At 34.4% G+C, this 72089-nt stretch overlaps 1 protein-coding gene and 1 pseudogene across 1 annotated transcript; both read right to left on the reverse strand.

Moving 5' to 3' along the window:
- Positions 1–16458: 16458 nt before the first annotated feature.
- LOC120144615 (probable beta-1,4-xylosyltransferase IRX9H) lies at positions 16459–19106 on the reverse strand. The gene is made up of 4 exons (XM_039158647.1): positions 18859–19106; positions 17694–18683; positions 17302–17551; positions 16459–17106 (listed from the first exon to the last, which is right to left on the reverse strand). The coding sequence occupies exons 2-4, from the start codon at positions 18506–18508 to the stop codon at positions 17035–17037; spliced, it is 1137 nt and encodes a 378-aa protein (XP_039014578.1). The 5' UTR covers positions 18509–18683; positions 18859–19106; the 3' UTR covers positions 16459–17034.
- An 11642-nt stretch (positions 19107–30748) lies between these two features.
- Positions 30749–60570, reverse strand: LOC120144867 (annotated as a pseudogene).
- Between the last annotated feature and the right edge of the window lie 11519 nt (positions 60571–72089).

Consider the following 72089-nt stretch of genomic DNA (forward strand, 5'->3'; position numbering starts at 1 on the left):
GGAGGAGAAGGAGGAGGGGAGTTAGCTAGGGATGACAAATGGATACAATTTCGTGGATTCCGCACCGCACCAACTCCAATTGGGGCGAGGATGAGTATAATTTTAGTGGGTAGTGGGCGGGTGTGGATTTAAAAAGTGCTACCCATCGCGGATAGTGGGCAGGAAATGGGTTTGAGACTTTACCCGCCCCGTATCCGTCTCGCATCCACCCGCCCAGCTAAATATCCATTAAATTTTAGACCATTATAAATTTAGGTGTAATTTTAGAGACTAATTTATAAATCCTAATATTGTATAAGATATAACTTGTAATTTAACCAAATATTAGGGATAAGTTTATGCATAAATTTTTTTCTTTCAAACCTCTTGTTACTGCGTCGAGCTTTCAAACCACTGGTCTCTACTCTCCAGCTTATTCAGGTATGTTTCTTCCCTTTTTACTTGAAATTTAATTTTTGTAAGAGCCATTTCCGTAGTCATTTCGTTTTAAGCTCCTATGCATTTCGTTTTAAGAGTTTAATTTTTATTGGTTCGTACTGATTTTTAATTATTTTTTAGATTCATCTCAATGTTTGTTTTAAGCTTAATTTCGTAATGTTCTATAATTCAGTATCTTGTCACTGAGCACCCACATTTTAGGCCAACAGAGTCAGATCGTTGCTTCTCAAACCTCTATTTTTAACGCCACTGAATTGAATTAAGTGTTAAGAGATTTAATGTCTTCCTTGTGCTATATTACTTTCCCTTGTTCTTCTCCTCAAAATTATATTTATATATTTTTTTATCTTTTATTAACTGTAGAGTTGTCATTAGAATAATGACATCAAAAATTTATATAGAGTCAAGTAAGCATCTTTTCTTTTTTTTGGGATGTGTCAAGTAAGCTTCTTTAGTTCGGTATAGTAATATCATTTGTTTTTTTTTTTTGCTTCTAATCTCTACCGAGAATCCTATTTTAGGAACCTCCTAAACTATATCTTGAAATGAAACATCAAATTTACTCTTTTCTTACTGTTAACATATAAATAGAGGAGTAAATGAATGTTCTACCCACATCTTTCACATTTATTTAAGATAAGTAAATGCATTGAAGAGAAATCTTTGTAATGATATGGTTGTCTTATCTTTTATGGTTAAAAGGCTGCAATTTGTTTTTTGCTCATTTAAAAAGGGCCTATGTTGTATTCTCCTTTCTGGAGAGCTGCTATTTTAGGAGGTCTTAAATCATTTTAGTTTGATTCGACAAAACTTAACTGTTCTCATCTTTTGTTTTGGTTAAATTTGATGATATTTTCTCATGTTTTGATTGAATAGTTTAGTTCAAAGAAAGAAGATGATAGGGAAATATAAATATATAATGTCCTTGAATCATATGTGTGTAATTCAATTGCCATTTCCTGTTTTACTAAAAAACATAGTTTTCTTTCTTTTTTAATCCAATATAGATTTTCTTGTTGGATGACATAATTATAATTTCTAAAGTAAACCGAAGATACGAGAAGTTTATTGCCTAACATATTTATTCAAAGCGAAACATGGTCTGTAAGCCCCATACTGAGTTGTTACCGATCGTTGGCCTAAGCTTGAAGTACGAAACAGTACACACATATATGATGCATCCCCTATTCCCATATTTGGTTGAAATCATCATGCATTTATTGAAGAATCACTGTTGTTGGGTAGTGGGTGTGGGGATGGATTTGAGAATGTACCCGCGTGGGCGGGTATGGATTTGAAAATTTTTACCATCATGAGTGGTGGATTGAAAAATATTAGGTGGGTATGGGGATGTGGGAGGGGATATCCACACCCGACCCGCCCATTTGCCATCCCTAGAGTTAACGGGTGTAACACACAGAAAAATCCCCAAATTTAAACCTCAAAATTTTGGAAAATTATGACCTAATCCCTAAATTAAAAATAATGATGAAATTATAAGTTTGCAAAGCTTGAAGTAGTATTTTCAGAACTCTAGAAAATTTAATGGCTTATCTTGGAATTATACTAATTTTCTTTTAACACAAACTCCTCCCCCGACTTTTATATCTATGTGGTGCCTATTCCCCTTTGTTTTAGAAAAACCCTAACATCAACCATCTCCCCTTCACTTGTACGCTGCCGCTCACCCGTTCTCACTGTCGCCCTCTCGTTTTAAGGTAATTTCGTCGCTCGTCATGGCCTCTTTAACCCCCATCGTGACCTCGTCATCGTCGTTGGTGAGATACAAGGTACCCGCGAGTTTTGGCTTGTAATATGATGCCGCCACCGCCATGGTTTGGCTCTTCCCGGTTGTGGTAGGATCGGGTCTATAATACTTGATTTTTGTCCGGCCTATCTTTTTCTCAAGGTCCAAAACATTTTATTGAAGTCTATTTTGAAGTTTGGGACATTAATTGACTTGCAACATATTTTCAAGCAAGATCCAATTGTTTTTAGGAAATAATATTTTCTTGTGATAGAACTTACTTTCAGTTAGTTTTTCAACGCATCTTAAAACATATCAATTGGATATCGGGAACTTAAGTTATGATCATTTTAGCTAAGACTACATGCATAAAATTAGATACAGGTCTAATACAAGAATTTAATTTATTTCAAATTTTTAAGTAATTTATTGATTATTTTTTAATAAATTCAGCTTTCTACTTTTCATTATTTATTTATGGCAATTTAAGATCTTTTTATTATTTTAATATTATTTTCTTAACTAATATATTTAACATTAACGAAAAGATTCTAAGTTTTTTATTTTTAAGATTTTTAGAAGCGTATAAATAGACATTCTTATTTTGAATAGAGAGGAAGATTTTTTTTAGAATTTTTAATATTGAGAAGCATGAGATTGTAACCTACAAGATTCGAGCAATAAAAGAAAACTTTTGACTAGGTAATTCTTTTTTCTTTTTTGTTCAATTTCATCTTGTTTTTGTTTTCTTTTTTTTTTTTAAAAAACTTTATTCGAGGAGAGAAAACCGAATAATAAGGAAAAAAGCCTTCGGATTAATCTTCATAGATTTAATATTTCTTGAGGTTTTTAGATGAAAGTCGATAGTGGATATTGAACGAATTTTTATCTTTTCTTTTATTTATTTATTTAGATTTGATTTTGATCTTTTTTATTTTTTGAAATTTTATATTCGATTAAATAACATGATGACTCAACCCGAATTCTTGTGGGATCTGTGTGTTTTCGCACGAGTAGAAGATAATCACAATCGATGCCCGTATTACTTTTTTTTTTTAATATTCATATTAGACCCTTTTGTTAAATCTATTTCGATTCTTTTTAAATTGAACTTTTAATTTTAACTCAACGCAATTTAATATTTTCTTTTTTTTAATTTACTTACTTTTCATTTTTTTTTTACTTTTTTTAATTTACTTGAATCGTGACCGACTATTGCTTTTATTAACTTTAATATTTTTCCTAATTTCACTTTCCTTTAATTTTGCTTAATTCGTACCTTATTTGTTATTTTGGCCTCATTTCTTTCTTAATATGTATTTTTTTTTTAATTTTTAGATTGAATTTTTAGTTTAATTAAATATCATTTTTATTCGGCAATTTTGTTTCTCTTTTAATTCTCATTTTTTTAATATCCTTTGAGTTATTTATATATTTCTTTAATTTTTTATTGCATTTTTATTCCTTTTCATTGTGCGTGTGTTTTGATTTTTATACTCATTTTTTTTTTATATTTTTAATTATTTACGTTATATTTTTTTATATTGGTACTCATAACTCTTTTCCTTATTTTTGTATATTAGGTTTAATTTCATTTTTTTTTACTTTTTTCTTACAACATTATTATTTTATTTTAATGTGACATATTCTCAAAGGTAAATAATTTGGATCAAATATTTAAATTTTCATCTAAATTTTAATTTTCGCAATTAAGACAATCGGGTAATCGTGTGGTACCAAAAGGGTAATTCGAGGGTGCTCATCATTCCTCGATTGTAATCGACTCCCGAATCCACAAATCTCTGGTACGATGCAGATCTGGTAAATGGTAAGTTTAAGGTATCCGATCTACCTAATTCGAAAACGATCGGTGTCGACTCCATCACTCAATCCATGTCGAGACGAGAACTCGGAACCACCCGAAAGACCGTTGCGATAGCTTGGCGACTTTGTTGGGAACACAAGAGAGTCAGGCAAAAAATGATCACTAGTTTTCTTCTTAGATGAAAGTTGTAAGTTTACGTTTTAATTTATGTTCGGTCCATTTATTTACCTTGGATTATTTTTTTTCCAAATAAATAGTTGGACTAACCGTTTTCTAATATTTTACTTTTCAAAAATATAAAAGGACTCATATTTCAAGCTCTAAACCCAAGCACCGAACCCGTTTATAGAACCATATGTCTTCGTAGGAATTTATTCCTCGCATAAGCATAAGGCAATGTATCTCCTCAAGTATATCTCGGTCTGCAAAATCCTGTGCTGGGTTTAGGATCGAAGGTCTGGCAGGCCCAAAGGGACACCGATAAGGAGAACTCGGGTCCCTTTTATATAATCAAACCTAGTTGCTGCACGAGATTAGAGCCTACCCTTAAATCACATGCAAATCCTATGATATTGTTGTTTTATTTCCTATTCAATTAATAACACTCACATATATTTCAAATCGAGCGTGTGGAGTCGAGTTGAGCTGAAGAGAGGTATCCGGACCTACTGTAAAGTAGTGCGGAGACATATGATCACTTTCAAAACATAATATTGAAGAGTAAGAACATGGATTCCATAATTTACTTAACATAATTGTATTGTAAAGCACTAAGAGATGAAAAACATAGCTTTTAGGTCAAAATTTGACAAAATATACTACAGAAATGTACTCAGGGCATCGAAAAACATCAAGATAGAGGCTTTTAGAAAAAGTCAACGGGTCAAAGTCAAAGTCAACATCAACGAGTCGGGTCAAAGTTAACGTGTAGGGTCAAATTCAACGGGTCGGGTCAAAGTCCATGTGTTAGTCAACTTGATCAAGAGAGATCGATTCAAGACTAGTTCAGGATCGATCTAAGAATCAGGCCGGTTAATCAATTCTTAAGGAAAAGCGAATTCCAACTCACACCTTTAAAATGATTGGCGATGACTCCCAATATTTCATTTCAAAATCATTTCAAAAATACAATTGTTGAAACTAGTCGAATTTCCCCCCGAAGAACCGGTTGCAACAGCTTAGCGACTCTGCTGGGGATTTTTGTTTTCTAAAACTAAAATTGAGAGTCGAGTCACAAGTCGATTACCCTATATTTGGAATTTGGAAATTTAAGTTCAAATTTATTTAATTTACAGTTCATTATGTTCTTTTAAAAAATTGAAAAATATTTTCTCGCTGGTTATTCTTTCAGTTAATTGAATATATATTCAGGATTGTTGCATATCATAACTCTACACCCAAGTTTTGTTCCATTTCACCTTAGTATGGAAAAACGTCACACCACCAAGGAATATTGGTTTTCCGCTGGTAGGTCTGGGAAAGTACCTCTGGAAAGTATTCTAAGTGTTTATCTGTGTAACCCCTTAGACTCAGCCTAGGAGTCACAACTAAATTCGAGAAATACACAGAAATAATTTACGAATGAAAATTTGTTTAATAAACTATTTGCAGTCACTCATTTTTGCCCGGGATTCTATTTAATATATACATAATTTTGAAAACATTTTTTTTGAAATTATATATATAATATATAGTTTTGAAAAACATTTTTTAAATTATATATAATATATGGTTTTGAAAACATTTTTGAAATTATATATATAATATGTAGTTTTGAAAACTTTTTTGAAAGTATATATAATATATAGTCTTGAAAACATTTTGAAAATATATATAGTATATAGTTTTAAAAAAATATTTTTTGAAAATGTATAATATATAATTTTTTTAAATGGTTTTGAAACATAATATATATATTATGATGATTTTCGAAATCATATAATTTATTTTATTTATTATTTATTTTATTTTATTTTTTTGGTCGAGGTCCAAGTTCAAGTCCAAGGGCTCAAAACAAACCAAACCGAACCAACAGGCTTGACCCAGCCAACCAGCCCGATTAGGGGGCTTAACCCAGCCTAAAGGAAATTAGGGTTTCGTAATGAGGTAGGGCGCCACATGGAAGGGCGCGTGAAGGTCACGTGCCAGCACGGTTCGTAAACTGTCAGGATTTTCGCAAGGTCTGTGTAACAGTCTGCATGAACAACACTCGGTCGAACGTCCAGCGAAAGAATCGGGTGTAGACCCTGCCCATCTCGGAGCTACAACGGTTGGATTCCAGGCTATAAAAGCCTCCGACCAAGCCGTGGTAAAACAACAAGAGAGCAACACAAAAACGGGCAGCAAGATATTAATCTAGCACAACATCAAGACAACCCACACAAAAAACCGAGCAATATACATTAAATATATATAAAAAAACAAGCCAAAAAATCAAAAATAAAAGCGTAGAGCTTTGTTTCGAGAAAGGTCATCAGAGCGTAGAAGCATCGCCGGAAGCACAATTGCCGAGAAAGCAAAGAAATCTCGTCGAAAAAAGGTAAAAAAATTGAAACTTTATGCTTAGATCTACGTCGGATGAGGTATATTGAAGGGGTTTTAGATTCAAATTTCGCTTCAGGGTGTTGAGGGAAATGTTTTGGGGTATTCTTAAATTTTTCGGCCACCGGAGGCGGTTGAATTTGGAGGAGAGGACTTGAGAGGTTTTTGGGGATTTTTTTTGGAATGATGTAAAAATGATTTTTTTTGTTTTAGGGCTATTCATAGTCGAGGGACCACTGTGTAATTAGTTAATAGTTAAATTATTTCTGCAGTCCCTATTGTTTTGATGCGTAATTCATTTTGGTCACCTATTTCAATTTTATTTTCGAATTTTCAATTATTTCAATTTAACCTATCGTTATATTTATTATATTTTGTAATTTAACCCCTCTAACTCTTATTTTTTTATTTGCAGCACGTCTTTAGCATTAATTAGGTCCCTTAATTTTAATTTGTTTCACATTTATCCATTCGTTTTATATATTTTTTTAAAAATTTCTTATTTATTTCATGATTTAATAATTTTTAACTTTTTTAGGGGCACTTCTAATTAATTAAAAGGTAAGTAATTCGAATCGAGCCTTTAAATTTTAATTTTTGCCATTAAGACAACCGAGAAGTTAAAATGGTATCGAAAGGGCAATTCAAGGGTGTTAATTCTTCCTTGATTGTAACCGACTCCCGAATCTAACGCATTTCTGGTAAAACGCCGATCAGGTAAGATGGTGTCCGATCAACCAAATTTTTTAAAAACAAATAAATGATCGTTGGCGACTCTAACATTTTTATTCAAGTCGAAGCCCAATTATGAGCCCACCCGAAAGATAGTTGCGACACTATTTTAAGAAAACATTTACCAAATATGGGATCAAAATAAGCTCATGCCACAATTTAGAGAAGTTAAAAGCAAAAATTTAACCTCACACATTATGAAATCGAGATCACATATTTGATAGCCAAACTGGTCCTATAAATGGATAATCTAGAAAATGAAAAGCAGAAAAAAAGTGAGCTATAAAGCTCAGTGTGTCCTTTACAGTAAAATAAATATCAGTGACATTTTATGAATAAATAAGTATAAATATAATAAATAAACAATTTAAATTCAGATAGAGCAAACTAATTGACCGTCAATAGAAGGTTATAACAGAAAATTCATACAAAATTACCTTTTGCTGTGGATATCGGGATGGGGACGTTCCCTCCAAAGAGGATTTTAGTCAGAAACAAAAATGGGAATAAGGATATAACCCTTCGAAGAGAATCCCAAATATAAACAGGATGGTAATATAATCACATGTAGAATTAGGATTGGGACTATGCCCATATAGAATTAGGACGGGGATATAATCCCAAGCAAAATCAAGACGGGGACTATGCCCATACAGAATCAGGTATGCATCAATATACAAATTATGAGTGATGCAATATTATTTAGAAATCAGAAATATTACAGAAAATATAATCAAATTACGAGCATGCTTTTAGACTATAATATATAATATTATAGCATAAAATACCAAAAGTATCAAACACGGAAAGGGGATACACCTATAGTAATTAATCAATATCGGCTAAGTCTTACGCTTCTCAAGGCTAGTAGTACTATGTCCTACAGATAAAAAATCTAAAAACAATATAACTATATGAATACAGAAACTATATATCTAAACACAAATAGACTATAAAGTCACTAAATAATACTTACATATATCTCGAGACTAACAAGTAGAATAAAACTGAAGAGAATGAGAATAATCGGGGTTTATTAAAGAGCGGTCCGCAGACACAAGAGTACCTTCATAAAATAATACCAAAAAATGAGTCCCAAAACCCACATTTTACTTAACAAAATTAAGACTTTAAACGATAAATGATGCCAAATAGGGCTTTCAGGCAGAATTTGGTAAAATGAACTGCGGAAACGAACTCATGACGTCAAAAAACATAAAGATAGGGGTCTTCGAATAAAGTTAATGGGTCAAAGTCAAAGTCAACGGTAAAAGTCAACAGTCAACATTCTGGTCAACATATCAGTTTAGTTAGCGGTTTAGTCAAACTGGTTCAGGGGATAGGGCATGTAAGGCCTCCTCCGATGGCCAAAAAAATCCAAAAAATATTTTAGGGCACGGGGATTCACTTACAATCGTTAGTTTTTAGAAAAGATCTATGGAGATAGGGTTTTTAGTGAAGCCTGAATATTCAAACCTTCACTGGTTGCAAACGATAATAGAGAACAACAATCTAAGGACACTGGACGAATGGGGTCGATGAGACGAACACAATGGTGTCGGAGGTGTCGAACACCTCCTCACGATTTACGACGGATCGAAGAAAAACCAAAAACAGGTGGATTGAGAGGAGAGAGCCGTGAGAAGTTTTTTCATTCAAAATGAAAAAGTTGAAAATGGTAAAAGAGATGTTTGGGTAAAACAACCATAAATTTATGGATTAATTACAATCATATGTCATAGGCTTTAAAAGAATTTGCAACAGGACTCATAAATTTACAAACTCATCAATTTAACTCAATTTTGGGGTGTTACAACTCTCCCCCTTACGAAAATTTCAGCCTCGAAATTTTACCTGACAGAAACAGAGGAAACTGCTCTTTTATAGATTTTTTTAGTCTCTCAGGTGGCCTATAAAATATTACATTTACTTTATAGAACCTAAACCATTAGTATAAGTCAGCTTCTCAAGTCTCAATCATCATAGGCAAGAATCTGAATATGCTTATCTTCATAAGTCAGATCAGGACGCAACTCAACATCCTCAAAGGAAATTATATGAGACGGATTAGAACGGTAACACCTCAACATAGAGACATGAAAGACATCATATTTACGTTGAAGTTATGACGGTAACTCATGTGGACAAGCAAAATAGTTCTACTAGATGTATTATCTGGTAAGGTCCAATGAACCTTGGGCTCAATTAGCCTTTGTGGCCAAATCTAAGTACACTCTTCAAAAGAGTTATCCTCTAAAAGAATCGGACACCCAAGCATAACTCAATATCACCTCTTTATCATTTGATAAAAGATCTTTGTTAAAACAAAGTCGGATCCCATAATCTTCATCTTAGACAACTTAGTCAACATTACAAAATACAACAACTATGGTCATGCAATGCCTCATACAGTGACATCTAAATACTTATCTAATAACCATTTTTATAGGCACACTCAGTCAATAGTAAACAAATCATCCAACTATCTCGGAACCTTATAAAGCAACATTTTCACTTATCTTTCAGAATATGAATAACCAGCTCCAACGGACCATCAGACTATGGATAATTAGTTGTACTGAAGTTTTAAACGAGTATGTAGAGCCTCAAGAAGATTCTTTTAAAATCGTAGCACAAATCTCATATCTCGATCAAAATTTATGGATAAGGGAACCTTACAAAGACGAACAATCTCAGAGGTAAATAGTCATGTTAGTAATCAGAGTGATACAAATGTTATAACATTTCAGTTTTCAGAATATATCCAACACACATAATTCTTATATACGATCCCCTTCAGAATACTTCAAAACTTATACTCGTGTTTTAGAATAGTGAACATCAAATATAGAGTTAACAATTCTAGAGAAAGGGGTATAATAGTGTTGAGTCATGTTTTCCAAGTCAGATTAAATTATAATGATACAAATACTATATTCATTAACCTGAATAAGGAAGCTATTAGCAAATATCAGAATTGATTTACATAGAGTTTAAAGAAAATAAATAATTCAGACCAAATTAACATTTCACTCTATAACGTAAAATATTACTTGAATCTTTAGCGGTCCTGGGTTACAAAGATAATGTTGGCCAAAATCATTCTTTTCAAAGTGAAACATGATGTGTTTGAGTGAGAATTCAAACAAAACCGAACCTAGCACTATTACAGGAGTTTATTTATATACTCAAATTGTCGTGCAAAATTAATTTTTTATCAGAAATCGTAATTACAGAAAAACTTGGAAGAACATGTAATTATAGGACATATATGATCCCTACAAGTTATTTCTTAGGAAAGATTTCATAAAAGATCCAGAGATTTGGTCAATTTTTTACATCCAACAAATTCAAGCTTAAAACAAACTGTGACTTTTTGTAGAAAAAAATATTCTCAAGAAAGCAAATGAATATTTTTGAAATATTTTCTTTAAAAACAAGAAATACTTTTTAAGCAGGATAATTCACCTAAAATATCATCAGATTAGATCAGACAAAATTAAATTAATTATTGTTTTATTACTATAAAATCGATTTTAATAAAATTTCATAAAACTGAATGACGATCACTAATTATCTAACGATTAGTCACTAAAGCTAAGATCCTATAAAAGTGATCATTTAGTATGTCTAAACGACATCATATATCCATACCAGACTTATGTTTATTTATCAGATATTGAACTATAATTGCAGAAAAGTAGTAACTATCTAGAATGACATCAGAGTCTTAATAATTTCAGAAAATACTTGAAATCTTATGACATGATTTTTTCTAATGAAAATTCTTCTACAAATTTATTTAAAAAAAATTAGAATTATAGCGGGATACATAGTCTGAGAATTTAAATCTTAACTCTGGTACCACTAATTGTAATATGTTAGACCCAACCTAGGAGTCAAATCTGAATAAAAGAAATCTTGTTGACCTAAATAATTTACATATGAAAATTTAATTAATAAACTATTTTAATAAAAACACTTACCAAATATGAGATTAGAATAAGCTCATCCCACAATTTAGAGAGGTTGAAAGCAAAAATTTAATATCACACATGTCATAATCATTTTTTTAACTTTATATTTTAAAAAACGATTATGACTTATTTAAAGAAAATATGATTTTGAATTAATTTGAATTATTATAAGTAGGAGTCGCCATCGACCTTTGGGTTAGGTTGGTTGAATACCTAAAATACGTCTTTTAAAACAATTTTAAGAAAAATCGATTTTAAGATGAAAATTGGTCTGCATTATCAAATATTTATTTTTTTAGTATCCGAGAGTCGATTACGCGTGAGGAATGATTAGCACCCCCACAGAGCCCAAATCTAGTACCTAATCGCTTAACAATGTCGTAAATGGTGGAAATTGTGAATTCGTATCAATATTTAAATTACAATCATTTTATTGAAAATGATATTTATTCCAAATTTATCGTCAAGGAACATTTCTTAATCTGAGAAAAAAATTATAGAATTTGCACATCCTCCAATGGAAATGTTATATTATTTATTTCTTCTTTAAACGAGGAGTGTTCCCTCCCTAATGTTCGTTAAAAAGTGCAAATCGAATATAAAGTGAACATCGATAATAGTATGAAACAACTTGTTATTTAAAGAGACATGCATTGCATAATTAAAAATGAACATAAATTAATTATCGTCTTTGTAAAATTAAGTTTGATTTATTTCAAGTTCACATTTTATTCAAATGTTGTATTGAATCGCCCTACTTCAATCAAGCGGTGCTTCTCATGCCCATTCTTTAAATAATTGTTCTTGAAAATATTCGAATAAAATATTAAAGGTACTAACAAGTAAAATTGATTCGAGAAAAAGACAACATGTATGTATGGATGTATAAGTGTCAAATATATTATAAATAACTTCTCGGTATGTAGAAAAATATACAAATACTTAGTGTGTATGATAAAACACGTGCATGTAATAAAATATAAAAATACCTTATCACATTCAAAATGTATATAAAACCATAATATATATAATGTAGTACCCGTATGCATATAAGTATGTATATATATGTATAGGACTAAAAAGGAAAACATGGAATCCTAAAACCAAAATACAATCTAAAGTAATTAAACATACATAGTGATTAAAAGGGCTAAATGGTATTAATAATTTGTAATTCTAAACAGCAAAATCAACAACAAATCGAGGCAACAATCGAACATACCGAACAATAGATATACTAGAAATGAAAATAAACCACAAAAAATATTCAGGATTAAAATAAAATAAAATAAAATATCATGCCAACAACATAAACTGGACCAAAAGTAAAACAATGTGAAAAGGTGACTAAAGTGAATTAATAAAAACATACAATACTTAAACATGAACAAATTAAAGTAAGATGGCTAAAACTCTAATATAAGCAAAAATATACACATAAGCAATGAGGATGAAATTAAAATTCCCAACAACTCGTAAGCTCAAAAATGAAAGACTGTAAAAGTTTCATTGATGATTGGAATAAAAAGGTTATAAACCGCGGAGGGCATCTCTTTCAAATAGACCATGTGCTAAATTGCTCTCAGGGTCCTCCTTAAACAACGTCATTTGATGTCCAATATATAGTTGAAATCCAGGCCAAAACCGGTCATCGACCCTCATTTGCTTCTTTTTCTCTTGGTTTGAAGGGGGGAGAGAGAAAGAACTATCATGAGCTTCAACCGGAGGCCATGGTTTTCTAGAATCTGGTGGGTCTCCGCCACGTCGACCTTTATTGACTGGCGACAACCGCCATCCGTCGGAGTTAGAGAAGAGAGAAGAAAACACTGTTCGAAGCATCTCTTTGCCCTAATTAAGAATTCGGGCTTCGTTTAACTAGAAAAAATCCTATAGTCGTAGATCTACGAAGATCACTTTGGTTTCTTTAACTCCAGTGGCCCTCGAGATGACCAGTGAGTGGCGAGTAGGTGAGTCCTCTATTTTCCCTCTTGATTTTCTCTCTATTTTTGTAGTAAAAAAGCCCTTTCTTTTATTGTTCGAATCTTTTTTTTGTTTGATTTTTTTCAAATTTTCCTATTTTTCTTTTCGAAAACCATTGGTTTCTTATTCTTTCTCATTCATTTTCTTTTTCTGGTTTTTTCTTTTCCCTTCTCTGTTGTTCAAAAACCTCTTCCCTTTCATCTTGTATGTGATGGTTTGATGAAGTACCTTTGTTGTTATCGAGAAGATATGGTATGATTATCCTATTTTCGGTGAGTGACATTCTGAGATTTCTTTTGGGTTTGGTTTTTTAATAGGTTTTTAACTTTGATTGATTTGATTTCTTGCTCTGAAACAGGAGCGCCAATGATAGCAGGTTCGACTGACAGTGGCAGCGGACTTTTTTGTCAATAATGGCAGTGACTAGTAGGATTAACTTGGGGTGGGCAGTGAACGGTGGCAACGACATTACTCGGCTTCAGCAGCGGCGACACAACAAATCTAAGGTTCCAGAAACCCTAGTTCCCTTTTCATCTAGGTCGTTGGATTAAGTACAGATCCAATGGCTGGGAGCAAGGCGATTGGGGAGAAAAGATGAAAACCCTAGCTGCATTGGGTTACCATCATTGGGCTTTTGGTTAGGGCCTTCTTGTTGTAATTTGGTTTGGGTTATTGATTGGGCTCCGAGTCTTGTATTTTGGATCTGTAATTTGGGCCAATTTTGTAACCTGAAAATAATAATAATATAATCATAATAATAGTAATAATGATAATTTAATAAAAATTATTAAAACCCGGACAAAAAATAGGTGTCTACAACATATTATGAAATTGAGATCACACATTCGATAACCAAACTGATTCTATAACTAGATAATCTAGAAAAGGAAAAACATAAACAGAGTGAGCTACAAAGCTTAGTGTGCCCTCTACAGTAAAATATATATCGTAAGAGTTGAGTTGCACTTTACATGTAAACCCCCTAGACCCAACTTAGGAGTTACAATTGAATCAAGGTGATCACTTTGATAAGATAAATGGCCCACGAATGAAATTTGTTTAATAAATCTTTTTAAAATTGTTTACCAAATATAATATCATAAATAAATTCATTTCAAATTTTAAAGAGGTTGAAAATAAATATTTAACCTCATACGATAAACAATCGAGACTACACCTCATATAGCCAAATATATCTGGATAATCTGAAAAGGAAAGACATAAATAAAGTGAGCTACAAAACTCAATGTGTCCTCTAGATGCAATCAGATAATATTAAAACGCAAACATTTCAAGCATAATGTAATAAACAAAATAATAATCAGACAATATTAAAATCTGGTATTTTACCATTAGAATGTCACAACAGAAGTTCACGATCTTACCTTTCATCCTGGATTACATTGACATGAATGTTACCTTTTGGAGAGGAACCAAAAACCTTCAAAGATGGTCCAGAACAGAAAACAAAAATTCGGATGGGGATTTTACCCTTCGTAGAGGAGCCCAAGTTAACCTCAAATGAGAAACTCAACAGAAATTAAAAAACATGATGGGGATGTTTCACTCCCAAGAGGATCCCAAACAAAAACAGGAAGTGAATGTTGTCATCCGTAGATAATCCCAAGAAAAAACAGGATGGGGACATTACCCTCCGTAGAGGAACCCGTGTAGATGACAAAAATATATCAATATGCAGATAAAAGTGATGCAATACCAATCAGAAATCAAATATATCACAAATAAACATAATCTTAATACAAGCATACATACAAATAGCATCATACAATAAAAAGTATAAAATTATTAAATGCATCATACGGGTCAAGGGGACACATTTATACTAGCTAATCTATATCAGCTAAGCTTTATGCTTCCACGAATAGTAGTACTATGTCTTACGGAACGAAAACCTAATGATAATGTATTACTGTATAAGTATTGAAGTAATACATAATTAAATAGAATAACTTGTAATTCAATTAATAACACTTACACATATTTCAAATCGAACGTGCGGAGTCGAGTTGAGTTGAAGAGAGGTGATTCAGACCTACTGTAAAGTAGTGCAGAGACATGTGATCACTTTCAAAACATAATATTGAAGTGTAAGAGCATAGATTCCATAATTGTATTGTAAAGCACTAAGAGATGCAACACATGACTTTCCGGTCAAAATTTGACAAAATGGACTACAAAAACGAACTCAAGATATCGAAAAACATTAGGATAAAGGTTTTAAAAAAAAGTCAACGAGTCAAAGTCAAATCAACGAGTCGGGTCAAAATTAACGTGTAAGGTTAAATTCAATGGGTCATGTCAAAGTCCATGGGTAGATCAACTTGATCAAGAAGATCGGTTCAAGACCAGTTCATAACCGATTTAAGCATCAGGTCAGTTTGATCGATTCGTAAGGAAAAGCGCATTCCCACTCACACTGATGACGCGTGGGAAGCCCTCCGGTGACCAAAATTTTGTGAAAACTTCCATATTTGAACTTTAGATGACAAGCAACCTCTTACTAACTATACTTCATGGTAAAAAGTGGTGGAGACGCGGAAGAGGAAAATACCAAAACAACTGAAAGTTCCCTCCCTCATAACTCACCAACGAAGATTATCAAAAGGTCGAGACAAGGTCCAACTAAATCGGAACGATTAGGGCAGCACGATGGCACCGGCGGTACACTCCACGACAGCCTGGCAACGATAGTTTGGAAACGCAAAGTGGTGAAGAGAAGGGGAGGCTCACACGGCTCCAAACTTGAAAAAAATTGGGGAAAAAACCAAAACCGAAAAAGTAATGATTATTTGAATAACCTAAATTTAGGGTTAATCACAGAGAAGTCCCTAAAATTTTAGGAAACTCAATAAACGACACAAAATTTTAAAATGCTTAACATTTGACCCATATCTTGGGGCGTGACAACTTCAGATTGTATTCTTCGATTCTCTAATAATTAGGAGTGGAAATATATCATTCTTCTAAAAGTTACAAACATGTCACTGAACTAAAATATGGTTACAAACAATTAAATCATTAAATTTAAAACGAACGCCCAATATAGCTTGGTATAGTAATAGTTTTAGTCCATAAATAATATTTTAATTTGGTCCTAATTCAACAAATTTAACCTTTCATATTTAAACTTTTTATTAATTAACGAATATATCTTATTGTATTCGTTTGGTACGATTTAGTGCGATCTACGGGTTGCGGTGATGAAATAGATGTCTAATTTGGAGGTCGATTGCTTTGATTTGGTGCTTTTTCGTCCTGTCTTTTTGTCATCAATTGAGTGACCGATAACAAATAAGTAAAATCGCTTTCTATTTTACTCCAAAGAGAACCATCCTTTCCTAACCAGTGGCATAAAATTTCCCTTAACCAAAATGTGCAGGCAATGCGGAAATGCAAAATACAATATGCTGTACAAAGATTATGACTACAATTGTCTGCAAAATATTCTACCTTTCCACTGTTCAACTAATCATTGTAGCACAGAATTTTTTTTGTTTTACTTTGTTGTTTATCTTTCTTCTCACCTCAACAACGAGTTCAATGAAGTTACTTCATCTCTACGTTGACTTCTAACATTACACGTGCAAAATTTTCAGAACAAATACTTTGATTACTTGAGAAAGAAGTGACACTCACCTCGACAATCAGAACCAAGTCCTTTGATGTATAGAACTTCATTCAAGAGAAGCAATAATGTCTAAATTATTCTTCATCGACCATTTTTGAGGATGGAATGAGTTAGATGATTCAATATTAAGTTCCCAAACCATGATTCATGAGCAGTCCGAAGGTAAGCCTTCCATCTGGCTTTCATCTTCCCCGACTCTTTCAATAATCGAACCTGACTGCAAATTCAGACCAGTGATGTTAAAAGTTAGAAACAAATATGGAACAAGATGGATCAAGTCGTTTCAACAACGTATCAAGAGACTCTTCCACGGGTTAATTTGCTTAAATGGCAGCACCTGCCATGATCGCGGTAGTATGGTGAAGCAATAAGAAACCTAAAGTCAATTAAGGAAGGGCCAATAAGTTCTAACTTGGAAGCCATCTTTGTCTGTGTCAAGCTGTCTAATCTGTTCAAGAGTGGGTCGGTGCCATCGTTTTGGATCCCAAAGTAAGGTACTGTTGAAAGCAAACCCCGGTATTTCAGCATGGAATCTTCTGAATCTCTTGCTTTGTCCAATTAGGTGCCATCCAATTACTTGAGTTCCGTTACAAACTGGACCCTCCAATATAACTCCACTGTTGTCCCATGTTTGTTTGGCCACAGTCCAAGTCCCGAACCGCCTATATATAACAAAGGCCATAGTGAAATAAACTGCTGCAGTAGGCACAAGTAAAAAGAAGGAAATTGTGGTGATGGATTTGAAAACAAATAACCAAAGAGCTCCATGCAAAGAAGAGACAAATAAAAACATTAAGTAGATACCTAATATGCCTCATTTGCTCAAACAGATCGATCGAGTAGATGTTTTCCTCATTGGCAAAGTAGAGAATTCCATCAAGATGATGAGTTTCAATGTGAGATAATGCCACATTTCTTTGGTGAACGTTTCTGTCTTTTATATCGGTCAGATTGGTTTTGCAAACAAGATGCCTATACATAACCCTGCTCTTTCTTAGGATGCCAGCCGTTTCCTCAGTTTGCGAGGTCATCTCCACAACTATCCACAATAGAGGAGGTTGAACCAGCTTTAATGTGTATGCCATGCGGGTTAGATAATAGGCTTGAAGCGGCCGAGCATATGTCGGAGTTATGACAATCAAAAGCTTCCGAGATTCCAGATTTATATCTTGAAGAAGTGATTGATCAATCAGCGCATCATCTAAATACCCTCCTACCATTTCCTGTCTCTGCACCAATTCATGTGTCTTCAATGTGACATTATTTTCAACTCCGGTGTTGTCCACTATTGAAGTTACATTTCTTTCTGAACTTTCATGAGTTGGAAAACTTCCAACGGTCGATACTACCTCAACAGAGAATGCTTGTTGCTTCGAAATGCCGTTTATATAAGACAAGTCCACAAAAAAGAATGATGTCAATCCAATAAAAGAGCCAACTATGAAACAAATGAAGAAATGAAAAAGAGCCCTCCTCCAAACTTGTCCTTTCTGTTTCGACCTATCAACAGGCCTAGAAGGTCTCGGCGAAGAAACACCAAAATCCGAAGCATGAGAATCGGATAAACCAAAAAGAGAAGATAGCAATCCACCATTTATCGATGAGTGGTTCGAGGACATGATGATGACCTTGACAGAGGAGAAGGAAGCGAGCGTTCAGCCTCCCCAGTAACTAGAGTACCTTGTTGAGACAATGTTCTTCTAATTGATGCCATCAACAAATTCAACACAAGATTTCAAATTACAAGCTCCTTTGCACATTCCTTAATCATTTCTGCAACAATCTAGAGCGCCCCTACAAACCAAAAAACATCTAATCAATCCAACCAGATACACTTAACTAGACAAATTCAATCTAAAAAAAAACTACCTTCCCTCTCATCTAAACAATGTTGCTAAATAACTATCAGTAATTCCAAAGAACATTGCCACTCCAAACCAGAATCTAACGAAAAGGGAAACTGACTTACCTTCCAATAGAAAATGGGTCTTCGATCTTCTTTTCCAAAAGTTACAAAGATGACAGAATCAGCATCATCTCAGAGCCATGTTTTTTCAACACTTTACAGTTTACAGACAAAACAAAAGCATCAATATTTTCAGGCCTTTCTTTGCCTTGACCAATGAAAATATGTTGAGAAGAGATAGAAACACTTAATGCAGTTCAGAGAAAACACTCCTTGCTTCCAGTCGCAAAGATTTTCAGACAGAACACAATAATTTTTGTTTTTTAACGATATTTTTGTGACCGACGGTGGTCGGAAGTATGTACTCCATATGATTGAGGATTTAATACACGTGTAATCATGTTATAGGTGGCCAATGCATCAATAGGAATAGTAAATTTTTGTTTACTTATGAAATTTGATATCTTTATTTGTGGTTGGATTTTAGCCTGAAAAAGATATTGTTTTAGTGTTTATTCATAATTTATGCGAGAGCAACTATAATGATGATGGTATAATGATGATGGTATTGTTAACAATCTTCATATACATTTATTATGATTTATATTTATTTATCATATTTTTATAGTAAATCAAAATAATTTTTGTAGTTCAAAATTTATTGAAATCTCGAGAAAAGTTAAATGCATTCTTATTTGAATAATCAATTTTATAATAAACAATATACTTTTATGTTTTGAAGAAATTTGTATTTTAAAATTGTTTAATTCTCTTTTATTTGTACTACATGTATTATGGTAAATCAGAAGTTTACAAGTTTATATGAATGAGATTGAATCACATGTATGGTAAATCAAAAGTCTACAAGTTTAATAATTTTAATTAGTTGGTATGATTGGTTAGATCATCTCAAGCAAAAATTATTGAGATTTACATAAAAGAATCTGAAGTTCTTGGATTATTTGTTCTTATAATGGAATTTAGAATTTCATTAGTTAAAGTTGAGACTGAATGTCTTGCGTATCTGATTGAAATATGAGTTCATTTATCCATAAAGTAGAAACTTCTTATATGATTTTAATAGATTCATCTACAAAACAATATATGTTACCAACTCAACTATTAATTTGTGAGATTGTTTACTCGATTAAAAAAAGAAAAGTTTCAGACTATGCAGTTAAGATTATTCGTCTTGTTAAACTTAGTGAGTTTATTTTTCATACTTTTAAAGATTATATTGTATATAAGTTGAAATAACTATCACAATTCACAAAGTCTATTATTTATGAAAAATATTTTAGTAGAATTTTGATTGATTGTCTCTTTTCAATAGCTAAACTATGAGAACAAAATTTCTAATATCCATATAAAAGAACTCTGTGTCTATTACGTGTTCATATTGATCCACCCCAAATGAACAAAAATTTGTATATGAAGTAAATTGGAAACACATATACACATATGTTATTATGAGTCTCATTTTATTGAATGTTTTGATATTCAATTATGGTATGAATTGTTTATTATTTTCATTAGGGTAGAGAATTAGTTTGATGAAAAATATAAATAAATTATCATTTTATTTAGATTCTCACATATAGTGATGTGAACTAGAAGTTCACACGATAATTTATTGCAATTCAATTGTCAGAAATATTTATTGACCTAATGAGAGTAATCAAGTCTCATGTACCAACTGCAAATGCTCTAATGAATTATAATCCTAGAATGATAAGATGTTAGAGTAAATGATTGTAAACCATGCCCAAAGCATGATAGTTGAATTGGTACCATCAGTTAAAATTCTCATAAATGAAAAGTAGTATAAGATGATCCTATAGCGAAGATGAGTGCTCGTGAAGAGACCTGAACATAACTAATAATACAATTCTAGAAGAATTTTATGTACCTAAAAAATGAAAATGGAAATAAAGAAGAGATTTCGATAAGTTAGGTCATTAAGAGAAAACAATGGAACCAAAAATATAAATATTACCGACAACTATTTTACGAATGATATTTCTATAGAAGTAAAGAAATAAAATGAGAATCTAGAATTGAAATCTATCCAGGAGTATAGATGTAGAAATAGTTGGTAAAAATGGATAGACATTATTCAAGTGGAGTTAAATTAACTTTCGAAAGATGGACAAGTAGTCCAAACACCTAAGGGAGCGTCTGGTTCGTGGAAAATATTATTACCAAGGGAAATAATCTTTTCCGGAATTGTATTCCCATGTTTGGTTCATGGAAAAGATCATTATCAAGTACTAACTTGTTGTCAATAATAGCTCTTTTGGGTTAAAATGGTGGGTGTAGACACTCGTTTTTGTCCGATTTTAAAAAATATTTATTTATTTTTTATTATTATTATATTATTATTATTAATTTATATTATAATTATTTTGTAGGCCCCACATTTTACCCCACGTGTCTCAACCGTTTCCCTTTGTGGGAAACGGGTTGTGCACCCATTATCTCCTCAACTCACGTCGTTTGCTGGGCAGGGGGAGTGGTTTATTAATCTATAAATCGTGGTCACACCAAAAGGGAGGGGAGGCAGAAACAGAGCAGGGGGACCTGCGCAAAGAAAAGGGAGGGAGAGATACCAAGTGCAGTTTCGTTGAGTGGGGGATGTGAGAGTTTTCCAAACAACCAAAAACAAAAACCCAGATGGATCTTCCTTCTTTCCCTTTACCAACAAAATCCTCAAAATTTGCCAAATTTTAACATTTACCCCCGCACTTTCTCTCCCCCTGCTTTTCACAGCTTTAAAGCAATCTGCAAAGCAAAATGAGTGGTGCGAGTGAGTATTTTCAGAGCAAAAGCCGCATCTCTCTGCTTATATCCCTTCCATGGTCGTCTCGGTTAAAATGAGACCTTCTTAAGCTCAAACTCGATAACTTTTTTGGCGTTGGGTTTGCATCAAAAAACAAGTATTTGTTCGGGAAAGTTTCCATGCAGATTAAGCTTGTAGAAGGTGACTCTGCCGGAAGCATTGATTTGACTCACTCGTGAATCGAAAATCAGAGTAAGAAATGACGAGGAGGCAGGAACGCCGGGGGCAGTCGAGTCAGGCCGGTGCAGTGAGCGAGTTGAATCGTAATCTCAGAAAAAGAAACTCGGCGGTGTAGACGCTTCGGAGCGTAAGCTCGAACGAAACCTTTGGAACCGGTCATAACCGAACGAGGACTCATCAAAACATATATTAGTTTCCAGGATATCCTCACCGAGAATTCGAAGGTAGTTAGAAATGAATCACTAAGGAGTTATGATTATCCAATATTGGCTTACGTTACTGCATGGTAAGATCATTTCACTAAGGTAGCTGCAATTATGATAATCCAGTATTTGTTTCAAGCAAAATTGTTTGTAGGAATTCGAAGGGTAAAATGAAAAACAAAAATATGTACATGGGACCCATGTTTTAATAGTCAAATCCATTTGCATGTAACCTACGTGCATTTATATTTTTTTAATTTTATTTTATTGCTTTATTATTTTATTATATTTTCCTTTTTTTACTAATTTTTATTTATTTTTGTTATCTATTGTATTTATTTTGTTGTTATTATTATATAAATATTTTTTTCTTTTTTTCATATTTATTTTTTATAATCTAACATTTTTACTTTCTAGGGATGTCTTCAATAGATCAAAGGTAATTAATTAGAATCGAATTTTTAAATTTTAATTTTATTTTTCATAATTAAAGACAACCGACAAATTAATTGGTACCGAAAGGGCGGTTCAAGGGTGCTAATCCTTCCTTGATCGTAATTGACTCCCGAATCCGACACGTTTATGGTACAACGCAGATCAGATAAGATGGTGTCCGACCCACCTAAATTAATTTTAAAATGGTCGGTGGCGACTTATCCCAATCATTTCAAGTCGAAGCCCAAATTTCGGGCCCAACCGAAAGACAGTTCCGACAGCTTGACGACTCCGCTGGGGAGAGGTAAGTGAGTCAGGCCAGAATTAATTTTCGGTTGTCTTTTTATACGAAAATGTTAAATTTTAATTTTAATTTATTTGTTTGATTCTAATTATTTACCTTTGATTATTTTTCAAATAAATAGTTGTACTGACATTTTTTTCAATGATTTCAGATTTTTGAAAAGTTTCTATCTCTGACTCTATACTCGAGCTTCGAACTCTATTTAAGTGGGGGTGAAAGCGACATCTTCGTGTGAATTTATTCACCGCACAGGCCTAGCAAGTAGCCTTCGGGATTCATATATCTTATGTCTTCGTGTGAATTTATTCACCGCACAGACATAAGGGAGTGTGTCATCTCGAGTTTAACTTAGTCCACACAAGCTTGTAATGGCTTAGGACTAAGGGTCTGGTAAGCCCAAGGGAGCACCAGCAAAGAGAACTCGAGTACCTTTTTAGAACCTAAACCAGGAGAGTACAGGGAATTAGAGCCCACCCCAAAACCTCATTGCAAACCCTAGGCTGCTTTGATTTTATTTCCTGCTTTACTTTCTGTTCAAAGCATACGAACTAGACAAATATACGGTTTAGGATTTATTTGAAATTAGCATAGAGATCATGTCCGGGTAGGAACAATAAGCATGTGAGGTAAATATCATGTGGGATAGGATTTTTCATTTTTATTATTGTTTTGATTTACCTCACTAACTATTTTTATTTTTGTTCTCTTTTATTTTGTTTTCATCGTTTGCATCATTTAAAACGAGGTGTTGATCCACCAAAAACGTGTTTGTTAAACATGAATAATCTGCATTAATGGACAAATGGGTTGTAATACAAGAGATGGAAATACAGAGGACAATCTACAAGGTGACTATGTGTCAAATTCAATCCCGAAGACATGGCGCCCACAATTGAAGAGTATATCATTATGTTGCGTTATAAAGGACTCAGAATGAATCGGGTCTACATCAAGCACAATGAAAGTCTATCTCAGAAAAAACTGACTAGCAGAGGTTGCAGGGGCAAGATGAAGGTCATTGATCTTGGGAGTCCCCTCAAAGACAACAATGGATAGCTGAAATTGGAGACCATTGCTGACGAATTCAAGAAACAGACAAAAAAACTTCACATAGTTCCTATCAATTGAGGACTCCAATGACGTATTCGTTGGGAACACGCTCAACAAAAAATAAATGCTCGAGATACAGTCATTCGAGACTTCTTGGGCCAATACAAAAAGCATCTTAACATTTGCACGGTTCATCCAGAGAAGCCGGAGCAGTACAACAGGTTATTCAACCAGTGACAGACGAACGCAGAAGACTAGTCAGCACATCAGAAGTTGTCATGATATTTTTGGTCTTTTAAAAGATAAAACATTTTTGTCCCCAATAAGGATTATTCATAATAACATACACATCTTTTGGATCAATGCCTCAAACATTGCATGCATCATGCATTCCTGCATATTTCGCATTATTTTTCTCTTTTTTCACATGTCTCATGAAAAATAGAAACATTTCGATCATGCTCTCATGACCTACAAAAGAGCGTTACCAATAATTTTTTGACACCCACGTAGTGTCACCATATCTGGTGGAACTCATGAAGCCCCCATACTCCAAGTGGTATGATGAGAGTGCCCATTGCGAATATCAAAACAGTGTCCCGGGGCAAACAAATGAGAACTGCTACACATTCAAGAAAGTCGTGCAGAAGATGCGTAACCAGAATTGGATCGACTTCAACAACTTGGGGGCATCCAAGTGAGGGAGATCATTTCATCATTTGAGACATTCTATTTGAATTTGTTTTTTTTCATTTTTTTTTCTTTCTCAAGTTTTTGTAAGGACTTTTAAAGAAATTTATGTTACTTTAAAGATGTTAAGCAATGAATCACATTTGCAAACTTGCAATTCTTTGAATATCATATGAATTAAGAAACTCTGTAAATGGTTCAAAGTTACAGATCTTTGACGAAGTAACATGACATAAAATAAAGACTTTGACTTACCCATAATATACACTCAAACATCGTACCCTGCTCTTGTAATTAACCAATGTAACCTTTTCCTTTCATAAGATGCGGGCAACATGGAGCATCATTTACATACTGCAATTACTATACATTTTCTTTAAGACGTTCAATGATGATCATTATCTATACAGTTGGAATAATCGAGTAAGTGAATCTAGTTTAGGTCAGTTGCTTGAAAATTAAACTCTAAAGATGAGATTTCTTGACTTTCAAAAACACCTAGACTATAACAGGTTCTTCTTGGCAATCTTAAGAAATTGAATCCGTAAAACTGAGCTATTCCGCTAAGGCAATTGGTTATAGAGGAAACTCGAAAGCCATGGCTTTATGAATAGATTGCGTTCAAACCATGACATTGATCGGACACTTGGCAACTCGGTGTTTGCTCCACTGCTATTGTTAGGCTGAAGACTTTATGATGAGATGAACCCTTCAGTTAACCTGATAAAAGTGATTATAATATTAAACTTTCCCTCTAAAGCAATTGGTTAAACGCCTTGGCTTTATGGATTTGGCTAGCCAAATAATGGCAAATTAAATCAAATTTATCTAAGCATGAAGTTTCGGTAAAATGGACTAAGGGAGTTAAGGAACACCTGTTATAGTCAAATTCACACGAGCACTCAAGAATTTCATTTTTAGACCGATATTTATGCACTACCTTTGTTAGAAGAACTTACAAAACTTGAACAAATGGAAGATTTCAAAGGACCGAAATAAAAGGTCTAGTAATTAATCATGCTAGTTGCGTCATTTTGTCCGCACCGAATTAAAATGCCAAACCAAAAAACATGTTGCGATATTTTAAAAAATGACATTTTGGGTGACCGAAACCTTAGAAGACCAACCTAAAGCCAACTCATCCATTTGAACATTTGTCAAAGAGTTGTAACTCTTGATTCCTTTGATATTCTTTGAACTCACGTTTATAATTTGATTCAATTGCGAACAATATTTTACAGAATTTTTATATTTTTCCCTCCTAAAACGAGAAAAAAGAGGAAAACATTTTCAAACAGGACAGTCTCAAATATGCAAGGTCTGTAAAGCCAAAGCTCGAGAAGTAAATGGGGCACGATCGATTCCATGGACCAAATTGGCAGACAAAACACGGGACTCCAATCCAAGAGATAAAACATAACTCATTCATGTTGCATGAATCTTAGACATACTTAAGAGCATCACATTTATAATTTTTAACACACATAATTTTTTTACAGCTTTTAGAGTCAAATTTCAACTTTAAGATGAAAGATACTCGATTCAAAAGCGCATTCACATTGATGGTGGTTGTTCAACTTCACAGCGAAGGGGCGGCTGACTGTCAACAAACAATTTCCCAATTTCAGAGTCAATTTCAACTTCACAACGAAGGATATTGAACTCAAGACAGCACAAGCTCAACTTCACAGCGAAGGGGCGGCGACTGTCAACAAACAATTTCCCAATTTCAGAGCCAATTTCAACTTCACAACGAAAGATATTGGACTCAAGACAGCACAAGCTCAACTTCACAGCGAAGGGACGACTGATTGTCAACAAATATTTTCCCAATTTCAGAGCCAATTTCAACTTCACAGCGAAGGATATTGGACTCAAGACAACACAAGCTCAACTTCACAGCGAAGGGGCGGCTGACTGTCAACAAACAATGTCTCAATTTCAGAGACAATTTCAACTTCACAGTGAAGGATATTGGACTCAAGACATCACAAGCTCAACTTCACAGCGAAGGGGCGGCTGACTGTCAACAAACAAGTTCCCAATTTCAGAGCCAATTTCAACTTCACAACGAAGGATATTGGACTCAAGACAGCACAAGCTCAACTTCACAGCGAAGGGGCGGCTGACTGTCAACAAACAATGTCTCAATTTCAGAGCCAATTTCAACTTCACAGCGAAGGATATTGGACTCAAGATAGCACAAGCTCAACTTCACAACGAAGGGGCGGCTGACTGTCAACAAACAATTTCCCCAGTTCCAGAGCCAATTTCAACTTCATGGTTTCAACTTCACGACGAAGGGAATCGTGCACACAAGCAACATCCATCTCCAGATTTGGATTTCAACTTCACGATGAAGGATATCCAACTCAATGAATGAGTGTCTGTCAATAAACTTTCCAGTTTCAGATCCAATTTCAACTTCACGGTGAAGGATATTGGACTCGAAACATCACAACATTGGATTTCAACTTCACGACGAAGGATATCCAATTCAAGGCTCAACTTCACAACGAATGGGTCATCCACGGTTTCAACTTCACGAAGAAGGGAATCGTACCAACCAGCAAAACTCAACTTCAGGAACAATCAGATTATCAATCTCCTTTGAGATTGTTTCTCTCGAAACAAGGGGTCGTCTCGCTTAAGATTAATTTACTCAAAACAAAGTTTTGTTTCTCTTGAGACAATTTCTCTTGAAACAAATTTTGTCTCTCTTGAGACAGTTTCCCTTGAAAAAAAATCTTTAAATATGTTTTCCTTGAAACAAATTTCGTCTCCCTTGAGACAGTTTCTTTCAGAACTAAGTTTTGTCTCTCTTGAGACAGTTTCTCTTGAAACAAAAAAAAAATTTGAAAATGTTTCTCTTGAAACACCAAACCTTCGAGTTCGACTACGCTCAGCTCCAAGACACATCATTTGCAGCATAACTTAAGTCGAGAAGGGCTATCTGCCAACCAAAGACCTAACAAGTTCGATTTCATTCAGCTCGATAACAGCGAGGAACTATTTTCTGGAAGAATTTTCAAGCCGAAATCTTTAAAACGAGAAGAAGACAAAGGCCCAATTCCAGGAAGCCCAATCACATTTGAGAGGACCGGATAAAAACTGATTGTCTTTTTTCGTCTTTGCCCTATTCTTGTTAATACAAAAATATACAAAGAGGGGCAGCTGTAGACACCCATTTTTATCCGGGCAAAAAATATATTATGTTATTATTATTATTATTATCATTATTATTAATAATAATTTATATTATTTTGCTGCCCTCCATGCAATGTTCCAGTGATTAACTTATGCTGAAGGAAATGACTACTGAGTCAACTCAACATCAGCTGAGGCATGATCTAAATGGCCCCATTTTTAACCCCCAAGTATCTCAACCATTCCTCTAAACCCCTGAAAATCTGGCTAGAATCTCTAGCCAATGCAACCTCCCAACAACTTTTTTTCCTAAATAAATTCAAGTGATCAGGGGGGAGGGAAAAAAAAGGAGAGAGATACGGGGGGCACAGACGGAAAGCAAAAGGGTGGGGGGAGCAAGAAAAGCATCAAAAAATTAAAGAGAGAAAGAGGTGTTGTGGCCTCTCGGCTATGGCACGAAACCACCCAGCATATACCCTCTTCCATGAACCAAAAACTCAAGCATTTTATCTCAAAATTCAAGTCTTCAAAGAACATTGAAGACAAAAAAAACTTTCCTTGTTGGCATTCAAAAACTTCGTTCATGACCATGAAGGACTGCGTGATCTGACTTCCTATGCGAAGCACATTTTGAAAGGTTTAAGAGAGCAAAGAAAATCCAGTAAAAGTTTCGGGGTCATTGTGGATTTGTCAGATATAGCGAGAAAGTTTGATCTCTCACAGCATGAGATGCTAGTCTGAAAAGCGGCAGAACTCCGGCGCCTCTGCGATGTCCAGTTTGATTCCTCCATTATCGGCGTCGGAGAGGTTTGTAAAGCTGTTGTTTGCTTAGAAATTGCTGCTACAAGGGGGCTTCGTGTTTTGATTGCGGCTATAAGGGAAAGGAAAGTCGAGTTGTCATGAAGAAATGAAGATTAGTACCATGAACGGTGTGGAACGAACAAGGTTTTGCCCGCAACACCAAAACAGAGTTTTAAGTTCTTGAACCGAGCAGCTTGTCCGAAACTTTTTTTTTTCTACGTTGGAGAAGCTCCATGCTACCATGGGAACCAAGTTTATGATACCGATCATAGGAGGAAATGAGTTAGATTTGTACAAACTTTTTGTGAAGGTAATATCTCGTGGTGGTATCGAAAAGGTAAGTTGATACACACGTAATTATCCTGAGCTTCTTTCCCTCTCAAGCAGTGTGTTGGAGTCCTCAAATGGTTTATGAATTCAATTCTATCTATCTTTAATATGGCCATGTATGCTATGCACATTTCTGTTCATACATCATACATGAGAGACTCTTTGGACGAGTCAGTTTGGTGCATCATCAGGGATCAGGAATACATGCATATATGGTGGGGTCAAAAGGGACCTCACGTGTATGGTCTCCAAAAAGGTGTGGAGATTGTCATTACTGAAGGCAAATATTGGGGTTAAAACCCCTTTAAATGTATTATACATGGGACCCATGTTATCATAGCATGATTCATTTTGTTTTTGAATAAGCCTACGTGAATTGGACTTAGGTAAATTCTCTACATAGCACTTCAATTATTATGGGTTTCTTCTTCTTTTTTATTTAGTTTATTTTATCACTTTTTTTTATTTTTTATTTTTTATTTTATTTATTTAATATTTATTTATTATTTCTCATCTAACATTTTTGACTTTTTAGGAGAATTTTTTCCGATTAAAGGTAAGTAATTTGAATCGAGATTTTAAATTTCAATTTTCGCAATCAAGACAACCGAAAAATTAATTGGTACCGAAAGGGCGGTTCAAGGGTGTTAATCCTTCCTTGACCGTAACCGACTCCCGAACCCAACGTATTTATGGTAAAATGCAGATCAGGTAAGATGGTGTCCGACCCACCTAAATTCGTTTTAAAGTGGTCGGTGGCGACTCCCAACACAATTATTTCAAGTCGAAGCCCAATTCCGGGGCCCAACCGAAAGACGGTTCCGACAGTGGGAATGTCATTACCTCCAAATTCTTAGGTATTGAACAATTCCCATCACTTTTAACATAAATACCCTTGAAATAATAAATTTTTTCCATATAGATCATTCTCAATTCTTATTCTCCATACTTTACTCAAAATTATAAACTTAATAATAATATACAAAGAGTTTAATTTAGTAAAATATTAATAAATTTATATAGTTAAAATTATTTTATATTTAATATTTAGTAAATTAATTATTTTATAATTTTATGAGATGAAAATATTGTTATGGTAAAAATATAATTATTTAAAATAATATATAATTTTGAGTTATTAAAAAATAGATCTTATGCATTAAAAATAATATATTTGTCCACTCAAGATCACAACATTATTTTTTATATTATATTATATTATATATAAATAAATATATGATACTTATGAAAATTGTTTAAAATTATAAGTTTGATATAGTAATTATATTAATTATATTTTAAATGTGTTTTTTTATTTAAACTTAGATAGTGTAATATTTAAAATATTTTTATAAATTTTTATTTAAATATTTATAATTTAATATTAAAGATTTACTTGTTAAAAAATACAACATTCTTAGAATAATGTTACATTCCTGTAATCTTATTCCTAAAGATAATCTTACGCACCCAAAGGTGTAATGCAAGTGGAGTATAAATGAGTAGTTGAAGGATATAAAACCCAATTTGAATCATAAAGATTTTTACTTCGTGGTGGATGCAATTATTTTATTACTACGATAGTTATAGAGAATTTTATTGCGTCTAATATTTATTGGGTCGGGTCGGTGATTTTTCACCTCAAACCCAATCTCGATCCACTCCAAAACTATATGTTCTATAACGCGCTCCAAACCCGAAATTAAAAAAAAAAATCTCCACCCCTATAAAATCGAGACAACATCCCTAATAATATTTCATCAACACAACTTAAATACTCTCCACAAGACAACAAAGATGTTAGGAAGCTTGTTTTTGGGAGAAGGTAATATTACACCACTAACAGAGATGTATATATGTCAATTCTTAAAAGAGCATCACATTAAAAAAAAAACCTTCAGAGATGTATACAAGAATTGACATTTATACATTATATCATAGAAAGTTCCACCCATACGAATAACAAAATATAAAACAAAAGGAGAACCATATATATATATATATATATATAATAGAAATTAAATATTATATTCGGGGCAGAAGTATACAAATTTGCATGTTCACATGCCAGGCCTTGCAGGATTAGTTTTTGTTGATTTAATTTTGGCCATGTCAACAAGGTCTCCAAATAGCTTATCTTCTGGTTTTGAAGGCTTGGTTGGTGGCATGTAAGACGAAGTTTGAACCTGGTAGGAAGAGTTTCTGGTACCGTTGCTATCTCCGATGGACAGCCTGTACATTTATTGATCAAGATACCATTGTTGACCGTGGCCGCCATAGGGTGCCATTTGCTGCCCACCATACATTTGTTGAGGAGAATACACTGGTGCCATTATCTGGGGAACTACTGGCATTTGCTGTGGAATCATGCCCATGTTATACGGTGCTCCTTGGACTCCTTGGGGATCACCAAATTGGTTTCCCTGAACAGCCTGTTGCTGCTGGTTATTAATTCCCAACAAATGGTCGGTCGTTACAGGCTGAATGTAGACACCCACCACTTGATCACTTCCCATTTGCTGAGGTCCGAGGGGGGGGGTGTTACAACAACTTGAGTAACCATTGATTGGGGATAGTGAGGAACTGCAACTAGGCTAGGCTCAGCTGCTTGTGCTTCCCAGGGTGGTGGTGGTAGTGAGCTGGTACTCAGGGCACCTCGACATGCAAAAAGTACAATTCATAAATTCAGAAGTTATAGAGGCTCTGTGTGCCTGAAGTTAAATGCTCTATTTGAGCGCATTTTTTTAGAAAAAAAAGCATATTATAAACAGAAACGAACCATAGGTGGGTAAGGTGGGCTGCAGCTGCTGCTGACCATTCCAGGCAGGATCCATGCCTTGAGAAAATGGCTGCTCATATTGAGGTAATCCCATGTTTGGTGCATTTCCATTCACATGAAAGGTCTGCTGCTGAGTTTGAGGAATCAAAAAGCTTTGCTGAATTTGAGGAGTCGAAGGATGTGGTTGTCCGCCCAAATCTGAAGACAAGCTGTTAACAGAAGCGGGTGTGTTGTTATCGTCAGGAAACATATCAAAGAGAACAAGAGCCATTTGCTGTGATGATGCAGGAGTTGTTTGTTCTGGTTCACCCACAGGAACAAGGGCAAGTGAATCATCTGCCTTTGGGAAATTGTAGTCATCACCACTAAGGAGGTCCACTTTCGGATCGACTGCCGACGGAAGGGTTGAACCATTATTCATAGGAGGTACAGGAAGCAATGACTGATTGGACGTTTGAGAACTTGTGCTCGAGGTAGATCTGAGAAGAATCTTGTTAGTAAAGCACAAGCACTGGAAACATCTAATTATAAGATTTTAGATAACCCAGAATCAAATGAATTCCAATGTCAATCCTAGCAACCTAAGTTTGATAAGCAAATCAGACGTTCCTCAGAGAGAAACGCACAACCAATCACTATATCTGAAAATTTTCAAAAGGTTTCCACTTGGACATAATCATGCACCTGCAGTGACGTAACTTATTCTGAAAAATCCAGCAACTAAATTTTTCCGAGGATTCTTCAAAACAAAAAAATCAAAATGGTGTATGAAACTTGTAATCAAGTTCCAGGGTACTGCTTAGGACAAGAAGACGCATAATAGACATTATTATTCTTAGAAAATTCTATCAGCCGTATACTATGTTACACGGACTCTTCATTTTCAAGAAATATGTGTCCAACATTAGTGTCTGACACTTGGCTATGGGGATATGATCTCTAAGGATCCTCCAAATATATAGGAAAACTCTGAAAAATCTAGCCATGTCCGACACTGACGCCCGAGTCCTAGTAACATAGGTCGTATGACACAAAAGTCCAACAATTTTGATTACCAGATACCCAGCATATACCAGTCCAATTCAAAGAAGCATAATTACCTCCCTTCAGACTGTTTGTGGCTTTCTGCAGTATCAACTTCAACCTTAGGTTTGTCTGCTTGAAAAGTTTCTGAAACTATCTCTTCATGCTTTGCTAGAACGTGCTGCAAATCATCATTCAATGCTAAACCTTGACACAAAAGTGACTCATCCCTACAGGAGATAAAGAATCACAGGTGATGTTTATTTTATATGTAAAAGTATTTCTTACAATTCCGTCTATTATTCCATCGACATCTATATATCCATACAACTTATACACCATATATGCCAGAATAAATGAAAATATCCAGAGATAAATATCTCTTGAGCAATCATGTACAGGTATGTGCAAAAAGTTAAATGGAACAGAAAACAAATTAATCCTTCCTTAAACTGCTCTAGTAGCTAGTCACCAAAAAGAATATAATTGAATAGAATAATGAATTCCTTTTATCTCAACACTCGGATTTTACTCCCTCTGTTTGGTCATGCATCATAACAAGTGATACCTTGCAATAACCTAAAAGGCCAGTTAATAAAAATGAAACTAGTCAAAGAACCTGTCAACCTGCAAAGGAAAGACCCATGAAAACAGATGATAACATCAACTCATCAAACCAGATAAATGTATTATGGCTGCTAGGAAGTTAACAGTACAACCATTAAGCATCGATCTAAAACCAATTGTCAGCAAGTGAAAAGGCCCAACTTGCACAATAAACCCAGGGCATAGAAGAAGAGTGATGATACCATTTTATCAGTCCCCCTCACATGTAGCTAAACAAGTTTTACAGGACAATCTAACGTCTGATTAGGCAGAAAGTACAGAAGACACTTGCTCTCTGATTCTATGTTAAAGATCCAACCTAAGACCAATTGGTAATAGGTGGAGAGACCTGACTTGATTATAAGACCACAGGAAATCAAGACTTAACATATGTAAGATAACCCTGCTTTAACTGGGTGTCCTTACGTTGTTGAGTTAACAAGGTGTACAACTCTTTGTTTGTAGACACGGCACTGCTGCACTAAGTCAACAATCACCTCCTGCTTGAGTCCCTGAAATTGTAGAAGAAAGCTCAGTAGACATGCAAATAGAAAAATGAATTTAGAAAAGAAAACATAATATTCATAAAAGGATTATTAGTTGATTTAGCAGCATGAAACTCTAATGAACTCTGAAAAGTTCTACATTGTAAGTGTTGGAAAAACATAAAGTTTACACTGAAAAACTTGTTCAAAATCTGACAAATTTGAGCATAGACAACACAATTACTACACAGATCAGTTATAGTACGACTTTGGTTGTCACTTTAAATCCAATTAGACTCGTCACAAGGAATCCACATTACTATGCTCTTGAGAGAACACAAAATTGTTTTAGCAAGTTAACAAAATATATCCCTTCTCATACCTCTTTGTTTTCAGGATCTAATGCAATTAACATTTCTGCAAGGACATCCATAACACCACGTGCATTCTGAATTTCTGACATACTAGGAAACGGAACTCCAGTTAGAACATTAGATGCAAAACCAATGATTAAATACAAAGTAGGAAACAGTGAATTAGCAATGAAATGTCACTATCAATAATATGAGACAACAAATAATCCACATTTTTCAAGTATTAACTATGTGAAAAGTCCCTATTGCTCTACCTCAAGAGGAAAAGGGCAATCACTGGTGTGGGAACACAACATCCATGTTTACCTGCTAGCGATAGGGAGCACTGTTTACCAAATTGTGAAGCCAAAACAAGTAGGATTGTTTTCACTCAACAACTCATTTTGATCCATCTTTAATGTAAATTAAGTGAATAAAAAGTTTGTTCTGACAATTACTCTTATTTTAATATATAAAAAATATTAAATTAGCCGTATGTACTTATTAGAATACTATCCTTATTATTCAATTGAACCTTACTATAAAGCTCAGAGAAGAAAGTATAAATTATTTCAATGAGATTTATTATTTAAATAGTAGATGATGATTATAGGATTTATTATGAGCAGCAGACTTTTGCTTAACCCACTGCTGCAGCACAATATCTACAAAGACATCAGGAAGAGTTTTTCTTCTTCCTTTTCTTCTTCTTTTTCACTAAAAAAATCATTAGTCATCTTAACATTGAAATAGAAATAATGGAAAACATGAAAAATATGATGCTTTTACTCATACAGCTGAAGTACAGGAAAAATACCTTAGGGTTGGGAACTCAGGCTCTGCAGAAGACTCGCGTTGGGTATAAGAAAAAGGTTGTGTTTGAGGAGTGAATACAGGGGCAGACGTCACATTCCTCTCAGGGAATACTGCCCCAGCATGCTGAAACATCAAACCAGATTGAGTCAGAGAAAAAAAAAAGGTCACATTATGTGAAAGTGATACTCGTATCACAACATGTTTTGAATGCAACGGCATCGAGAACAAAATATAGCATATGAATAAATGGATTCCAAGAAATGCAGTTTGAGATGAAAATCTCAGTAGTTCATACCAATAACTCCTGGTATGCAGCATAATATTGTGGATATCTTGAATTTGTGCCAAAAGCTTCTTGCCAACTATCAATCAGACTCAATATCTTTTCTTTGACATGAAAATCGGGCTGCTGCACTTGAGCAGTACAAAAAACTGAGAACAAGTTTTACTAGAAGAAAATAGATCAAAACAGGTGTTATAGTTACCTTTTTCCTGACCAATTTGATCATATCATTGAGAACATCTCTCTCTACAATATGTATATGAGCAAGGTCCCCACAATTTTTTTTGATAGTTTCTAGTAGCTATAACATAGAAAGTAGATCAAAATTAAACAAGTTTAGATATATTTAAGAAATAGAAGACGTGATAGTGATATCCATGAATTAGAACTAGTCAATATAAAAGTTATCAAGTGCTTACAGTTAAGGCAAGAAGTTGAACTTTGGGATTTTTATGTCCAAGCCGCTTTTTTATGCCTTTTATAACATCTTTTGCTTGTCTAATAAACAACACTAATGTCACTTAAAGAATAGTAAATATTAACCAGAAAATAGTTAACTAAATCTTTTCTCTGTTCTGCTTTCAAAGTGACTCAAATTAACTAAAACTCAACCAGAGAAAATAAACACAGATAATAATCAAAAGTACTAGCATACAACATAATCATCCTTAAGCTGATCATGTTTAAAGTAGCCGACAATCTAATTCGTATCTGAAAATTGAAACGTCAAGATATTAAGGTAACAGCCAATGAAATTATCTATCACGTAGCAATCTTTCAACCTTGAGACAAATAGCTGAGGTCTCTACTCTCTATCACCAGGCTATATTTACATGATACCGACCCGTATTTAAAAGCTCTATATCGCACACATTCATGAATTAAATTACATATTGAACGAAAGAGAAGAAAAAAATTGATCAATCTAGATAGACATCTTAGACCAAAATTTTATCATTTCTATAAAATTATAAGAATTTCAACAACAACAAAATCAAATTCAGAAACAATATGAGAAACTAGGTTGACAGTCTTCATATTCATTCTTGTTAATCAAATTCGGACGCAATAATTCTAAAAAGAGAGAGCGAGAGAGGAGAAACTAAAATCCAGTGCGACGCATACACGGGATTGCGAGTAAGGAAGTCGCAGATCTCGAGATTCCTAGCCCAATCAGGTCCGATCAGCAAGCTGCTGGTTGCTTTTTCCACCATAGAGTTCACCATCTTCGTTCACAAAAAAGCAATTCCCGCCCAAAAAAAGAACAAAAAAGGAATTATTAGAGTAATAATAAAATATCAATCAAATTCCGGCCACCGTATCGGGTGGTCGCGAGGAATTGAGATACCGAAGACGCCACCAAAAAATTCGATGTTTTTAAAATAATTTCAAACAGCGAAGAATCGGCAGCTCCTCTCTCCTCGCTTCTCCCACCTTTTCTGTCTCTGTCTACATAAATCAATTATATATTTTTTTAAAAAGAAAAAATATAATATTTTAAAATTTATCTGGGATGTAAAGAAAATGAAAGGAAAGGCCAATAATGATATGTCACGTGTTATTAAAAAGGTATGAAACACGTAGCTTATCTAGATGTACTTGCCTTGATACGGATGGTTTGACTTGCTGACCGCTCATATCAAACTGTGTATCAATTGTGCGCCTAAATTTGGTAATATAATGGCGATTTTATCAACAAAAAAAAAAAATCATCCTGACAAGAAATAATTAACTGTCAGGCACTATCCGAGTTGGTGTCAAGTCAGGATAGGCGCGAATCATCATTTGTGTTTTTCTGAGATTACTGACATGTGCCTGTAAGACGTGGATGGTGATCCGTACCTTTTAATTAATTTTCAACCATTCACACTCCTACATTAATTACTCCATCTTGCCAAACTCATCCTCTCTCCCTATAAATACAACTTCCCTTCTTCATTCAAACACACACAAAATTCTCAAACCCTCTTAAAGTCCAAACACTTTTAAAGCTTAAACCCGGTTAAACTATATTAAGAAGATAAAATATTTTACTATATTATAATAAAAATAAGTAAATTATTATTTTATTAAATTGTATTATATTAACTTTTTATTATTTTTTGTAGTTATAAATGGAGTGTGGTCTGCTACATTTAGATGAACTTCATATCTCGAGGCATTTTGTTGATACGATAATAATTTTAAATTCTATTTTAATTTTAATTATTGTTAATATTTTATTTATTTAATTTTTTAGTATTAGTTTATATTTTAATTTATATAATATTTTTTAAATTATAAGAGATACCGTATATTAGGTCCCTTCATTCGTAATCTTAAGTTAGAGATATTAACATGTGTATGGTCGTATTTAGTCGACGCTAGATTCATTTATGTAGCAAGATACGAAGGGCATTGTAACTTAGAATCCAACCTGATTTCTGCATTGGTCGAGCGGTGGAGATCGGAGACATACACATTCCATCTTCTGTGCGGAGAGTGCACAATTACGATGGAGGATGTTTTCATGCATTTAGGGCTTCCGATAGATGGAGATGTACTTTCTGGGGTGGCGCACGGTGATTGGCATTCATTGTGTCAGGAGTATCTTGGAAATGTCCCGCCTAATTTCAATGGTGGTCGAATTTTGTTAAATTGGTTGGATGTAACTTTCAAGCATTTGAGTTGTGATGCCTCAGAGGAGCAGGTTAAAATGTATGCACGGGCTTGTATACTACAGTTGATAGAAGGGCTTCTGATGTCGGATAAATCGCGCAACCAAGTTTGTTGTATGTGGTTGCGTTACCTCGTCGATTTTCATAGGTTGTCACACTGAGTTAGGGCTCCGTAGTTTTGGCATGTCTCTATAGGGAAATGTGTCAAGCTACTGACTATAGAAAAAATACTATCGGCTGATGTCTTTTTCTACTATAGTATTGGGCGTGGTATCGCATGTCCTTTTTATGTCCGGTGGTGAAAAACCTGTTGGTCTTCCCACTATTATTGAGGTAATTACAATATTGATTCTGTATATTAATAATTTTATATAGTATATAATAAAAATTATTTCATTAAATAGGTGATATATTCCAAGGAAAGATCATTGGGATTTACCTGATGAATTAGAAGAAATTAGACTACTCATTGATCAGAAGGCTGGCACAGATGTATGTATTTAAATAACAAAATGTACTTTTAATTATCGTTATATAATTAGATTATTATTTTGATAAGAATTATATATATTTGTTTTAGTTTGAATGGACTTCTTATTGTACTGAAGAGATGAGGATTTACAACCCACAGGACTTAAGAGGCCCATTAGATGTCTGGATGGTGGTGGTCCCTCAGATATGTTATGCGATTGTCGAGTGACATCCCACTGATCATGTGCTCCGCCTGTAGACAATCATTTTTGTCCGGGTCTTTTATTAATTATTATTATTATTGTTGTTGTTGTTATTATTATTATTATTTACAAAGTTACATTTTTGTAGGCCTAAAGCTGAAGCCCTGATACAACCCGAAGCCCAATCCCCAAGCCCAATATACAAATCACTCAGCCAACCAGTGACCCAACAACCAAGCTTACCTGGTTCGGGCCCCAAGATCCAACCCAAACCTAATAAATATCCAGACCCAATAACCAAGCTTACCTAGTTCGGGCCCCAAGATCCAACCCAAGCCTAATAAATATCCAGACCCAACTGGACCCCAAAATCCGAATACAAGACCCGACCCAAGATCTGACTCGTCTCAGGCCCAAACAACCTGAACCTATTAGGGTTTCTATTGAACTCTCTTTAAGTAGCTCATCTTCCATCGTTGGATCTAATCGAGATCCAACGATCCACAAGAAACCAAAGGTTAGGGTTTAACCTTAAATATCATTCATTCACCACCAACAAGGGGATTTAGACCATCAATCACTGGTTTGTAGGATGCACACACCAATTTTTCAGCTTCCCATCCACGTGAGCAAGCCATCGTCACCACCGAGAGCCTCTTCAGCCGCGCGAGCCACCATTTTCATATCCAAATAGTGATAGAAAGTCAATGAGATAACCCAAGTCAATCAAAAATCAACTCAAAATACAAAAACCAATAAAAAATGAAAAGAAATCTAAATGTTATCCCAAGGCAGATCTAGTTCTGCCAAGACCCTATCTCATCGGTAGCATCATCAATCACACATGCAACATAAAATGGGGGAAAAGAAAGAGAAAAAGAGATTGGTTTTCGAAGAGGCCAGAAAAACTAGAGAGGAAAACAGAGAGGAAAAGAAGAGAACAACAACTAAAAAAGAGAAATGAATGAGAGAAAACGAAACCAAAACTTACCTTGTAGATCTGACTCTTAGCAACCTCATCGGAACTAGGAAAGATCATCCCTGAAGGTAAATTTTTTTCTTTTATTTAGGGCCTTTTAGGGTTTGAAATACGGTGGGTTTTTTGGTTTTAAGTATGTTAGGGGACTATTTTAGAAGATAAAGAGAGATAAGAAGTAACAAAAGACTTTCTGACGCATTTAGCTCCCCGTGACCATCGATCTACGGTGGTCAGGGAGTTGGGGCTTCCATCTTCGACGGAGGATGGAGAGAGAGAAACAGATGAGAGATGAAGTTTGAGAGCGTTCTTCTCTCTGTTTTGAAGAGAGTGAGTCATTGGGAGTAAATGGAGAGCTTGAGCGAAAGTAGGCCTACGATTTGGTCTTATATATATAGTCCCAAACGACGTCGTTTGGTGGGGGGTTGGGGTTATAATTTTAGCGCATGGGTAAACTATGTTATAGGGGTGTTTTGTAAAGTTCTTTTCTGGGCACTTGTTGTAATTTATTTGTTTTTTTATTTCATGCCCCACATTTGTAAAAACTGTATATGGGTCACTTGCTTGTTTATTGTTAATATTTTACAGATTTAGAAATTATCCTATGCGTTTATAAAATTTACATTTTGATAACTGTTTCTGTAGTTTGGGTTAAATATTGAATTTGTCTGTATGTTTTCCTTTCATTACTTTTTAGTCCTTTATTTACTATACTAAAAATGGTAATTTACGCATTCAGCCCATAAGGTTTTCCTTATGTATTTTTAGTCACTGTTTAGATTTAAATTGGTTTATTTGCTTTCTTAGACCTTGTTATTTTGTTTAAGTTTTGTTTAGCCCCTTTGTTACTTGTATGTTTTTCATTTGAGAAAATAACTTCAGTGACCGAAAATGCCTTATAATATACGATTTTAACCAATTTTTTTTGGATTTACGAAAATGACCAACAAATTCGCAACGCGAACTCCAATTTCACAATTCAGTTTCCAAATTTGCAACGTGAATATGTAAATCGCATTGCGATTCTCGGAATTCACAACGTGAATATGTAAATCGCAACGTGAATTTGTAATTCGCAACAAAGAAGTCAAATTCGCAATACAAAAGTCAAATTCGCAATGCGATTTCCAAATTCGCAACACTGAATTTCAAATTCGCAACTCGATTTCTGAATTCGCAACAGGTTTTATTTTCGTAACACAAATGTTTTGGGTATATAACTACACAACAGCAACAACTCATAAACTAAATCCCTAAATCGCAACTCATTCCATCTCCATCTATCAGTCTCTCCGACGACATCCGTTCCTATATCCAACGACATTCTTCCCCATCTCTAATTTTTTTGCATAATTTTATTTCTATATATTTTTTCAATGATTTCTCTCCTAAATTATCAACTATCAACTTAATAAAGGTATGTTCTTCTCTAAGTTAGTGATGATATGTAGTTTATAGCTCGTTTGTTTAGTAAATTAATTTACAATTTGTAGAATGAAATCATCTAATGTTGATCATGTTTGGATAGATTTGTGTTTTTGAGGGTCATGGGAGAATGTTCATGGTATTTTACAATATATGCCTTTACCCATGAATCTTCAACTAAAACTGTCATTAAAAAATTAACTTATGAAACTCTAATGTTACGTGTTACAAAGAAATTGAATTTAGAGCCTCTAAGTGGATTTAGACTATCTTATCAGAGAAAATGTAAAGTTTATTTGTTAACCGACAATAAAGATGTTGAACGATTCATTGCTTACATTAGTGTTTCGCAAGAAGATGATGTTACATTGTATGTTGTTGAACCTAGAAGTAGTGAAGTTGGGTCAGTAGCGGGTAGTAATCAACTAAGTTCTTCAACCCCAGTTTATGGTGCTCACAATGTACAACGTTGTTATCAACCTCAAAATTTAATGGTTCCACCATAATTTCATCACTAAGAAAAACAAATTTCACCACATTTCCAATACCAAACACAATATCAAACACAATCTCAAAACCCACAACATTTTCCTAATCCAAATCCCAATCAACTTTCAGCACCAAATTCCGGTTTTCGTATTGACCAGTTAGACGATTATGAGCCAACAGAAAAAATTGTGAGTACTAGTCAGTATTCAAAATTTGATCTTGGTCAATATCTGGACTTTGATCTTGGTCAATACTCAGATTTTGATGATTTTTCAGAAGAAGAAACATACCATGCGTGTAATGATTTTGATATTGATCAATACCCAAATTTTTATGATGAAACAGCCGCTGCCGAGGAAGATGTTGTTGATAATAATGAGGAGGAAGTTACGACTGTAAATGAACATGTTGAACATCCATTATGTAATTCATATAACCCTGAAGAAGAAAAATAAGAAGAAGAAGTCCCCGAAGAAAATAAAAAGAAGAAAATGCCACGGAAGTATAACTGGAATATGCCAGAATTACTTCAGATACTAGAAGAAGAGTTGGTAAAGATAGCAGTTGATTGTTACACAAAAGTTATTCGTATCAAGAAAGATGATTGTTTTGATACAAAGGAAGACTTGAAGATAGCTTTGTATACGAAATGTGTGGAAGATTGCTATCAACTAAAAGTTAACAAATCAAGCAAAGATCGTTTCGAAACAAAGTGTATGATTGACAAAAACTTTACGTGGCGTATGATTGCAAAGAGGATAAAAGATTGCAAAATGTTTCAAGTTAGGACTTTTATTGATAAACATACATGTTCAAGAACCCAAGTTTTTCCTCACTATAGACATGCAAACAAAAAGGTGTTGGGTGGTTTTCTGGCTGAGTTAATGTTTTTGAATGGCAGGGTATATCAGGGACATGAAATTATGACTGACATGAATGCTCGGTTCAAGATTAGTATCTCATATTCTCAAGCTTGAAGAGCCAAATGTTATGCCTTGGAATTGTTGAGGGGGTCTCCAGAAGCATCGTTTTCCCAACTGACGGCTTATTGTCATAATTTAAAGCTAAAAAATCCTGGGTCGATAACTCATATCAAAACAGATAGAGATGGACGCTTTGAGTTGTTGTTTATCGCCATTGGTGTTGCGGTTAGTAAATCAATATAATTTTGTTGACTCATTTTTGTTAGTTACATGCATTTCACATTTAAATGATTATAGTTCTTGTGTATATTATTTTATAGATTCATTCGTTTATTACTTGTATACGCCCAGTTATTATAGTTGATGGAGCACATTTGAAAGGTCGATACCTTGAAAGGTCGATACCTTGGAGTAAACTTATTAGCAGTAGCCATGGATGCTAACAATGGGATACTGCCAATAGCTTACGGGGTTGGCAAATCTGAAACCTCTGATTCATGGACATGGTTTATGGGGCATCTTAGGGATTATATAGGTCCTATTAGCAATCTGATAATCATATCCGATTGGGAAAAATCAATTGACAACGCTGTTAGAAGGTGTTTCCCAGATGCTTTTCATGGACTTTGTGGTGTTCATTTGTATAGAAATCTAAAATCAAGGCCTGCTGGTATAAAAAATCACAAATGGACATACTGGAATGATGTAAAAGCTTATCGGGAAGTGGATTTTAATAAGCATATAAATTGTTTAAGACGTGTTTTGCCTCAATGTGCTCAAATACTAGAAGATGTCAGGTTTGAAAGAAGGTCAAGAATACATCAACTTGGAGCAAAATATGGTTTCATGACGTCTAATAGTGTAGAATCAATCAACGCTCTAAGTCGTCATTCCCAGAAATTACCCATTACTATGTTAATAGAGTTTTTTTGAGCCTCTATTCAATAGTGGTACTACAAGAAAAGAAACCATGCAGGTATTATTTCTTTAAATTCGTAACTTATCATATTTATATATTTTACTAAGTATTATTGATTTAAATTTACAGGAACATTGGAACGTCGTGTTACACCATGGACTGAAAAAAAGATAACGAAACGTGTTGTGAAGTCAACATCATGGAGAGTTGAACCATGTTCAAACGCTTTGTTTGAAGTATTTGATAATAACTTAAATGGGCTTGTCGATCTAAATGCAAAGACGTGTAGTTGTATGAAATGGAAAACATCTGGTTATCCATATGGTCATGTTATAAAAGTTGCTCTTTATCTAAACCAAGATGATTCAAGCGCATACGCTATGGATTGCTACACTACAGAAGTATATCGACAGACTTATGCCAAGATTGTCTACCATATTCCACATCCTTCTGAGTGGGACATAACAAATGGCTTACAAATAGTTTTGCCACCAGTCATGGACAGCATACTACCTAGCTGACCAAAAGAACACGATCGTATACCGTCTAAGGGTGAAGAAAAAAGGATATCAACATGTAGTCGGTGCAAGGAAAGTGGTTATACAAGGTTGACCTGTGGATCACCAGTGCCATCACAATCATCTTTTTCTCTACCAAACTATGGATCCTCATCAAAATCCAAAGCTCATATGGTGCCAAGCAAAAGAAAATCAAAATCGCAATCAAAATCAAAATCAAAATCCCAATCACAATCGGCTTCACCTTTTGGGACTTATGAACTTAGGTGATTTTTAAATGCAAACGTTGTATTATGTGTATTTTATGTGTGAATGCCTACATTTTCAGTTAGACATTCATTAGTAACTTGAGTTTGAATATTGCTATGATCTGTTCAGTTGTTATCACTTATTAGATTGTTGTATGTTATCTTTTTGAATGTGTTTTCCTTGAATTTGCAATGGGAAAGTCAAATTCATGTTGCAAAAGTCAAATTCGTGTTACGAAAATCAAATTCGAAACACGAAAGTAAAAATCGCAACATGAATTTGACTTTCGCAACCATCGCAACGCAAATTTGACTTTCACGTTGCGAATTTGACTTTTGCGTTGCGAAAGTGTACCTTCAACATGTCTTTTTTTGCCTTCAACATAATGTAGATTGAAATTTTCTTAAATAACAAATCAACTTTTACAAATCAATTAACAAGCAAAAAACAATTCTTATTTACACATCTAAAAAAACAAATCAACAGCTGGTTGTTTATGCACAAATACATCAATTTCACGCAGCTCACTTCAGGATTAACCTGCAGAAACCAAATATTTGTTCAAATAACACTTTCTACACATCTAAAACCAACAAACAACAAATTATCTAGGTACTTAACCAAACATTTTCAAACCAACAAAGAGTATATATGTTAACAACACTTACTCAAACTTACCAATTTGTGTTGTTTATGTAGACTTTCAGCACGCGGATGTAGGTAGGCAACGTCTCGCATATATCGCTCTAGCCATAAAATGCCGAAACCACAAGCTATTGCACCTCTATCTCTATCTGTGGGAGGTAGAAACTGTTTACTTCATGTCGTCAAACGTTCCTAGCACATGCATACGAGAGGACCACAATCCCCTTTGGCTCCCTCCGTTTGTTGTGGCACTATCTCATTTCTGATCATTGTAACTTTGAACTTCTTTGGCTTCTTGTTTCCAGAATTAGTCCAATAATCAATCGCATCTCAGATCAGACAATGGTATGTAATTCAACATGCTGTCATATACTATCGTCTTCAGGGATGGGAGCTGAAGCTCGACGAGAAGCCAATGATGATGTTCCATAATAGGGATAAACACATGCAATCATAAATAATAATTCAATTGCGCACATCAAATAAAATTTATGAACACCTTTAAAATATTAAAAAAAAATACTAACCTTATTGACCTCCCACCACGCAGGATAAAGTTTAGTTTTTCCATTACCCAACACATATAAAGCGTCTCTCTGATCCTTTAAGTGAGCTACGTGAAAAGACGAAGGCATAATAATCCATCGCATATTTTTTATTTTCTTCAATTTCCTTATTATCAGAAGACGTGACACCTATGCATCAATATGCTGTTTTATAAAAAAATACATATATTAGTGAATTTAATAAATTATAAAAAATTAATCAAAATGCAATATAAGAAGAATATAAGACTTACCCCCCATTCGAAATAGCCATTGTCTTTAACCCCTAATAAAGTACCCCACCAAGACCGATCAAGAAACAAATGCATATCATCGTCGAGTTTGCATATGTCAGCGTAACACCCCTGGCTCCGCTCATGTAGATATAAATCAACTGCGGTCTTAGTCCAAAGGGTATTAACCTTAATTATGCCGGTAGTGTTCTCCTCTCCACTTCAAATATCGGAATGGTACTGACCAGTAACTGATACGAAAGCCAACTCGAATCCATCATATCGGGCACGTGAGGGGGTTTATCAATATGTCAACATAATATGCCATGTGAATCGGGCACTTGAACGGTGGGAGGGGCCTCTTGAAAGATAAGGGGCCTCTTGAACGATGACAGGTGAATCGGGCTTCTTCTTACGGAGTCTTGGAAGTATTGGGGTGAAAGGAGATGTAATGGCACGTGCACGACGTTTGATGCGTGAACCCCATCGTGCAAGAAAAATCCGACGTAAAGTATCTACCTTATCGGGCCGCTAAAAATAAATTAATACGTAAATCAGTAAATAAACAAATAAATAATGCCGAAAAAAGGTTATTTGCATTTTTAGTATAGTATTAAACAAACTTACCTCATTGCGTAGAGTATAAACCTCATTCTGCAACGATGCAACAATCTCACGTAGAGAGGCTACCTCATCACGTAAAGTAGATACCTCACCACGTAAAGCACCATTGTCATCGCGTAAAACCTCTACCTTCCCACGTAAAGACCGTACCTCATCACGCCATGCATCATTGTCGTCACGTAAAGTACCGACCTCCTCACGAAAAGCACTGACCTCATCACGTAACTCCCTTAACTCATCCCGTGGAGGTGGAGAATAGGGAGATAAATGTCATGACATCTTTGCCGGTTGCCTATCATGAGGTGATGGTGGAGAAGAGGCTCGATGATGTGATGGAATTGGTGATGGCTCTCATTGTAGAGGTGTATAATCGGCTCGATTAGGTGATGGCTCTCGAAGTGGGGGATGCTCATCATCCATGCCATCAAAAAAACGCTTACTAGCTTGCCACCAATCAGTGGCAACCTCAGCCTCTGTAATGGATAGTTGACCTCCTAACAATATAAAAGCTCAAACAAAGTTAAACATCTACTAGTAATAACTTGTTTATATATGGTAGTATTTGTGTTAACTTATATCATTCATCGTAGTATATGGTAGTAACTCTTCCCAATCCAACAGTCGGATCCTCCTCCAGGAAATAGCCCTAGGAATATCATTTGAACTTTTGATTGCATATATCTGCATGCTGGGAAAAGCCTCAAATATCCAAATCTACAAACAATATAATACACAAACATTAGTAATTGTTAAATAATTAATTATAATTTTAGAAACATTATATAGAAATTATTACCTTAAAGGCCCAAATAAAGCCTGCCAAAGTGTATTTAGAACCATGGCCATGCAAACTGTTTCGGTCCTCAAAGGCAGACGACAACTTTTTCCATGTAGCTTTCCATAGATATGAACCCCACAGAAAGACGTTCCATGCATTTAGGTCATCTACCAATAATATTAGGTCCTTAGAAATAGGTTGTATGGCCTCTTTGCCTAAAAAGTCGGCATGCAAAAGTAATAAAAGACATACTCAGACAATATCAAGATCATTCATCCGAGTAAAACCATCTTTAACAAGTAATCTTTTCAAGTCATCGACGTGTAAACTGGGCTTCGCCTTTGCCAGCTCAGGAAAAACCCGAGATAACCATGATGGGTGGGCGATATGACTAGTGTATCGACCTACTTCATCGTGTTTGAAGCATAGACCAGTGATTAAGCAAAACTCCTCCCGCCCAAAACAAGTATACGCCGGTGGAAAATGAAACCATATCTCTTCATCACCACATTGTATTCTCTCGGGTAGATCGTTAGTCATGGTCTGAAGAAACAAATGGGATAACATAGCATCTCCACCTGGATGTTGTACTTTCAGCCATGGTCTGAAGCAAGTATCCTTAAACAATTTTCTTTGTACAGGTGTAAGTGTTGACGCTATTGTAGTGGCTAGGCTTAATTTATTCCTTAGAGTCAATGAAGCCGAAAAAAATTTCTAACAAAAACAATAAACATACCAAGTTAGATATACCAAAAACTACAAATTATACACTATAAACAGACATGATATTAAACAGTGAAAACAAAGCCAAATATGTTTCAAACTAGCACGGTATTCACCCAAGTCATTATTCTATCATAGTTCACAAAATGCATCAGATAACATTCCAGAAGTAAGCACTTATAGACAACATATAGGTTTAGTGCAGGTTCAAGGACAACATAAAGAGTAGTAGTTTATTCTTGAAACTTAAATTCGCAACACTGTGAAGTTAGTATTTGTCTTTGTTTTTTGGTTGAAGTAATGCAATTCATTCAAGTTTCAATTTGCAGAAGAAGAGTAGTTTCTCAAACTTAAAATCGCAACGCGAAAATGAAAATCGCAACGCGAAACTAAAATCGCGTTGCGATTTTCATTTTCATATTGTAAATTTAAGTTTCAAAAACTATTCTTCTGCAAATTGAAACTTGAATGAATTGCATTGCTTCAACCAAAAGAAAAAACAAAGACAAATACTAACTTCACAGGGTTAAAGACTAAACAGTTTAACAGTATTGGCAGCAATCGAATGAATTTACTAAGCAATCTAAGTGAAATGGTTAATCTATTATTGAAGAAATTACCAGTAAATTTATCATCAATTTAAATATGAAAAATCTAATAATAATACAAAATTTTCAAAATAAAAAAATTATAAAAACTAACCCTCGGTGGTTGATTTTCCATTTGTGACCGTGAATGGTTGTGAGGGTGGCTCTGAGAGATGAAGATAGACGGATTTCGCCGGAGATGGGGATGGATTTCGTTGGAGATGGGGACGGATGTCGCCGTAAAGAGTGAGAGATGGATATGGGACTGAGTTGTGATTTAGGGTTTTAGGCTATGATTTACGATTATACTGTTTACATTTGTGTTGCGAAATTAATATTGTGTTTCGAATTCGAAAATAAAATTCGCGTTGCAAAAATAAACGCGTTTTGCGAATTTGACTTCTGTGTTACGAATTACAGATTTGTGTTGCGATTTACAGATTCGTGTTGTGATTTACAAATTCGCGTTGCGATTTACATATTCACGTTGCGATTTACAGATTCGCGTTAAGAATTTAAAAATCGCGTTGCGAATTTGGAAAATCGCAACGCGAATTAGGAGAATCGTAATGCGATTTACATATTCGCGTTGCGAATTTGGAAACTGAGTTGCGAAATTGGAGTTCGCGTTGCGAATTTGTTGGTCATTTTCGCAAATCCAAAAAACGTTGGTTAAAATCGTATATTATAAGGCATTTTTGGTCACTAAAGTTATTTTCTCTTTTCATTTTGATCCTTGATAATTTTTTTTTATTTTCATCTTTATTTTTTATGATTTTTTATTATGTCATAGTTATATACATGTATGTATATTACTTAATATCAACTTTATTATTATAATAAATTTTAACTAATTTAGGATATTGTTGCTAAACTTAGTTGCATCTTAACTCGCTTAATATTCACAGTTTCCCAAATATATACACTTGAAATTATTTTCAAGAACATTATTTGTAGAATAGGCGTGGAAAGCACTGCTTGATCGAAGTAGTGTGATCCGATACGACGTTCAAATGAAATGTGAACTTGAAATAGAACAAAGTTATTTTTTTAAGCGTTAATTAATTTGTTTTAATTCAAATAATGCAATGTATGATAAAGTAAATAACAATTTATTTTGTTGTATGCAAAATGTCGATTTTAAATTTATATTCGATTTGTGCTTTTATCGAGGAGGGAATATTCTTTTTAGACAAAGAAATAGACGAGATTGCTTTCCCGATGGAGGATTGCTAATCTCGAGATTTCTTTTCAAACTAAGAAATTTTCCCTAATAAATAATTCGAAATAATTAATCAATGTTCAATGTATGGATCTTAATTTAACTTTATATTTGATTCATAATTTCCACCATTACGACAACGTGTAAGCGATTAAGTACCAATTTTGGGCGTTGTGGGGGTGCTAATCCTTCCCTACGCGTAACCGACTCCTGGACCCATAAAATTGAGTTTTTGGTAGACGCAGACCAAATTTTTTCTTACAAAATGATTTTCCTTAAATTTGTTTTAAAAGAAGTTTTTAGTTACTCGACCTACTTAACCCAAATGTCGATGGCGACTCCTATTAAATTTAATTCAAAATCGCCAAATTTTTTATAAAATCATAATTATTTTTTTAAATTTAATTGTTTTTTAAATGGTTATGGCACCACAAATTTGGTTTTGTACAATCAATTCTAGAAGCACCTAAAAATCTCAACGATTTGTATAGCATCGATTGACACGACAAAAATGAAGTCTATTGGATGTTGAAGCACTATGTGTGGGTAATGATATGAGAGGATCGATGTGGGCGCATTCCTCATACAGAACCCATTTTTGTGGACCATTTGACGGTTGCAGATGGTTATTACAAGTGATTTAACAGGAATGGGAAATTGTTCCTACTTTTCGATGAAGCACGAGGCGGGAGCATTCATCGACATCGACAAAGAAATCAACCGTCACAAGCTAACTGTCCCCCGACTTGTGGACGGAGAGTATGCGCTTCTAGTTTGTCCTCAGATGCAGCACCAGAACCTTCACAGCAGCCATTGTCTACTCCGTTGTATATTCCGTAACCATTTCATACGGCACCACATCCATATCAAATTCAACCACCGTCGTTTCCATACCAGATGCCGCCACCGCCGCAGAGTTATATAACCCCTCTTGGAGGATATTATAGTTTCATGTTTGTAGACCCAACTTAGGGTTCATATGCTAGTTATTTGGTAGATCCATCTTCAACATCGATGGCTGCCACACAGACAACTCCTGTATAGTTTTCTCACTCATCGATGTCAATATTTTCACAGTTTTCCCAGTTTTCTATGAGCGGTGGGATAGTCGGTCATACTCCTCCAGGGTACTTGTTCTATAGAGGTGCTACATCGTTATTCGTCCCTAATCAACAAAATGTATATGCTCTAGATGATGATGATGAGAGTGAGGAGTCAGAACAAGTTATACGAAGAAATCCTCCTCGAGATAGAAAGCTATCGCCCTGTAGAACACATTCAAGACACATACATCGATAGATTTATAGATTTCATTATTTTTGTATTTAATTTTTTTATTTACCAACAATTGAATTTTTTCTTTTAATCATTTACCTTTTATTACTTAATTTATTTTGTTTGTTATTTTTTAATTACTTAATTCAAGCGAATGCTTTTATTATATAGTGTTTTAAGCCTTTTTGTTGTGTCGTTTTCTTATTTAATTAATCGGTAATGCTCAAATGACATTAACTTAAAGTAAATGAAAATTAAATTACATAAACTTAGCTTTCATAAACAAAAACTACATCAAGCACAACATCAATGGTTACTTGATGACAAAAGAGATGAACATTTTTTCCTAGTGTGTCATAGGTTTCTACAATGCCCACATCTTTTGTTTTCTCTAGACGTTTCCCGAATATCCATATCACAATGAATTCAAGTGGATTCTGGACGACCGAGCTCCCTCAATAAGGACAGATCTGGTACATTCAGAAGCTAATTCTGAACCTCATTAGGGTCTTTCTCATTACCTATGGGGGGAACTCAAATTCATATACCTTACACACTTCTGAAAATTAGTATACGAGATCCACAAAATAGTTATAGTCTTGATGAGGTATACGAGCAAACTTATATGACATGAGAGCATGGATACTTCTGAGCTTCAAAAAACCCAGTGTCACACCATCTGTCTCGTAGATTAACTCTGAACGAGTTAGTTTGAATCCCTTGAAGAGGTTGCGGGATCTATGTGACACGAAACAATTCATGGCTTCTAGAGAATCTTGTTACATACATTTCATTTGATGCAACAATTCTTTTTTGTAGATCTGTAACTAATCTAGGGTGATAGACATGACCATGTTGCATCCAAGTTTGAGCTTGTCCCCCAAGCTTGGCAAAAAGCCCTCCCAAACGAAAATATGTAGTTTTTACCAAAGCCGTTATTGGTAAATGATGTGCCCTCTTTAAGGTCGAATTGATAGTCTCAATCAAGTTGGTCGTTATATGTCTATATCGATATCCACCATCATATGCATTTGTCCACATTTCTTTATTAATGAGGCTGATGTAATCGTATCATTCCTCGTTCTTTCCTCGCAAATCTTGAAGCATGGACTCAAATGTTTGAGGTAGTAGTTCGTAACCTGAACATAAAATGTAAAACTTACTAACTTTGTTTCCATAAAAAAATGAAAATGATTGACAAATAAAAAATAGCATTTTGACATACCCATGCGCACAAGTAATTGCTGCTCATCATTCTTCTTGAACCTTCCATGATAGTTTACAGCAATGTGTCAGATATAGTACCAATGTTGGACATAGGGTGGTTGCCACATTGGACCCAAAGAATCCATTGCTGCTTTTATCTCTGCTCCGCGAAGTGAAATGAAACAATTTTTTTCCCTCGTGATAACATGTAAGCGTAAGTTTCTGAGGAAACAAAAGCCCAATAATTTGTTTCTTCTCCTTCAACAAGAGAAAAAGCAATTGGAAGTATATTGAAATTACCATCTTGGACAACTGATAATAGTAAAACTTGCTTGTATTTTTTATACAAGAATGTCCCGTCGATTTGGACCACGAGCTTGCAGTATTTCACATCATTAATGCACTGTGGTTGAGTCCAAAAAAGATGGTATAATTGGCATTGATCGTGAAGCACTCTGTCATTGTGGTATGCATGACAAGTTTCAAAGTCCATAATTATCCCAGGATTCAATCTGTGCACCACCTTAAACCAACTTGGTAGTTCGTTGTAAGATGCATCCCATTCACCGTGAAGTTTTTTAATAGCATTCTGTTTTGCCTTCCATGTTTTTTCCTGTATGAGACGGTATACCCATAATGTGATTATATTGTTGAAATCAACACATCAATAATTATATTGGAGCTTGTTTTTACCATGTGCATGATGGCTTGACAGATAATGTCGGAGTCCAAGTTGGGATGATCCTGATTGATCCCTCCAGCACATCATGTGTGAGGACCGTTGTATATCGATAGTTCCCATATATTATTTTTTCTCTTCCACTTCGATACGTGAACCATCCAATTGCATTCGTTATCAAGTTGGACATAGTGGCAAACATACTTTTCAATGGTAGAGTAATCGACTATGGATTGAACAAAATTACGAATATTGTAATTCTTAATTGCCATCATCGCTTCTTCTTTTCATGAAAACTCCATTCCTTTATATAACTCACCATCATTGACTGATGAGTTAAATCCATAGTTTCTGACATTAAGCATATCCGCAAATTCTGGCCCGTACATTACACCATAATCAGCTTCATATATGTGTGTTGAAGGTTCAGTGTGTACCGTATTTATGGGAACTTCATCTACATCATCATCATCATCAGAGTCTATGTTGAACTGCGGTGATTATGGTGAACGAATAGTCCAGTCTAAGCATCATCCGTACCTGACTCACGAAGAGGTTCTTTTGGTGGAGATTAGGGTTCCTCCACACTGTCAATATTTAGGTCGAACAAGCTGGTAGTTTCATGTCTTCCCCTTGAACTTCCAGGTATCTTAACATTAAGTTCGAAGAAGCTCGCAGTTGAATGCCTCCCCCTGAAGCTTGAAGGCATCGTGTCAAATGGGTACTGCACAGATTGTTGCGACAAGGGCATCTTCATATTCAGGTCAAAGAAATTGGTAGATGAATGCCTTTCCTTTGAACTGGACTTGATGTTTCCATACGGATTGTTTGTGGAGCCATCTCGGTACAGATCGTAAGAAGTTTTTGATGAATGTCTCCCCATTGAACTTAATGGGATGACATCATGATGCGAATTTCCCATTATGGCGTTAAAATCATTACACATTATTATCGTTAGGCTGTCAACTTGATCAACTTGTTGAGCCAACCCATAGTGGGAGCATAATGACATACCACGAACAACACGCACTTCAACAAATTTTACATACATCTCTGTATCAGCTTCTGAATAATGATTTTGAGAATCAATCATCATTTCAACATTGTCATCATTCGATAGTTTGAACACTGTATAAGTTAACGAAAACACCGATGTTGGAAATCTGCACTGAAGTGAAGACAGTCTTCTAGTACTTCCAACATGAATATTCCTTAAAATCTTCGTTATCAGCTCCTCAAGAGTTATGTTTCTCTTGGAGGATATTTTGATATAACGATTTGATGCGAACACGACGCCAGTTTCATCTTCCTGAACTTCTCCATCATATTAAACAATAGTTAAAATACACGTTATTCTAAGAGATTAAAAATTGAGAGTCTTATATATGCAAAAACAATAGCTGAAATACGCCTAATTAAATAAATAGTATATAAATTAAAATATAACCTAATAAAAATATAAAAATTTTCACAATAATTTAAATAATATAATTTTATATTGTTACTGTATCGGCAAAAATGTCTGACGTATGATCCCACTTTCTAATTATACAACCACAAAAAATAGTAGAAAATAATTAGTACAATAAATTGTTTTTCAAATAATCATATATAAAATAAATATAATATATTAAAAAATTACCTTACAACAAAAAATCGAAGGAACTGATGAAGCAAATATAGAAGGAATTGATTTGGTGACGTTTACGGTTGAAAGGGTGTTATTTATAGGCAAGTGGAGAGTTTAAAGGCCGAGATATTCTGAACCAATAATGAAAGGCGCGGATGGTTATTCGCGCCTTACTGGCGCGTGTCAGATACCCTGGAAAGGCGCGGATGACGATCCGAGCATGTCATTACGTGGCGCCAGCTCCGATAAGGCGCGAATGGTCATCAACGCCTTTCATGACGTGACACCAACTCGGGCGAAACCCCGCAAAGTATCCGCGCCTTGTCAGAAAGGGTGTTAGATCGATAAAATTTGGTAAAATAGTGCCTGACAGATAATTATTTCCTGTCAGGGTGATTTTTGGGTCAAATCGCCTAATATAATACACAAATAAAAACTATTAAAATAATAATATTCTTGTATATTAGTATAGCAAACTCCTAATAAATAGGATAAAATAAATATTTAATTATTTATCTATCTTTTCATTTTGTTCATCTTATTATTTAAAAAAATTAATTTATATTTTTGATTCTATTTATTGTTAAAATTTAATAATAATATTAACATAACGTTATAAGATGATATTATGTCATCACTAAAAAATTAAAAAAATGACTGCATCGATAATTTTATTTATTTATTTATTAATGATGAATAACCAAAACAAAACAAAAATATAACGTTAGATATAATTTTAAAAAATCAAGAAAAAAAGTAAATATGTAAAAATAGATTTGAATATATAATTTACTCTAATAAGTAAGCACATTTTCAATTAAAATAATTTTATTATAAATAATTTCAACAATTTACATGTTACAAGAACGTAAAAAGGGTAAATTACAAATTTAAATTTTGAACTTTTTTATCACTCCTATTTTACTTATTTAATTTATTTTTTTAATTTAATCACTCAATTTTAAACATTAAACTTTTTAGTCTTTCTTCCTAACTTTATGATGACATAACATTTTTATTTTTTGCTAAATTACACATTTATTCTCTCAACTTTATTCTCTCTCCTACTTTACTCACCGTACTTTCAATTTTTTCAATTTGCTCACTAAACTTTATACATTGAAATCTTTTGTCACTCTGTCGTTTACTATCCAACGACGTTATGACGTGGATAAACTAACTATTTTTAACCAATAAATTTCAAATCAGATAAAAATAGTTAAATTAAAATCATTTTTAAGCTTTTCTCTTTCACCTCTTTCCTCTTCTAAACTCATTTCATTCATTTTCTCTCTCAACATCTAACAAAACCCCCATTTTACCCATCACTAAATCTAACCACAACCTTAATCCCACACCTAATTTACAACAACAATAACCATGATAACTACAACAACGATAATATCAACAAAAATATCATCAAGACTATAATCAAAATCAAACCGGTTGATTTCTTGAGGTTGGGGAGTGGGAGAATAAGTGTGGCTGAGATAGGTTTTAGAATGGTTTTTTGAAGGTGAGAAAGGGAGATGAGAATATAAAAGAGATGTGGCTTAGATTAAAAATGAGAAAAGAAGAAAGTTTTGACATTGGTGGATTTGAGTGAGTTTGAAGAGAGCATTGTTAGAGGAAGATAAAGCTTGAATACTTACAGAGAGGAATGGCAAAAATGGAGGTAAACTTTAGAGAGTTTGTATTATTTATTATTTAATGAAAATATGATGTAATTTATTATTTACTGAAAATCTGATGTGGCCAATCTAATGTGGCCCTTTTAATATTAAATAATTCCATGTCATGCAGTTGTTGCTGAGTAAACGGTCGAGTGATAAAAAAAGTTTAATGTCTAAAGTTTAGTGAGCAAATTGAAAAAAAATAAAAGTACATTGAATGAAATAGGAGAGAGTAAAGTTTAGTCAATAAACTTGTAATTTATCCTTTATTTTTTAGGGCAAAGTATACAAATGGTCCCTCGATTATATTGTGTCGCTTTGTTGAGTCTCTCAACCATTAAAAGTTACAAAATGATCCTCATGGTGTTGAATTATTGAGTCACTCAACTACTAAAAGTTACAAAATAATCACATGACTATTCATATGTTCCAAACTTGTCCTTTTTCATTAAACGATTGATGACAATCTAAGCTAGACGTTAATATTAGGGGTGAGCAAAACTAGACTCGAAAAATTGATTTTTTTCGACTCAACTCGAATTGACTTCAAGTTATAATTTCATAAACTTGACTCGACTCAACTCGAAAAAATTTCAAGTTCAAATCGAGTTGTAAAATACAACTCGAATAACTCGAAATTTTTAGTAATTAGTGAATTGATTTTCAAGTTTGAGTAGAGTCTCTCTACTTTGTATGATATATGTATTTCGCATATGAAAATTTTTGAAGAAATATATATGTATTATATATGGTTATAAAAAAAACTATTTAAATTGTGATCAAATAATATCATAATATTATAAATATGTTAAATTCAAACAAAAAATAAAAAATTGACTTGACTCAACTCGAAAAAATTTCAAGTCAAATTTGAGTTATAAAATAAGACTAGTCAGCTCGAATAACTAGAAATTTTTTTACTCTGCTCAATCAAACGCTAACCCCTAGTTAACATGATGACTAAGATATGATAATCGTTGGAGATTTGGAATTAGATTTTATCATATCACAATCAGTGAGTTAACATCCAACTCAGACCGTCATCAATTTGTTTTAACAAAAAATGACGAGTTTAAACATATGAATAGTCGAGTACTCATTTTGTAACTTTTAATAGTTGAGAGACTCAACAAAACAATATCATATAGTCAAATGACAATTGCATAACTTTTAATATTCAATGGATTCAACAAAGTAACGCCACCATTTGTGTACTTGACCCTATTTTTTAATTCTTCCCCACTCATTTGCCGTTCATCTTCCCCACCCATTTGTTCTCATTCTCCACCAGCCATTTTCTGTTCACCAACCTCGGCACCTGGAGGCGATGATGGGTGCACTTAGAACTCCCGCATGTGAGAACTATAGTTGGTACTCTCCCTTTTAGAGTACAAACTCAAGCATCACCTTCGATCGCGATTCTGGTTCAATTTAGATAAAATAATTGCAGTCTCACCATATTTATTTAATAGTTTAATGTCAGTCCCGACATAGACCAGCATTCGGAATGCTTCAACATGACGCCAACCTGACAGTTGAGAAACCATTATCATCATGATAATCAAGATTAACTTCTTGAGAAACAAACATTAAGGAACAGAAAATGGAAACGTTGCTTGGCTTGAGAATCTTTCCAGCCTTGATTGCATCTACCACTGCTTGTTGAAAATCAAGGAATCCACCAGTTTGATATAATTGAACTAGCCAAAGTTTACACCAATGTTTTTTTACCAACAGCAGTCAAGTGTATAAAAGGAGAAGGAAGGTAGAATTTAAAGTTTAACATGCATACTCAAAGTCATGCATTCACTCTCGTCTGCTTGTATTGGTTTCAACAAATCAAACTTTCACTTGTTTATCACGTGCATGAACTGACAGTGCTACTCTCATAATCCCACATGCACATACAAACACACATTTCTTCCATGATGGGTCTCCTCAAGGGGAAGGTGACGAAGGAGCATCCATAATATTAAATTACAATCCTAACACAATACAACAATCGCATCGTAATATTTTTTAAGATGCTCGTAACATTATAACCGCATACCTAATATAAAATTATAATTATTTCTAAAATATAAATCATGTTATAATGCCTATAACACCCGAAACCATAATATCACAATTGCATCGACAACGACAACCGAAATTTAATATATACTATTGGAGCATATGTAATATGTCACCAGTATCTTCAAAATATTCTACATCACACCAACTGATGTCATAGGGCTCAGCCAATCCTGTACCCACTCGAAACTCCCAGACGTACTTTAATATCAGTTGGGGTCAGAGCTTGTTTTAAGATTTTGGATAAATAAGTTAATGGGTTAAAGTGGTTTACAAGGCAAGAAATAGATATTAGTAGTAGGGGACTTCTCAATCATGCAACTCCTAAAACTCTTGTTGATTTCTCCGGGGAACCGTCTTGCAAGAGCAAAATTTGGAACCTAAAAGGCGAATCATTAAACTATTTTACTCACTGAACTCCCGCAGTTCAAAAAAAGAAGGGATCTCTTTGTGCTTTCAGATGAACCTCTTTGTGGATCACTCTCATGTAATGGATTTAGAGTGTCATTCAGGACGCAACCTGAGAAAAAAACCACTCCTGGATTCTTCATATTTTCTGTTTGAACAAGTAAAAAGTTTTAAAGACCAACTCCTCAATTCTTGGTTCTTCATATTTTCTGTTCCACTAACCAGTACGAAAGCTCAACATTATTGCTACGATATAATTCATAGACACAAAATAAAGATGAGGTAGCCATTGGACAAGAAAACAGAGGTGGTGGTGGCTGGCAACGCAATCGCATTTTTCCTCGTCGTTGATTCCAAGCCATTGGATCCCAGTCCGATTGAAGGAGGGAGAGGAGAAGCTTATGATGTGAGGTTGAATTTGAAAAGAGAAACCATGGGGTTATGGTGTGCAATTGTAGCGATTTTAATTTCAAATTATGAAATGTTACTTTTTCCGACTTGTAAGGATCAAATCCGTCCCATACGTTTTCGTACACTTTAGCGAAATTAAACATATTTTATTACTTTGAACAATTACTTTGACATTACAATAATAAATATTAGAAATTTGATTAGATTAGGGACATAAATTATAAAAGTTAAAAGTTTGATTAAAAATTTAAGAGATTCAATTATAAAAGTAGAAAGTGAGATTAAAAAATTTAGGGGTCTCAATTATAAAGGTAAAAAGTGGATTAAAAAAAACTAGGGGCCTCAAACATAAATCTAAAAAGTGAGATTAAAACAATTATAGGCTTCAATTATAAAGGTGGAAATAAAAATAGAAAAAAATTAGTGGCCTCAATTATAAAGGTAGAAAGTAAGATTGAAAAATTAGGGCCTTAACTATAAATATAAAAAGTGGGATTGAAAAAATATAGACCTCAATTATAAAGATAAAAAGTGAGACTATAAAAACCATGGGTCTTAATTATAAATAAAATTAAATTAAATTAAAAAAATTAAAGGTTTTAATTATAAAAAAATGATTGAAAAATTAGGGGCCTCTTAAGAAACAAGGCCCCTGTGCAATCGCTCACCCTGCACTAGGGGTGTTTATCGAGCAACTCGATTCTGAGTTGGGCAGTGTTTGATTTGTGCTTGTTAAAAAAATTTGTTGCTCAACTTGTTGCTCGTTAAGCTCATTAAAATTTTGCTATACTCGTGCTCGTTAAGAAAATTTGTTGCTCGTTAAGCTAATTAAAATTTTTCTCGACTTGTGCTCGACTTGTGCTCTTTAAGAAAATTTGTTAGTCAAATCGTTGCTCGTTAAGCTCACCAAAATTTTTATTTTATTTTTTTAACTGTAAATAAAATGTACTATACTATATAAAACTTATTATAAACATAAATTAATAAATTTAATAAAAAAATTATCAAAAGAGTTTATGAAACAAACTCAAAGTTAAACATCAAAAAAATAATCCATAAATATATTAAGATAATATTTAGGGTTTATTATTTTGGTATAGTAAAAAAATAATTATTAATTAGTAATTTGATATCTTTTTTATTATCTATTACCAAATTAGTAATTTTTAATGAAATAATTTTTAAGATAACTACTAAAAGTTAATAAAAAAAATTAACTAGATGCTCACGAATTTATCGAGTCGAGTTGGACTTTGCTCGACTCAGCTCATTAAGGTCTCGAGTCGAGTAAACCCGAGTCAAACTTTTATCTAGTTTTGATTGAGTTGAGTTCAAACTACTCACAAGCTGCTCAACTCATTAAGCACCCATACCCTTCACCCCTATTAGCCAGCTCTGGTAAGGATTAAAAAATCTTTTAATTAAGTTTTATTATAACGCTATTACAAAGTTCACCATGAAGTAACAAAAAGAAAATGTATAAAGTAGAGTAATTAAACTATTTTTTTTAAAGTATAATGGATAAAAGATGAATGATAAGAAAATTTAGTTATTAAATTTATAATTTATCCATTTAGAAAAGTACAAACGTTGACACATATTCTCCCAATGAGCTTCTCAAATTATCATTTGACTAAAAAATAATTCATTCAATATTTAAACTTTTAAATTTATTTAATTATTGATAAATTGAAATTTATATATAAAATTATTTTAAACTTAAGATACATAGTTTTCTTAGAAACAAGCTTCATGACATCAAAATGATGTTAAAAATTAGAATCAAATTGGCATAAAATATAACTATTAAAAATTAGAATGAAACCCAAAACCAAATTTGACATAAAATATAAAAACTAAAAATTAAAGTTTTTATCATATCGATCATTAAATACGTGATTAATTGTTCACTTCCAAATTTGACAAAGACCAAACTGTTCCTCTTTTCTTGAGAGGGACCACTTTTCACAAATTTGAAACTTAAAGGGACTTAAGTTGTAACACCCTAATTTAGGGGCTAAATTTAAGAAATTATAAAATGGTGAATTTAATTGGTATTTGGAAGAAATTTGGGGATTAAATTGTAATATTTCAAAGATGGCAGACCGTTTTAAGAAGTGCAGGAAGTTCAGTGGCTAAACTCTTGGTTTAGCCATTTTTAATTATGAGATGTTATAAACCCCCAGATTCCCGTATGTTTCTGGAAAATTTTCCAGTTTTCCTCTACCGTTCTCCCTACTTCGAACTCCGATCTACTCGCCGTCCGACCTCCAAACGACGAGCCAAAACCACCATCGTGTTCGTTGTCAACCGAGGAACAAAACCCCTCAAACCTTTCGTCGTGAATCATCACCGTTCGTCGTGAATTTCAGTCGGAAGTATCGTCGGTAATAACTCGGTTTTAGTTGGTTTTTCATCGATTCACGACGATCGGGTCATCCGTTTACGACACCTCCTGCACCATCGTGTTCGTTGCATCGTTCCGAGTTTGCCAGTGTCATCCTTGGTCTCCGTCCACGGCGGCGCGTGAGGAGGTGAGGCGGTCAAAGTTTCCGATTCGTTGAAATCGAGCTCTCCGCCGTTCAAAATTGTGAACCGAGCTTTGTAAGTATCTCGAAATCGCTCAAAATAATTTTTAGAAATTTTTCCGGGATTTTAGCACTGTTCACGCGCCACCACTGCGCGTGGGGAAGGAAAAGGTGACCGGTTTGACCGGTTTTGGAACTGTTTTGACCGATTTGGCCAGTCACAACCCGACCCGACCCGTTGACCCGACCCGTTGACCCGACCGACCCGTTGACCTGTTGACCGTTGACCTGTTGACCGTTGACCCTCGTTGACCACTGTTGACCAAAACTTTGACCGGCTTTGATCGGGCATTAAACGACCTTTGACTTCAACCGAGTATACCTATCCTGACATTTTTCGACGTTCCAAATCCGATTCCGTTGTCCGTTTTTCAAAATTCAAACCCGAAGGTCTCGAAATTGCCGGTCAAACCCGTTGACTTTGATTTTGACCGAAAATTCCAAATTTCCGAAAAGTCATATTTTATGCTTTCGACGTCCTGAATCCGAAGTCCGTTTCGCCAAATTCGAACCTGCTAAGCCGTCTTTCACTAATTTATCACCCGATTCGATCCGTTTATCGTAATTAAGTTCCGTTTCTGATATAATTTATGTTTATATGTATCTGAGGAATTATTGGAAGTTGAATTGAAGATCAAAGATGTTCGAATGGAATTTTTATGGTCGATCAATAGTGTACGGAAATTGAGGTAATACTTTACTACCTCTTTATGCTTTATGGAACATGTTGGTATTGATAAATGCATGAATGGAAATGTTTGGTCTCATATGTGTAATTAATGAAGATCTACACTAGGTACGAATACGGTAGAAAGTAGATAACTGAATATGGCTCAGATGACTATTATAAGAAATTGGAGGACGATTTGAATTAAATTACAAGTTCTGGAATTAAGTAATAAAAGAATTAACCATGGATTGTAGATTATAATTTATCTCATTAAAGGTACTTAGATGATAAATTAAGAGAATATTTCGATTAGGGAAAATTACGAAATTACTCTTATGTTGGAAAATGATAAGAATTGTCTCTGGAAGTGGATTAATAAATCTGAAAAGAATTATTGATCTGCTAAAACTATTGATGTGCATAAGAAATGTTAGTTTTACTTGGAAATTATGGAGAACCGGTTTTTAACCCCAAGAAGGTTTATGCAAGATACTAGAAGTGTGTTAAGGGAATTATTTCAAGATCAGAGATTGTTCAAGAAAGCAATTAATCATAGGATCTCTAAATTATATTATTTTTGTTAAGAGCTAATAGCGAACTTATCTGGTTAAGAAATTACGGAAATGCCTTAAGAGGTAGAATAGTCTGAGATGACTCTGAATGAGAAAATACTTAGAGGATTCGTACTTAACTCGATTAAGTACGGATTTAATTGTTAAGATCCCGACTTAGTGCAGGAAAATTTATGATATTCCGTTTGTAAAGTCTGAGAAGACACTTGACCTGAAAATATTCGAATAATGAGTAAATACTGGAAGAGTAATTTATCGGGGGTATTCTGCTGTCAGAATTGTTCGAAAGGACTGAAGTAAATGATAAGATTGAATTAAATAATAAGATCGGATGGAAGGAAAAGATTGAAATACCGTAGATCTGTAAAATGACCAAAATACCCCTGTAATGGAAATGACCCAAGAATATCACCAAGCTCAGGAATGATTGAATATCCTCGAGTTCTGAAATGAATGGAATAAAACTAAACATCAAAATTACCAAAATACCCTTATGGCCTAAATTAAGTAAATGTATTGGATTAATTAAGGAATCCAAGTAAGCATAGGTATTGGACTACCTTTAAAGGTAATGGAAAATAATTTAAGTGAGTAGATCAAACCTAAAGCTATGTCAATACCTGAATGGCATAGATATTACTGGAACATATGTTCGTCTTCTCAAGTTTGGCTCGATGACGAATCTTGGAAGTATTCAGTTCAGCTCAGATCTAGATCGTATTCAGTACTAAGAATTGGACGTTTGTTCAACAATCAACCACGAAGACCAAATTGAATGGGATGGAAGTACAACATGTATCTAAAATTCAAGAACGTTTGAATTACTCTGGAAAATTCTGAAGTAACTGGAATGGAGATGACTGCTAAATGAAATAGGTAACCTCAATGACTGAGGATTTAGTAAGTGATTTGGATAAGTCTGGAAACTCTGATGAGTTTACGTAGTGTACAATTACAATGGGTTATGAACAAATTAATCAAGTACGTCAACATTTCATGATATTGTGGAAGCGTGGAAATGAAATAAAGTCATTGGAAGATTTATTCAGCGATAATTCTGAAAATGGTCTACGGACAAGAATTTGTGGTATTAAAGAGTAAATACCCTAGAAGGAAAATGAATTGACCAGTCGACATAGATTGTTAAGGTTCTGAATCTTCGTTCTCAAGTTGTTCGATTATCCGATCAATCGACATGGATGTAAAGGATTCTGAATACCCTTCTGATTACGTACAGCTTCTGAAAACTGTCCGAATAAGATAATATCATGATAATTCACATTCTGAATAACTGATGATTCTGTCAGTTAATGAACTCTTTCAAATAGTGATTCTAAATTCTGATATCCTATCGGTATACTGAATATTCATGTTTCTCTACCTGTTAAGATTATTCAATACCTCTGAATAATATCTGTAAACTCTGGTGTGTTCCCTAATCATATAAATATTTTTATCTGATTTCCGACATGGATTCTGATCTGATACATGACCTGGATTCTGATATGATACTTGACTTGAATTATGTTTTGATTTTTGATATATCCGTTTACGGACGGAACATGTTTTATTGGGGGGGTATTGTTGGAGGAAGATTACTTGGAGGTTCCTCGGCTGTGTGCTCAGGGCCTTACTTACCGGTTCCTCGGCTGTGTGCTCAGGGCCTTACTGTTAGTGACGGGGTTGTATGGTTCTGGGGAACCTACACATTTTGTTCGTGACGGATGGGGGTATATATATATATGTTTTAAAAAGATCTGAAAAGTTACATGGTTTTTTGGGAACACACTAGAAAACCTATTCTGATCTCCTGAACTCAGTCATCCGAAATATTTCTCTGAAACGAAAGCTCATTGTCCGTTACCACCTGAAATATCAGTAGGATCTCTGCTCAACATAAAAATCTGTAAATATCTGAACCAATAAGGAAAATATGTTTATCTGTATCTGCATGTTTTTCAGCATCATCTGGTAGTTCTGTATTACTGAGCTTTCCAAAGCTCACTCTATTACTCACCTTTTCAGGTTAAAAGAATTGTACCAGTGCATCTATCGACTTCAGTAAGGGAGTTCTTCCGGTGTTATTGCAGAGTATGATACATGTGATTAGGGGGCATGTAATTGTATTTTTGATTTATATACGAGCCTGGAAATCTGTTTTATTTTTAAATAGTGACAACTGATTTTATAAGTTACATATTTCAATAAAAGTTTTAAAATTTCCGCTATTTTTACAGTGGGTCGCTCCGGTGGCCCTAATGTGACTTCCCGGATCCGATCGGGCTACCCGCATCGGTCTAGGGGTTACATAAGTGGTCTTGTTATCATTAGAAATAGGGATGGTTAAAATACAAAACCTGATTGGTCTCGACCCGACCCGACTCTATAGAGGTGGATTTTCTTTTTAATATTTTGGAGCTCGAAGCGGGACGGGTAGGTTATATGGTATAGAATTTCGAGACGGGAGGAGACCGGGTTTAAGGTGAAAAATTACTGATCCGACCCGACCCGATTACTTTTTAATTTTTATATATATTATATTTAATATTTTAGATAATTTTATTTTCTTATTGAAGACACCTAATTCCGTCCATTCGATCAATATTATTATATAATATATTTTATTACAAACTATATTATATAATATATATATTTACATCTATTTTATTTTTACATTGTGTCAGGCCCAAAACCAGATTACACAACAGTGACCCAACAATGCATATGCAACAAGCAACCCAAGCCCAAATCCGCTGGAGCTGCAACCCGAATCGGTCTACTGGAGCGACCCGACTTGGAAAACTAGGGTTTCCAGAACCCTAGCTCACTCATCCCTCCAAGCGTCGCACGCCTCTTTGTCGAAGACCCACTCCTCACGCAACCACCACCAGTTTCCTCGGCAACAACCACAACCAACAAGCATTTCAGTGCCGTTAGAGTTCTAAAACTACACAAAGATAGGTTTTGTGCTACTATAAATAAATGTAAAAAATATATTCGGGATACGAAAATACAAGAAACACGACGGGGACACTTTTCGAAATAAGAAAAAAATAGAGAGTTTACCTTCGACCCTTCGACGACTATATATCCGGTGATCGGATTGCAAATCTGAGCGGTGAAGAGGCTCATTGTGGTGAGTAAGCCAACATATCTTGACGGTGGCCCCATCAGACGGTGCATTTAGTGACGAAAGGTAAACCTTTCGATTTCCTTTTGTAGATCTAGGTTTGTGTTGTTATTTTTAGACTAAACTAGAGGGGGTTTTGAATTTAGGAAGTTGAGGGGAATTTTTTTGGGGGTTGGCCTAACTCTGACCGCCGTGAGAACCGCTATGGTTGCCATTGGCGGACAACAGCCTTTTCCTTCGATGAAAAGTGAGTTGAGAGCATTTGGTAACTCTCTCTCTCTTCTCTGTTTAATGAACGAGAGAAATGAGAAAGGATTGAAAAATAAGCCTAAGGTTAGGCTTATTTACAATCGACTAAACGAGGTCGTTTCAATGGGGGGTTTTCCGTGTTTTTACTTTAAGGTATAATAACATTTTAAGTCCCTCATACTTTGTAATGTCATATTTAAGCCATATAATGAAGTTTTATTTTATTCTATTTAAAGCACGTAGTTTTCAATTTTTATAGTTTAGTCGTATTATTACATATTATATATCTTTGTTAATATTTAATTTTCGATAGGACATTTGTGAATGTCTTATTTTAGTCATTGACTTTAGTCATTGAGTTCAGGTATTGTGTATTTTTGTTGACATTTAAATTTGGTCATGATATTTGTAAAATTTTTATTTTAGTCATTATCTAATATTTGGTTTAATTACTGTGTGATCCTTTATGTTTCTACATATTTAATTTTAGTCCTTATTTTTTTAAAAATTTGTGGGTTATTTACATTTATTGTCAATGTATTATTTAATATTTGATATTTGGGTTCTGGTTTATTTGTAATCTCTATCTTGGTTATTCAAGTTTCTATAATTTACTGTTTTGGGACTTTCAATTTTTTTTCTATTTTAATCTTTTAACCTTTTGTTTTATTTATTTATTTTATATATATGTATATTTTTTAATTTTAATATTTTTCCTTATTTCTTTTAATATTATATATATATATATATATATATATATATATATATATATATATTTACACTCTTTATTTTTTTGAGACTGAACATTTTTCTTCATTTTTTTCCATTTTTTCCCTTAACATTTTTTATTGTTATTTTCTCAATATATTTTTCCCACTCTCTTCGATTTATGTAATATTTATTTTTTCAAATATAACCTTTTTCCTTTTTAGGGGTAATTTCAATCAATCAAAGGTAAGTAGTTTGAATCGGGTTTTTAACTTTTAATTTTAATTTTTAATTTTCACAATTAAGACAACCGACAAATTAATTGGTACCGAAAGGACAGTACAACGGTGCTAATCCTTCCTTGACTGTAACCGACTCCCGAACCTGACACATTTCTGGTAAAACACGAATCAAGTAAGATGGTGTCTGATCCACCTAAATGTTTTTAAAATGATTAGTGGCGAATTTAACCCATTTATTCAAGTCGAAGCCAAATTCCGGGCCCAACAGAAAGACGGTTCAGAAAGCTTGGCGACTCCGTTGGGGATAGGTAAGTGAGTCATGCCATAATTAATTTTCATTTGTCTTTTTTAAGCGAAAATAGTAAATTTTAATTTTAATTTATTTATTCGATTCCAATTATTTATCTTTGATTATTTTTCAAATAAATAGTTGTACTGACGTTTTTCTCAATGATTTCAGATTTTCAAAATTTTCATCTAAAGTTTTATCCAAACCCTATTTAAGTGGAGGTGAAAGCGACGCTTTCGTGAAAATTTATTCTCCGCACAGGCCTAGTAAGTAGCCTTCGGGATTCATATATCTTATGTCTTTGTTTGAATTTATTCTCCGTATGGGCATAAGGGAATGTTTCCTCTCGAGTTTAACTTAGTCCACATAAGCTTGTAATGGGCTTAGGATTAAGGGTCTGGCAAGCCCAAGGGGGCACCAGCAAGGAGAACCCGGGTACCTTCTTTAGAACCTAAACCATGAGACGACTGGGAAATAGAGCCCACCCTAAAACCTCATTTCAAACCCTAGGCTCTTTTGAGTCTATTTCCTGTCTTATTTTATGTTGAAAGCATATGAACTAGAAATTTATGCGGCTAGGACTTGTTCAAAACCAACTTGCGGGATAGAGATCATGTCCGGGTTGGAATAATAAGCATGTGGGGTAGATATTATTTGTGGTAGGACCTTTTATTTTCATTATTGTTTTGATTTACCTTACTAACTCTTTTTCATTTTTGTTCTCTTTCATTTTTTTGACATTTGCATCATTCAAAAGAGGTATTGATCCACTAAAACGTGTTCCTTAAACGTAAATAATTTGCATTAATGGACAAAGGGGTTATAATATAAGAGATGAAAAGCTCAAAAGTCCTATTATAGTTAGAGAATACTCAGAATGGATCGGGATTTACACCGAGCACAATTCAACTTTTTGAGCCAGAAAAGGTTGCAGGGGTAGATGAAAAAAGATTACTGGCATGGAGAGTCCCTTCAAAGACAACAAGAACAAGATGACAAAGCGATAGTCGAAATTGGAGGCCATTGTTGAAAAATTAAAGAAACAAGCAAGTAAGCTTCAGATGGTTCTTTTTGGTAGAGACCTCCAATGACGTATTCATGGGGAGCATATTTAGTAGAAAGCCAGAGATGCAGTCATTCGAGACTTCTTGGAGAAAGTACAAAAAGTAGCTCATAGAGGCTAGAATGGTTCGACAAGGCATTCAACTGGTGACAGAAGAAGGCGGATGACGAATCAACCTGTCAGAAGCTGTTCGGGGTCTAGAAGAATATACTTTTAAAATTTTTTTTCTCTTAAGAAATAACACTTTTGTCCTAATAAGGATTGTTTATAATAACAGACACATTTTTGGATCAATGCCTCAAACATTTCATGCATCATGCATTCTTCCATATTTCACATTTTTTTTCATTACGTCCACATTAACTAACAAAAATGTCTCATAAAAAGAAATCAACACTGGATACATCGCTCAAAGAAAAGGCAATTAAAAGAGAAGTTTTGAAAGCAAATTGAAGATAATCTAAAGCGTGTCTGTAAAAAGATCGAAAGCAATGAATGAGATACTAGCGCGTGTTGGAAGATTGAGAAAATTCAAGAGCAACTCATAAAAAATCAACAGGAGATGATCGATCAAGCAAGAAGATTTCAGGATGAATTAAGAGAACAGATGACCAAGTTAATGAACATGGTAAATATTGTGATCCATGGAGAGAAGCCACTAGTGGATCCCATTTTGGATGAGACTATGAATGCTAGTACTGAAACTGAAATGACAGTGGCCAGAGGACCTGTTAAGGAGCTGGATATTTCAGGCTAGCTCCAAAAACCAAATGTGGTTGTAGAAGGTTCCACTGGGCCAACAATGAAAGAAGAGCTAACGAGGGATGAAATTTCTCTTGTGAGAGATAAGCTTCACTCAAAGAAGAGAGTCATAGAAGATGACTAAATACTGACCAGGAAAGCCAAGAAGAATCAACCTCTCTTGATTAGAGATTCTAACTCTTTACAATCATCCAGTCAGGACACTCAAGTTCTATCTATAAATTCATTGCCAAGTAGTTTCTTGTCATGGGGACTAGATGAGAAGAAAAAGAAAGTATAGTGCTTTCAGTTCCCTCCCTTCCATTTTTACTTGAAAAACTACATTAAAAAATGATCACAGCCGGATTGGTTACACCGGAATATGTCCAGCCACAGTGGTCCCCGAATGAGAAGTGGACCTATAAGGAGATTCCTTAGATAAACCAGGATTGAACCACAATTTATTCCATTAAGGTTCTTAGCAACCCTGAGGATCCTTTAGAATAAGCAAATTAGGGGTATAAGGTATAAGAGAAAGGGATCAAGGTCAAAAACTCGAAAGTCATTGCTTCAGCAGAGAATTCCTGCTAAAAACAAGAGGAGCAAAAGGATGAAAGAGGAAATCCAAGAAGAAGGGCCATGAATGTAATATGAGATTGGCCTGTGGGTTTGAGAATAGATGAGGCAGATGCAGCCAAGAAGACACCTCAAACTGATTCAACAGAGGATTCCCGTGAAAAACATAAGGCACAAGAGGATAGGAAAGGAAATCCAAGCAAAAGGGATTCCGTGAACGTAGTCCGAGACTAGCCTGTGGGTTTAAAAATCATTGGGATAGATACAACTTTAAAGACACCTCAAACACCTATATCAGATTTCCTGAAGATAACTGGGGTTTTGAGCAGCTTAGAAGGCCTGACGAATATTACGCCAATCACAGGTGCAATATGCGTTCGGGATCCAACCAAAACTATCATCACCAAGGAAAATCGTTTTGGATATGAACTTGGGGCCAATTTCTAACCAAGAAACGAAAAGCTGATAAATCACAAAAAAGTGGGATTTTTCCAAGAAGCTGCTTAGGAGGAAGCAAAAATCTGGATGTCTGAGGGTATATCAAAAATAGCCCCGGCAAGTGAAACAATTGAGAAATGAGGAGTAAGTGCAGATGAAGACCTTAATCCAACTAGCAAGGCATCTTGATGAGGCCTTATTCCATTTTACGACATCCTGTTTGAATTTGTTTTTTTGAACTTTGTCATATTTGGAACTTATTTTTGAACTTTTTTTTATATAAATATTTGAATGAATTTATGTCGAACATTGAACCAAATTTACAACTTGAAATTCTTTGAATATCAATTGAATTAAAAACTCTGTAAATGATCGGAGTTACAGATCTTTGAAAAAATGACATGATCAAAAAATGACACTTGGTTTTACCCCAAAAGACACACTCAAACACCATATACTTCTCTTGCAGGAACTGATATATCCTTCTCCTTTTCATAAGGGAATGAACAAGAGGCTTAGTATTAGGTGTGCATAGGAGCGGACAACATGGGTCATCTCTTGTGTATGACATTGCTATATTTTTATTGAGGACGTTCAATGATGATCATGATCTTTGTGGATGGAATAGTCGAGTAGGTGAATCTAGTTTAGGTCAGTCGCTGGGAAATTGAACTCTAAAGATGAGATTTCTTGACTTCCAACAACACCTAGACTATAATAGGTTCTTCTTGACAAATTTAAGAAATTGGATCTGTATACCCAGATTATAATACTATATATATATACAATAAAAATTTAGTTGTCCTCTAAAGTAATTGGTTAAACGCCCCGGCTTTATGGATAAGATTCAGTTAACCTGATAAAGGTGATTATAATATCTGTACAATAAAGCTTGAGATGTCCCTTTAAGGCAATTGGTTAAACGCCTCGACTTTATGGATAAGATTCTACTAGCCTGATAAAGGTGATTATAATATTGAGTTGTCCCTCTAGAGCAATTGGTTAAATGCCTCGGCTTTATGGATTCAGCTAGCCAGACAAAGGAAAATTAAATCAAATTTATCTAAATAAGGAGTTTCGATAAAAATGGACTAAGGGAGTTAAGGAACACCTGTTATAGTCAATTTCACATGAGCACTCAGGAATTTCATTTTTAGACTAATATTTCTGCACTGCCTTTGTTAGAAGAGCCTACGAAGCTTGAACAAATGGAAAATTTTAGATGACCGAAATAGAAGGTCTAGTAAGTGATTATGCTAGTTGCGTCATTTTGTCCGCATCCGATTAAAATGTCAAGTCAAGAAATAGGGGCATGTTGCGATGTTCAAAAGGACCAAGAAAGAAATGACATTTTGGTGGCCAAAACCTTAGAAAATAGGAAGCCAACCTGAAACCAATTCATTAATTTTGGACATTTGAAAGCAGTAAAGAGCTATTGATTATTTTGATGTTCTTTGAACTCATGTTTATGATTTTATTCGATTGCGAGCCTGAATTAAGGGGAAATGTTTTACAGAATTCTTATATTTCAACTCCACGACGGAGGATATCTGACTAACAGAATATACCACTTGGCTTTCCCATGAAGGGGAGCCATATAAAGAACTATGGTCGACTTAGACCCGTGAAAGGGGCTATTATTCATTTAGAGGAAATTTACAGCACAACTTAAGCTGAGAAAAACTGTTTGTCAACAAATAACTTTTCAGTTTCATTCAGAGTCAACTTCAACTTCACGACGAAGGATATCCAATTCAAAGCTCAACTTCACAGCAAATGAGTGTCTGTCAACAAACAACTTTTCAGTTTCATTCAGAGTCAATTTCAACTTCACAGCGAAGGATATTGGACTGGAAACAACACAACTTACACAAGATTGGATTTCAACTTCACGACTAAGGATATCCAATTCAAAGCTTAACTTCACATCGAATGAGCGTCTGTCAGCAAACAACTTTCCAGTTTCATTCGGAGCCAATTTCAACTTCACAACAAAGGATATTTGAGTCGAAATAATTGGATTTCAACTTCACAACGAAGGATATCCAATTCAAAGCTCAACTTCACAGTGAAGGAGCCATCCACAATTTCAACTTCACGACGAAGAATATCGTGCCCAGCGACTTGATTTCATAGTAAATGAGTCATCTGTAATATATGGG

This window comes from Hibiscus syriacus, unplaced genomic scaffold, assembly GCF_006381635.1.
Source record: "Hibiscus syriacus cultivar Baekdansim isolate YM2019G1 unplaced genomic scaffold, ASM638163v2 tig00110890_pilon, whole genome shotgun sequence".
Lineage (NCBI taxonomy): Eukaryota > Viridiplantae > Streptophyta > Magnoliopsida > Malvales > Malvaceae > Hibiscus > Hibiscus syriacus.

Coding starts and splice junctions, on each gene's coding strand:
- LOC120144615 (XM_039158647.1), bottom strand. CDS start 18,508: ATGTCCTCGAACCACTCATCGATAAATGGTGGATTGCTATCTTCTCTT. Junction 17,552..17,693: donor GAGCAAATGAGGCATATTAG/GTATCTACTTAA, acceptor TGTTATATATAG/GCGGTTCGGGACTTGGACTG. Junction 17,107..17,301: donor CAGACAAAGATGGCTTCCAA/GTTAGAACTTAT, acceptor CTGAATTTGCAG/TCAGGTTCGATTATTGAAAG.